A 72,089-nucleotide genomic window follows, 5' to 3' on the forward strand; every position below is an offset into this window, starting at 1 on the left:
AAAGTAACATGGTCCAGCTCTGTGTTTGTGTTTTATTGAACTGGTATTCCCTTACTCTGCTGATCATTTCCACAGCAACCATTGTTTTCCTGGAGACACTATTGTAAAATGCAATACAAACTTACTTGCTTGTATGTATTTCAAGAAAGTGAGCCCTAGGGAAGGCCTGTCCTTTGTTTTAGCTCAGTAATGCACAATATTCCTTCAGTGCTGGTTTACCTTGACAGAATAAAAGGTCTAAACACAGTGGCTCATTTCTTATTCTGTGGCTGGACATGTGCGTTGCAGTCAGGTATGAGATTTCAGCCTATACATACACCCCGGCACATACACCTCAGCATGTGATCACACACCATAGCTGCACAAGCTGCCCGCATGTGGCTGGTGTGAGGCTGAGCATGAGGTGGGGGCAGGAGCACCTAGACAGCTCCCAGCTGAGTTCTCCACCTGCACTGAAGGCTTCTTTTGGGAAAATAATGGCAAAGGATGGTCTTCAAATCCAGTGAATTATTGCAACAGTGTGGATGGATATGAACTGGGGCCTGAGACCTTGCTTTAGGTTGCAGCAGTGTTCTCCACAGCTTGCAGCCCTGCTGTTTGCTTAGGATTGCCGGTTGTGAAACCACCTTGTACTCACTCAGGGACACAGTTACTTGTAGAGAAACACAGGGGAGTACATAGAGAGAAGTGCTGCAAAAGTGACCTGACTTTTAACTCCAGCTCTGACATGACCTTGTAGAGAACCTTGAGGAGGTCATTTTGCCTCCGTTATATGTGATTCTGGAGCTGTGCTTTTCTTATCATGCCTCAAATTGATTTTACTCTCTGGCATTAGCTTGGGAAGTTCTTTTCAGTCATGCAAGCAAGTAATTGGTTACATCACTTAAAAAGCAAGCAGAAGTGCAATGTTCATGTGAAATAAAATTGCATCTATGCATGGTAAATGCTTAAGAGACAGATAGACCACTAGGCAGGAACTCCAGTTGCTTATATTCTCTTCCTAAATCTATCATTTGCTGTAGCGTGTCCTTGGCACTCACCTGTCAGGTATCCAAAATACCTGCAGTCCTTGCCTCAAAATCATGGCTGTGAAGGGCTGGAGCCTTGAGAAAGAAGCACTGGAGTAGCTTTACCACGACCACCACACCTGTCTCCTCAGTTCCTCCTGTCTAGCCCTAAACCAATTACCTGCATGGCATGGTGGTTCTTCTCACACTTTGTCTTTTTGCCCAAAGAGACATTGTCCCTTACTATGTGTTTATAGAGTGCCTGAAAGCAGTGTAAGCCTTTGTGCTTGATGCTAGCATTGTATACATCATCTTACAGACAAAGATCTAACACCTTTGTGCTTGCAAGGTTTTATCTGGATTTTTTGGCATATATAGTCATTTTAAATGCTGCTCATAGGGGTTGCCATTAAAAGGACAATGTTTATAAACAACTGCTTCATTATACTCTTTGAGATAACACAGCTGGTTTACAGCCATACAGCTTACCTTGGTGTGTTTGGGAAATACTGTTTTTTTAAGGGACTCTAGGTTCTTGGGTTATTCACATTTGCAGCACTGAATCAGTCTTGCAGGATGAGTGTCTACACTTAAGTTACTAATTAAATCTTCAGGCAACTAACTGATTTTCCTCAACCTTCAAAAATCCCGGTTTCCTGAAAGCTCCTGCTAATTTCAAGAGTGTAGATTTCCAGAAATGCCACAGAAAATAGAATGTAAAACTATTTCTAAATATTAGGTTGACTTTAGGTATCATATCTTGAAAAAAATTGCTTCAGCTTTGCTCTACCAAACCATTCAGTGACTTTCTTAATTATATTGCACTGTTTGTGTTCATGCGCTAAGTTTTTGACAATCTCCCTGCCCTTCCATTTTGCTAGGTATTGATTATTCATATTTTTAGGTGGAGGAAGGGAAGGAGGAAGAAGGTATTTAAAAAAATGGAAATATATTCAGCACTACTTTGAAAAAACTGTCACTCGCAAAAGATTGTAAACATCCTTGGTATTTGTATTTATTATGATTTAGCAGAGTACTAACAATAGCATAAGAGAAAACAGATTCATAAAAGATGGTATTTTCCTCCTTTGATGGAGAACAAACTGTAGCTCTTATAAAAAGGAGGATCATTTGTATTGGGCACTGTGGTTCTGACAGATTAGTAATAACGCTGCAGAATTTTTCCTTTGAAATCTGTGGTTCCAGAAGATTTATGGTGGGACAGAGAACTCCATTTGATTCTGCTCAAAATTTTGGGCATGAAAAGCTTAAGTCTAAAATTCTTTTGAAGAGAGTCCAAAGTAATTGAAAAGATAATTTTGAACAGGCTATGGCTTAAAAACCTGTTTGTTCCAGAGTCAGGAGTTTTGCAATGAATTTTGTGCTTTTCACAAGAGCTGTAATGTAGTTCTTCTGCGATGGCTTAAGGCCAAATACTCGCCACTACTTTCAGGAAGGTGATTTACAATGTGATTGTGCCTTTAAATAAGACATCTTGACTTCTTTCTGAGATCTTTCCTGTCAAAACCAGTCATTGCCAGTCTTCAAGTGACCCACAATATATTTCTTTAATCAGCTTGCTTTTGGATTAGTTTTTGCTACAACTACTTTCGTTATCTCCCTGTCAACCTTCACAGTATAGTAGTGTTAAAAAACAGCAACATTTTAAGAGAGGCCTTTAAATCTGGCTGGTTGGTTGTGTTATGTCTTTTTGCTTGTTTTATGACTGTTGAGGAACAATGATGCAGATAAATATATTTTTAAGCTATCCTTTAAAGCCAGTAGCTCCTGCCAAACCGTTTTCTTTAATGCCATTTATTGACAATGACTGAGTGTACTATTTGTGTATGCATATTTGGAAACACTGTTATATTCAGATGATGAAAAAATTCAGTTCACCTCTGTGCGATAAGGATTGTAGCACATGTAAAGGAGTAAGAGTTGGTATGTATCTCTGGAGCTGGTTCTTCAGGACAGGGAGTATCACAGGTGGGATCTTTTGAATGTTACTGTATGACTAGTCCTCATGCTCTTTAGGAGAGGAGTTCTGCTGCAGTTGGGCAGATTCAGTTTTCACCTCAGTTTTGACAGCCTTAAATACTTTTTTGTATCACTGAACTCACTTTTTTTAAAGTGATCTTCTACCCAGATTCAGTGCTGAGAAGTCTGCGTCCTCTAGGATGGAGTGGGCAACATCTAGCCTGGTCTTTAAAGAGTCTTTTTCAGGACCTGCATTTAGGGTTGGAAAGGTGGAGTGACACAGGATTTTGAACTACAGGAACCACATTCTTGAGAAAGCTCGGTGTTAAATAGAGAAGACATAGGTGGGACTGTCAGAAAACTTAATGAAAGTGGAAAGATTTGAATAATAAAAATTCTACTTCCCTTATTAGTGCTTTGTTAAGAAGTAGAAGCATAATTTTTACATCCAAAATTTTCTGCAGCAATTCTTTGAAAGGAGACAACAGGATGGAGTGCATGTTGCCTTCTCTGTAAACTGATTTCTGACAAGTGAGAAACTCCATGGTACTCCCTTCAAACACAACTAACACTTGCCTCTCAGTCCTTCTCTTGTGCTCACTTTAACCCATCCACTGTCCCTTCGGTCTGTGCAGCAGCAGTGGCCTTCAGGAGTAAAAAAGACTTGACAGACATGCTTCTCCGATTCACGCTGAAAGCCTGGTCTGCAAGTGCTTAGAAAAACAACTGCACTTGGTGTCAACAGTGAAGCAAATTATCGCCCCTTGCCCTCCTGCCTTGGAACCACAGGCACAGCTTTGCTTTGGTTTTCCTCCTGGATAGACACTTCTCTCCAAGTTTGTTTCGTCTACCTACTTCTGTTTCTATAGTGACTAATTCGTGCGTCCTCAAAGGCTTCATTCTTGGAGCCAGGTTGGTTTGTTTATCTCTGTTTCCATTTATTGCTGTACTTTGGTGTCATGGAGCAGATTTCCAGTTGTGTCCTGATTTTATGCAAATTTATTTTCAGGTGGCTGCCAGAAAGCCAGATGATATATTTTGATTGTTATGATTTTGATGGACATCAGCATTTGGATGTCAAGCAGATGGTTATCTCATCTTGCAAGGAAGAATAAACCACTTTTGTAAAGCATTTGGCATAACCTTTCCCATATTTTTTTCCCTGTTGCAATTTCTTTTTTCTGTACCCGGGCTGTAATATTTAGGCACTCTTCTTTGCTAAGTTGCTTGGTGTAGCTCGTCATACAGTGCTGTTTCTAAGAATGGCTTATTATTATCTCTGTGCTGAGTGTTGGGATGCATAAAGGAGTTTATTTTTAGACGGTAAGATGCAAATATGCTTACAGTCACTCCCAATTCCTCTTGAGTGTTAGAGAGACACCACTTCAAACAACCATAAAAGTTGAGAACTAAATATTTCTGCTTTGAGGCAAATGTGTGTCTGTGGAGCCAAACTCTGTCCTCAGATGCTTATGTGCTGTTCCCACTGGAGTCTGCGGCCTTCCTGTCTGGGAATGCAAAGCAGATTTTGGCGTGACACAGTGGCTTGAGAATTAAGACTTTATGAATTGGCACTTTTTTCTTACTGCTTTTGTTTAAGATAAGGATGGGAGAAAATTAAATAACTGCTGTGAGGCTTAACAGTCACTTTGCTTTTCATGGAGCAGAGATTGTCTGTTGGGGAGATTTTAAAACCTTTTACATTTTGAGGTAAGCGGCCTGAATTTTATATATATTGCAATATACATTGCTTTTTGAAAGACTTACCCTTCTCTTTCCTGCTGCAACCTTTGCTGTTCTTCACTGTCCACATGATATTAGCTTACCACCAATGCACATAACAGAACCCATGCCACTTATTGTTAGACTGGAGGCTAAACCAGCATGTAGTCAGGTCGACGGCCATAATATGAAGCATACTTAGTTTTGGGAGCTCAGCCTGTGTTTTGCTTCTCCTCCCATTCTTGGAGAAGCCTTTTATTAGAGAAAGGTCATCTTGGTGATTGGGCTACTAGACTTGCTATTCCAGGGTCTACCACAAAAATGGGCTGGGTACCTCTGTCATACCATTTCACCTCTCCTGCCCTTGTTTCCCCCACCTACAAGGGGCTGCTGGTGTGATATTTGGACTTTGGACACCCTACAAACAAGCTGGGCATCAGGACCTATTGCAACCTGCAGGACTGGTCAAATGGCCTCAGCTGAATGAGCTCATACTAAGTTAACACATTGCACTTTCCTGATGGAGATATGCCTTTTCCTTCCTCCATAAATTATAAGTGGTGGTTGTTTGGGCAGCGTTTCTCCCAAGTGAGAGCACTGCCAGCTCAGTATTATGACTCATTGAACAGCATGGTCCTATAATGGTAGGCTTTTAAAATATTTTATGGGGTATTTGTATGGGATGGAGTAAGACTAAATAGAATTGCATAGAGCATTTTCCACAAAATTTGCTATAAACCTCTAACAGGGCAAAGCTCATTGCAGACTAATTAAAGGGATCCTGCTGAAATGAAATTTGTCTTTATTGCTCTCACTTGAATAGCTTGGAATATAGCAGTATAAGCAGACCATAAGATTTTTAATCTTAAGATATAGTAGAAGTATTTAATAATACTTCCCATTGTTTAACTAAAAAGACAACAGTGTACAAGTTCAAATCACAAAGGTCATCTTCTAAAGCTGATCCAATATTTGGAAACAAACTTTCCAGGCAGCTCCCCACACTTTACATCACCTCTATGTGCTGGGCATTTTCTCTACAGGTGTCAGCACCCTGCAGCTCTGCTGACCACCCAGTGCTGTGCAGACTGGGATTTGCTGTGTCTGTCAGTCCAATGGTTGCTGTCTTTATGTTAGGGTTTGAACACCTATGTGAAGTCTGAAGCTGTAGCAATATCCTTGTGCTAAGAGATAAGTAAGAGATGGCACCCAGCTTTAAATAGACTAGGTGCAGCACTCTTCCAACTTCTCCCTGTCTTCAAAGTTTCCTAAGTGCCCATGCTCTGTCAGGGGAGAAGACAACAGATGCCATAATCTTGATCCACAGGCCAGAGAACATATCTTCATATCTTCTGGTTTTTTATTTTTCATCTTGCCTCCTGAAATTTAGAAGAATGAAACAATATATGTGGTAGAGGAGAGAGAATTTTTTTTAACGTGTGTGGTAATTGCAATGTCTGCCCTGGTGTGTACTTCATTAGATGCTGATAGCTCATTCATTAAGAGCTTTATTATAAACACAGACATCTGACGCTTTAGTTGAAAGAAATGGAAAAGTTTGAGAATTGTTTTGTGCTGAATTCTGATGTAAAAATTACAAACAATTCCTCTTCCTGATATACAGTGCTGATTTTTTTTTCATGCTGGAATGCTCTACCTGTGAAATTTCAACCAAGAGTGCATTTTAATAGCCAGGTTCTTAACCTTTCCAAATAAAAGTCTATAATGGAAATAATGATAGAGTGAAATTCCACCCTTAATTTGAGCTGTGTTAGAAAGCCTGGATATAACATTATTCTATTACTTATTACTTTTTCCTTTTTCGAAAATGAGTATGTACTTCTGTCACTTGGCTTTACACATATTCATACACTGTTTAGCACCCTTTACTCGGATGAGATATCACCTAGGTAACCTAGCTCATTTATCTTCAGCAGTGCAACTTGTGTATGGCATTATTCACCAGTGGGACCTGTTAGACTGGAATGGATGGGTTTTTAGCAGTAATGTGTATGTTTTTTCAGCTCTAATAGATGCTGAAAACTGTATATTTAGACACAAGTATATTTCCACATGACAAAGCCCAGCTCAGTTCAGAAAATACCATCTGTAGTGCTTCACGGACCCCATTCTCCACTGCATTGTCCCCCTTGTATGCTAGCGTGACCATGGACGACTTTGGTGTAGGAGTAATGGGGAAGTGGTGTGATAGAATGGACCATCAAATTCTGAATCCCCAAGTGCTTTCCAATCTGCTATGAATGAATGCTCATTACTGGGAGACAGCAGTGCATGTGAGCTCTAACTCAGGTGACTCAGTTGCACAGGAACTTTGAGGCAAAATTCGGGAGACCTTGTTAAAGAGGTTAACGTGAAGGAATTGCTCAATTAAAGCTGACCACAAGCTCCCCACCTCAGCCCTTTTGAGCAGAGTCCTTAGGATGTAGCATATAATGAGGGCTTCTCGGATACACATGCCTTCTCCAAAACTGTTGTTACCGGTATGCTCATGCAAGCAACTTGGAGTTCAATTGTAAAGTCCTGCATGTCACAAGCTGTTTGTTAGTACTGTTCCAGCTAAGCTGATGCAAAGTCCCTGTGAGCCTCTTTTATACTGTCTCAAAATTCCTCGCTGGAAGACTGAGCGGGGTCATGGTTTTGGACTCATCTTCAGCTCCACATCCTGGCTTCCAGCTCCAGCATTTTCCTGCTGTGCTCTCATGATGTCAGGGAGACTCAGGGCTGTATAAAGCCACAGCATGGCTTTCTTAGTGCATCTATCTCACCCCGAATGCACAGGACCAAATAGACAGTTGTGATGGCACAGCTCTGAGCCAGTGAAAAGTCCCTAATTGGTGTGTGCTTTGCAGTGTGAATGGTGAAGCCTTGTCCAATGGTCAAGTGGTAAACAAGGAAAAAACAAGGCCCCAGGTGCCTTTCTTCAGGCAAAAGCAGCACATAGATTTGGGACTTGTTTAGAGGAGTGGAAAGAGTTTAATTCTATCCACTTTGGACTTCTCTGACAGGTTCTTGCTTTGACTGTGAAACAATTTATATGTTCTTTTGTCCACCAGTAAGTGGCAATGGAAGGGGGAAAGCTTCTTTCAAGTCCTCCTCATTGAAGTTGAGATGGCAAATTGCTGCTTTTGGGTTTTTTAATGACTCTCCAAATTTTTAGACTAACAGATCTCTCAGACTGCTGAGGAATGTTTGCTACTCTTTGGCTTTAAAGTTAAGGACTATCAGTGGCTTATGCCCCACAACTTAGGAGCGCTTGATTTAGATAGGATATTCCCTGCCATTCCCTAATAGAAAGAGGATGTTAGAAACAAGCTGTGTCCCTACATAAGGAAAATATCCTTGTGATGTAAATCTCTCATCAACGCAGGTCTGTCAATGTACCTTTCAGGAAAAATAGATGCTTTCTTCCTCCACCCCTCTAGGCAATGGTGAATCATTAAAAGAGCCTTTTGTTTGTTTACAGTGGGGTTGACCGCATGGGAGCACGGATGTCATGCATGATAGATTTATTGACAGATAATCCTTTGTTTGGGGGTCTACCATGAAAAATGGTTTCACTTCATAAGTATCACCTTCAGAAATTATTTAGTGCCTTTTCTTTTTAAATTATGAATCTTTTGCAACCGGGACAATTCTTGACAGAAGCTGTCTGTAGGAACAGGAAACCTTCTCATGTATCAGTAGCATTAACTCAGCAAGTAACCTCCCCTAGGTACATCTACATGGCCCAACGCTGTACAGCAGAGATACCCATGCTGGCTCAGAATGAGCTGCAGTAATGTAAAATTTGGAGCTGGTTTCTCTTCCCTTTTAAGTATGTGTATACCCTATGTAGCTCAGATAAATACAGTATGGAACTGGTCATAAACCAGATGCCTCCAGTACTTGGGCTGCAGGGCTCAGATCTGGCTTGCATGTTACAGCTTAGCAGCGAGTTAAATCAGGTAGGAAAAAAACTATATATATACATATATATATATATATCTGTGTGCCTTAGTCTTCTGGAGACTTAGAAAATGTGAGCTTAATAAAGAAAAAAGTGAATGCTAATATTCAAGTGGGAAGAACTGGTCCAATTGGTCTGTTATGGTCCCTGTGTAGTTAGTAGTACATGTACAATCCAGAGTAGCTTAGCTTGTCATGATTGCAAGACTCTGAAGAAGAGCTTTACATTGATGCTTCATGAGTTGCTAAAACCTGCTGCTAATTGCCTCAGTCTGGAGGCCTCACAGGTGAAATCAAAACAAAGATCCTGCAGGTGTGTTAATCGGAGCAGCCCTGTTGTGCTTCACGGATTTCATGAATCAACGGATTCAAGCCGTTCTCGGTACCAAGATGTGAGGTGACAATGCTGTTGCTATCTATGCTCTGTGGGTGCTGCACCCTCTCAAGGAGCCCCGGCAGGCCCTAAGGTTTCAAAGTAGCTGGTGCCATGCAGTCAAGCAGGGCAAAAGCGTTCTCCTCCAACAGCTCATGCTCTAGGATCCTGGCAGCATGCAGCAGGTGAACAAGCAGGTGATGCAACGTGAGGAAAAGTGCAGACCAGCAGGTAACATAGCATAGACAGTTGCAAACACAATGGAGTACTTAAATCTGCATCAGTTAGCACCATAACTGGTACCTGATGGCAGTGCTTTGTAGGTACTGTTGCAGTGAATGTAGGTGACTTAAGAAGATAAGGAAGTTACCTCTCCCAAAATGCTATTTTCTTTGGGGGTTGTTTTATGTCCTATAAAATTTAGTTGATCCATTACGAACAGCTCAAAAAAGTTTAATAGACACTACGCAGCAAATGCAGTGCTTAGGAACACTGTATGGATATTGGATATATGTTCATGATAATAGTGGCAAATAAAGGTAAGCCTTGAATACCTGCCATTAGATATTACAGTATTTTTGTTACAGTACATTATCTCAATAATTTTGTGTTAGAGAGCATTTTGTTTATCTGTCAGGCATGAATTGTCATTACAAGAGAGAGGCGAGTTAGTCTGCTGGAATTAGCTAGAAATTAGGTAATATTAATTATTGTGAAAACTGATGTTTAACTGCTCCCTTTTGTTTCTTACAGTACAGAGTGCTTTTATGTCCAAATGATTATAGATTGATTCAGTTGTGCATGAATAGTGCTAAGTGCTGTTAAAATAAAACAACGTTATTTGGCATTTACACACCATTGTGCATATTGAAAGCATTTAAAAATATAAAAGTTTAGATTATGATCTGCTGCAGCTAATATCAGCCCCACATCAGCTACGAGTCACTGGTCAGCAAAGAAGGCAGCGCAGCACAAACATTTCCCTCCCTGTGTTAAAATTCTTGTTTGCCACATAAGCAGGAAAATTATCATCAAATGACGTTTATAGGTCTCTAGAGTTGTATGTGCTTGGAATATCACAAGGCTGACTTTTGTATCAGAGTCAAGCCTGTTCACACCAAATGTGAATGCAGTTCTTATTTAAAGTAAAATCAAAGCAGAAATGGGTCAAACTCTTCCAGTTGAAACTTGATTGGAAATGTGTGCCTGAATGTCTTCTGCCCTTTGAAAATCAAACCTAGGTATTTTATTTTAGGAATTATAATCAGTTAAACTTGCAGGGTTGGAGGCATGTAGTTTTGGATATGCCATTTTCTATAGGACTATTTTATAGGCTCGTATAATCCTACACAGTTCTACAGCAACGTGACTTTATGGTGATAAGCTACTTCACTCAAGTGCTCTATAGGTTAATATTATCTTAATTTCCCTTCCTGTAACAGGAGTATAAATCTGATGCTTGCTAATTTTTTTTTTTTTCTAATGGCAATTTTAGACCTCCCAAGAATATGACTTCAGGCTAGCGGGCACAGCACTGAAATGTGGGTCTGCCTTAGCTGTTAGACTGCCGTGAGGGACTCATTTTGCTGTTCTTCAGCTTCTGTACCTGGCTGTGTTTCAAAAAGAGAGCAATGATTTTGGCCTTCTCCATAAAGTGCTTTGGGAATGTTCTATTGGTTAACATTTTTATTTTTGCTTGTTGTCTCAAAATCTAATTTCTCTCACAAAAGTCATGCAACCTTAGTGGCCATGCAACGTTTGGGGCTAGAAAAGAAACTATTGGAGCAGTCACTTTCTTCTTGAAAGCTGAGGTTTTATAAGAAGAAAACAATGAATTAAAAAGCTACCACAAAACTCTGAACTCATCTCCTTGAGGTTCTGGCTAGCTTTACATCTGTTAACGTTAGGTAATTTCCACTTGCAAAAACATCCCTGTCCCATGCAACTGCTTCAGGTTTGCTCTTGTGCTGACATATTTAGGGCAGGACACTTTTTAATGTGTGGACAGGCTCATACTAGCAGAATATTACAAAGAAAATGGTGAAGACTACCAATGCCAAATTCATGAATTGCATTATCAATGCTTTATGGAAAGACCCATGAATCGCATTACAAGATAAAAAATGAATTTTTCCCCTCTGCTGTTAAAATAAAAAGCAATATATGGTCTGAAGTCTAGCTTTGATATTTCTCTCTACTGTTCTCCCTCTCAAAGCTTTCTTATACCCAATAAAATTCACAGGTTTGCCATATCTTATTCAGTGAGAAGGCAACTTAAAAACTAATATGCTGCGTTGGCACCAAGTGAAAGAAATTGATTTAGAAGATGACAGCAAAGGGGCCATGCTGAAATGTGTATAGCCAGGCAGTGTCACACATCCTTGGAAAGCATTCAAATCGATTTCTCATGGAAATGTATTCCTGAGGAGCTGTATCAGAAAAAAAAGCTTCCTTCAGGAAGCGCTGATCAGTCCTGTGGGCTCCCACAAGTGCACTACCACAGTGCCACACCAGAAGGATTTACTGGATTAAATGCACTTTGACATTGCTCTGGTATGTTAGTGCAGTCTGCCCGAGATGGCAGATTAGGCTGGAGCCCAGGAGACCCAGTGCTGATCTCAGTTTAACTCCTGGTTTGTCGCTTGGTCAGGGGCAGGACACATCCTTTTCAATGCACTCCAGTTTCTTCGCCTGCAGAACAGGACAACTGAATCCTTTTGCTCAGGGGTGCGAAAAAGAAGTGCCTGAGGAAGAAAGGATAAAACAGCCAGCTGTTTGCTGCTGCTACAATCGTTAAGCTTTAGTTCGAAACATGTCTGGTTTAGATCTTGTTATTTAAGACCCAGATAGACTACATACACTTCTCTGCTCCTATGCTGTATCATTGGCTGTTCTGAGCTCCAGGCTTATACAGGAAGGACCAAATTTCTGAGGGAACTTGGGGGATTTTTGGATTGCAGTATGAAGCAGACCACTAGCATTTACTTTTCAACATTAGTGTTACCAGCCACAAGAAGTTCCTCTTAACAATTTAGGGATTGCTGGGTTTGGACTTGTACAATGGCCAGTTGTCCAGAGAGCCAGGAGATTCTCATGGGAAGCAGAAAGTTCTGGTAAACTGACAACTTTGTGAAAAAGCCTGTTGTTCTAAAGAATACAGTTGAGGTTTCAGGCAGATGGGCAATACCTAGAGAAATGTAGATTATATCCATGAAGAAGGGAAGTGAGATTAGACTGTTCAGAAACTTACCTTTTAAGAAATAGTGGCTGCAGTTTTCATATTTCCAGGGAATGAGATTTCATGCACACTGCAATACAAAGAAGGAATAATAATGTAAAATGGAAATAGAGCAGATGAGCAGGAAGGTTTTCTGGTTGCTGCTTTTCCCTTCCTCCCCTGAATCAGAGAGTCCATCTGCAGATGAAAACGTTAGAAGCACTTGCTGCTGTTTTCACTGGCAGCCAGAGTTTAGTAAGTTGCTAACTTAGAGGTTATAAGTCTTTTGCAGTTTCTTAAGAAAGATCATAATCATTCTTCATATGGATGAAATCCTGTATATCAGTTCACTGCTGCTGAACTCACTGCTGTTTTGGAGTTCATTATTTGGGGAATCAATTTTCTGTTCAACTTAGTGGTTTTGTCTGTGTCGGGGTTTGGGGTTTTTGTTTTGTTTTTACTACAGCAAAATACAGTTGAAATCATTTCTTGTGTCTTCAAAATAAACTCCTTAACTCTGGTGCCTGTGTACCATCCATTTGGATACATAGTTCCCTTCCTTCTTCCCCCTTGCTCTTTGGGAGACAACCCGTTGCTGCTCCACTGATCAAATTGTAACCCTTTCTCTTTCCCATAAAAGTCTCCTACATTTATTGTATAACCAAGAGCTGGGCTGGTGTATTACAAGTTGGGTTTTGCTTGCCAACCTTCATCTAGCCCAGCTGGTGGGGAATGGCAGCAGGCTGTGAAGGGTCATCTGTGTAGGTTATGGAAGGGACACAGTTTTCTTTATGCCTGCGCTTGAGGATCTTGGTTTCTAAACAGCCCAGACTTCCTGGAAGCTGTTAAGAGCTACTTGCACCCTTTCAGTCTAATCCCCTCATGCTCAGCAACCAGTTGTATACAGTGACTAGTTTTTCTCAGAAAGTGGCAGCTCATGGACATCTCATGTGAATCATGATAATAAAGCTTCACAGGGAATTGTATAGAGACTGCTGCTATGGTAGGAGTCAGGAGGGTAAGAACATAAGCGTAACCAAAGTGGTCTGACCAAAGATGTGTGCATTCACTCCTGTCCTGCTACAGTAAACCCAGCCAACTCTGCAGATGCTTTAACCTGTTTGGGACAGACCCATCTTCGAGTTACTGGATTCCCTAGGAATCCACTCTGAGGTGAATCCCACTCCTAAGCAATTACTGTGCTTCTGAAGGACAGTTGGTATTGAACCAAAATGGAGTCACTCCAGGACTAGCATCAAGCATTCATTTCTTACAAAAATTTTATATGTCCTGTATAAGGACATTTTGTAGGTGTCTCACATGTGAGTGCATTTGGAGCAGTTGAAGGCACGGCATTAGTTTATTCAGATACTAAAACAGAAATGGAGCTCTTAATAGGGCCTCCTGAAAAAGGTTGAGCTGTTGTGGAAAAAAAAAATATGAGCACTATGAAAAAAAATTTAGATTTTGTCATACATTTTCCTTGTTTCTTTGAGGGAATGAATTGAAAACTGTTGTTTTAGAATTAAATAAAAATGCAACATTTTCATTTAGATGCTTTTTGAAGGGAGCTGAAATGTTTTGGTTTTTTCTCCTGAGACTGTCATTCCTTGTGTGTAATTTTTATTTCTTATCTCAATCCACTTTTATAATGATAAAAAAGGAGAGGGCAGTGAAAGAAAAAAAATTGCAAAAACTGAAATCCTAAACTATTCTCTGATTTGTATCAGCATAGAATTTCTTTTCATTTGAAACATTTTGCTAAAATTGCACAAATCCTTGAGCCACAAGAAAGCATTTTTTTAATGAAAATATTACCGCTGAAAAACTTACTTTGGTTCTCAGAAGATTTTACCTGCAAATCACTCTAGCCAACTCTACCTATTGGTGAAGCAAATCAGGCAGAAGTGTGTCAGCTGGACATGTTTGAAATAAGGTAACATTGCTTACACTGTAATATATTTTATAACACAACACTCTGATCCCTTGTAAGCAAACGGAATAGTGTGTGAAGAGTATGGATAATTATTGCTAGTTTTGACTCTGGTGATCTGGGTGTAACACTGGGTGTAATGTCAGTGTGTCAGTTTTGCCCTGAGGAGTGACTAGGGATTATTGGGTTTGGTAGCATTTTGTTTCCCAAGTGTTATAGGGGAAAGGTCTGCATATTTTCAGATATCTGGTAGTCAAATGTTGAGGATTTAATATCTCTATATTAAATTAAGGTGTGCTATTGGCAGGCCAGGACCTGTGTCTGGAGAAGAATTTAGTTCTGTATTTGTACAGTACCTGCATCACTGGGTTCTGGCTAGGCTCTCCTGTGCAACACATGCTGTCATTTCTTCAGGACCTGAAAGGCAGTAACAGCTCTAAGCCCTGATAGAGACAGTCCACTGTCAGTCCACTAGGTTATTAATTAGTTTTAATGAACCTTGGAACATGCAGTATACGTGAAAATGCTGTTTTCAAAAGCAGTATTTTGCCAAGTAAACAATAGAAGCAGGTACTTCAGAAAGCCAGCTCTATTTAGTAAAATAGGTTTTCCTGTACATTTTCCTCTGTGCCTTTACTTTTAAAAAAAGAAAATAAAGCCTCCAAACCAGAATTTTTTTTTTTGTTAATTTCTACTCAGCAATTCTGCTTGCACCTTGCAGTATCATTACTTAAAATGAGAATTGTATTTTGGAAATATAATTCACCATTTGCCAGTCTGGCTTGATGCACTCACTAGACAGCGGGGTTTTCCCTGGCTGGGCTTTGCAGAGGCTAAGGGGTTAAGTGCTTGAGCATAAGAAGACTGAACCGAAAGTTATCAAAATAATTGAGGTGTCAAATACAGTCATTCACTGACACATCTTGTCCTAGCAGGTGGCTGAGGTAGAAAAGGCAGTCCTGGCAAAACATGGGGTAGGATCCACCAGCTGGCTTCCACCACTTCCCTCTAAATCATCTTGGGTCGTTCCAGCATACCCCCCACTACCTGAGAAGATCGGGCTGATTAGGCCTGTTCACTTATTTCTCTTGACTAATGGGCATGACAGTGGCCATTTTAGACTCTGCACTGCTCAAGAAGCTCAGGTTTTATGAGTATCGGACTGAAAGCTGAATGGTGGCTCCTGCCTTCCAGTGCAGAATACCAACGTGTCCTCAGCATCCCCTTGTAATCATGCTGCAGCAGACCTGAGCTATGGGCTATTGATACCATTTGGGGTGCTCAGATCAGCTTACCATTTGCTCTGGTGCTGTATGATATATGACACTAGAGATGAATTAATTGTATATTTTATTTAACAAAGACTAAAATAAACTAGTTAGCAATGTACTGCCTGGCCTGAACACCCGGTAAGTACTAGTAGTTTTCATTATCCCTCAAGAAATCATTGACTATTTTATGCGATGCAGTAACGTATTATTCATAGACAATTTCATTGGTAGCGTTATTGCAGATTCTCAGTGTAACAAGAATGTACATAAAGCCATGAAATCCTTAGGAAGAGAAAGATGGGTGATCTTCCATAAAAATGAGAATATACGTGCATATGCATACACACAGAGGACTACAGGTCTTCATGGAATCAGGCAAATGCCTTTTAATTGTGGCAGTGAGCCTTATTCTTAAAGCATGTCTGCTACTACTCCTTATAATCCACTAATCCCTCTGTTTATTAATGATAAACTTTAAATATTGGGCTGAAATGTTGTTCTCTGCCTGAAGCTGAATATTTTCAGTCTCGTTGTTAGCAATTCGCCTGTATTTATTACATGGATGGGTATCCACATTTCCAGCCAATTTATTCACCAGGCTTGGTACGTAAAAGTACAGACCCGGAGAAAACCCATTTGCATAGCACAAAGTCCCATCTTCTGTAGTGACAGGACATGGTGCACAAAATTATATACTCCACACTGTCATTTAAGGCGAAGGACTCAATTTCATAGTGTGTCTTTGGCAACGTAAAGTAATACTGGTAACAAGACAGTTGTTCAGCCTCTCTCTGGTGCAAAAAGGTGTAACTCTTCTGGCATCAGGGAGGTTCACTTATCGTCATTTCAGGCTGTGTCATCAGCCATAACTCTGCCTTTTCTGCTCCTTGAGTCTCAGGTTTCCCAGCCCGAATGCTACATCTGAGGCAACTGCTTGTGTCACCACAGCAGGTTTTTCTCAGCAGAGTGCTTCTTTCTAACCCACTGTTCCCCAGGCATTGCAAAATCGAGGAAAGAGCCTTTACTCCAGTGGTGGCAGATGGTAGCACTGCCTCTTTATGATTCCACCCTGAAGCACTACCCAGCTCCCTTGGGCCTTGCTACAGGGAGGGAACTGAGCTCTGCCTCACCCACTGCTGCTGCACAGGCTCTGCCTCAAAGCTTTCGGCACATGGCCTCACCTGCCTTTGGGGACCTTGGTGCTGTGGCTGCACAACCAGGATGCTCTAGAGCTACCACCATGCCCAGTATCAGAACAATTCTGTACAAAGGCAGTGGAGCTTGGATTTCACAACAGCAGCAGCGGTAAAAAAACTGGCTTTATATCCTCCCCAGTGTGTCCAGACTGGATGCTTGTGGCATGGACTCATGAACAGAGACCTCGTGATACTTGCAGTGAGTGCAGTGTAAAAGCATATTGTGTTACTCCTTTTCTTTTTGCAGTATGTCTTATGGTTGTCCTTGAAACTATGCAGGCAGTGTTATTTAAGTGAGATATATTGCAGTTAGAGCTTGGTACGCTGGGTTGGGCACTTTAGAAGGCTTTTACCACTTCATAATTTAAATGTATGTTTGTCCCTCTTTAATTGAAAAGTTGTAAGGAGTGAAAGGTTTGTGGATTTGCACTGTTTGAAGGCTGCTTTGACTTTTGGTTACCGAGGAAACTGCTTTAATGTAAAATCAGATTCCAGTGACCTCAAACTCTCTGTTCTGTTGGGGTTTGTGCATCTTTCAGGATGCAAACTGTTTCAATGGGAAACTGTTTCAAAGCGTTTTATTCCTGTCTGGGGTTTGGGATATCTAAAGAGTGCTGATGAGGCTTGAAAGTTCAGCCAGCACTGAAACTTCTAGACCAATTCCATGTTTCTTACAGATCCAGGGCTGGACCTGATACCGACGTTGCTGACTCATGACTTTTGAATACATGCACTGACATGTTACCCTGTATCCTGACTCTTACCCTCAATTTCTTGTCTACTCCTTTGCCTGGTCATACAGGTGTAGTATGCACCAGTGATGTCATGGTTTATTGAGTGGTTAGGTGTGGTATACTGGAGACTCTTCATATTAAAGCAGCTGTAAAGCTGGGAATACTGCCTGCTTTGTACACTTAATGATAAAATCTCATATGAAGAAGGCAAAGAAAGTGATGGCTCTACAGCTCTGCAGTTCTCATCCATCTCATGCTCAAGGTGTTGAGGAAAAGAACAAAGCAATCTCTTAGAAACCGATGTTGAGACTAGGATGCCTCTTAACTCTCCTTTCAGACAGCTGTGTTGTTTCTGAAGACCCATGGCATTGGTGCATAGGGTCTTCCATCCTTAATTTAGAGCTGAGACATGAGAGTGTAGATTGTGAATTTGCTGAAGCCCTTAGAAATATTGGCTTGATTCTGGTTTTTCACAGGCAAGTCATGGGACATCTGGGAATGCAGTCTCTGTCTTGGCTGCTAATCTCATGGTTTCTGAGGCTGGGACTGAATAGCCACCTAAATCACCTGAACTCCACTGGCAGCAGGGCCTCTCTTCTCACAAGCTGTGAGAACTGCAGAGCAAATGGATGCTGTGGTGTAACCTCTGGGGCAGGAGGACACAATTAAACCCAGTTCTGTAGTAGAGGCCTTTCTTTTTCCTAGCAAGTATCAGAAGGTTGCATGGTAGACACATCTTGCTCCCATTGCAGTATTTAGCAGACTGCATGGGATGGTGTAGGAAGGTGCTTTGTACTCCATGGTAGTCAAGGCATTGGGCTGAGGAAATAGAGTGGACGGGAAAAGTCTTCTATGTCAGCAGCTCAGACATCTGCTAGCCAGAAGCAGCTTCAGATCATGCAAGCTGCAAAAGTGCCCTTCACCAACGGTTCTCTCCCAAGTCAGGAAAAGACAAAGCTTATCTACAGTGGTGGTTATGGGAAAAATAGCTAAAAAAAAAAAAATATATATATATATATATTTTTTTTTTTTCTCCTGGAGGCACATCCTTATATACCTTTTATATGGAGCATAAATACGTTAATACAGAGGAAGAACTCGCTTCAATAGCAGGTTCTGCTGCACAGCAAAAGGCCATGGCTGCATAGGCGTGAGCCTCCAGCCCAGAAGGGGAATTGCACGTCAGCTTTGGAGGGTAATAAGGGCATGACCTTCTCACCTAATGAAGGAAAGATTTCCCAGGGGATACTGTTCCCTGCTGTCTGTTTTATGTTTTTCCAGTCATAGGCCACAGTTCTGGCCCTCCTTTGCAATCAGCAGCACTTGTATTGTCGCCCCAGCACCAACTGTGGGAGGAGGCAGGTCTGGCTGGACATGGAGCTCTGGGTGAATGATCAGGAAGGATTTTGCAGGCAAAGAGGTCAAGAAAAAAATCAGTTACTGCAAAGGAAACATAGGACATGAAGATTAGCAAAGAGAATTCTTGAAGGTAGCTGGGAGGAGGCACATGGTTGATGAACCCTATGTGGCTGAATGCTTTAAATCTCCCGGAGTTTCTGCCATCTAGAGTAATGCAGGTAGGCTTCAGGACAGCTGGGCAATTTTTTCCATCCTGGTAAAATATAATTATTATTGCATTAAATGAGTTTTGAAGGTTCAAGGACTGAACTGGACCATAGGATGAGGTGAGCTGGAGAAACCTTGGTGAAACTGATGTATTCATTTTCACGTCATCACAATCCAAATACTTCCTGAAAGTGAATTGATTTCTGTGCTGCTGTTTTGGAAGGAGTGGGGGAGGAAAAGCTTGAACAATGTCAAAACATCCCATTTTGACTCTCGGAAGTTTGTTGTTTTGTTTTTTTTTTTAATGGCATCATCTTTAAATTACAATGCAATGTATAAATGCAATCTAAATTATTTCATAGCACAATGTTAGATCAGTACAAAGCAATTCTTTTTCTCCAAGAATGTCATGTTTAATTTTGTTTCTTAATTCAGAATTGGAAATCTCAAAGCTCTTGATGAAACCAAATGTTCATCATTGTTTGGACAGTTCTCTTCAGGTGCTCTACTTTCAGCTGTGGTAGGGTTGCTCCATAACACAGACTGCAGTGTCTTCCTCCTACCCTGAATCTTTTCTGGTTGGGGTGAAATCCCTTCAGAAAAGAACTGCTTTTCCCTATCTAAACTGTGAAGCAAAAAGGAGTAGTAATTGTCATCAGGTCTTCCAGGGTCTACTATAGTACTAATTCAGGCCATTTATCTTGCAGCATGCATTAACAACAACTGTATATATATAATAAGTTTGACATGTTTGAGTTCTAGCAGCCTTAAACTCCAGGGATTCAAGTCAACTTCATTAAAATGGTGAAAGAAAATGTTAGCAAGTCATTTTAATTTGATTTGGCATATATACACCTTTTGACTTGAACCACTTACTGTTGTCCCAGTAATTTAGTCTGGGTCTTCTGGCACACTGTGTGAATGTAAGGAGGAAGTGGTGCAGTTTCCTCGGACTCACACTGATGCTTTAGCTGTGTCTTTGCAGTACTTGTTCCCTGTATATGTATGTGTGTGTATATATATACATGGGAAAAAGCTTGTATTTTCCCCATATGCAAAGTATTGTGAAGCGTAAGCCCAGGTTTTGGTGCCTGTCTTAGGTATTTTACATCTTGGTTGCTAAGGCAGGTAGTGTATATTATGCAGGTAGTGTATAGGGCATGTATATTCGTCTGTTTAGTCTAACAGTTTTTGAAGCTGCTGGCCAATTTCAATTTTATTTGGAAGAGAAGCAGGGGTGTCAAAAGGACCGCACTCCTACAAGTTTTTAAGTGTTAGTGGCTCATAGAGGAGCCACAGTCAAGAAAAGCTAACCCTTTATTAGACACCAGGAAAGCATGCAGAAGAGAGACTTGTGAACCTGATTTACTAGTTCCTATGGCTCATTCAAATTATTTGTTTAAACCTTAAATATACCTAATTCATACAGAGTGCAGTATGTCTACACACATTTGTCTGTTTGTTATACACATGCATATTGTTCACTCAAATCCTTCCAGAAATTAATTGTGCTCTCCCTTGTTAAAAGCATAACCTCAGCTCCATCTGGTGGCTCTGTGGATTAATAAGACAAAACTGCTGAAATATATCTTGTCTGCGATTTTGCTTTTTGTCTAGTGAAAAAAATAAGTATAGCACCAGACATGCAGATGTGTCAGCTCCCTCAAGATAGACATGACGTATATAAGAGAAGACCCTTATCTTTTGATTCCTGTTTTGGGGGGGGTTCTTATTTTCTGGACTTCATGCCTTTAGAGATCAGGGTTTTTTTCCCTCAATCATAAGAGCTAAAAAACTACTTAAAAAAAAAAAAAAGAAATTTCCCTCCACTTTTTTCGCCCCTTTATCTCTTAAGAGCAGGAGGTAAAGCTTTATGAGGAAGGTCAAATATTGCATCTGAGTTGCACTGCCTTCCTGATTTATAACTCTCAAAGTGTGACCCCTGGAACAAAGCTTCAAGCCAGCACTAGAACCAGAAATACTCATTGACTGTTCCATACAGCTAATTCTTTACTAATTATCTATTTCGCTAAAAGTCAAGTACTAAGAGCGGGTATATTCTTGCTTCATTGCTTTTTCTCTGCTTATATTAGGAAGGCATTGGGCTTAGATTTTCTGTTATGCAAGCTGTTTTGTAGTCAGAAATTATTTTTATTCTAAGCAGGATAACAAAAAGAATTCTGAAATGAATTTTTCATCAAAAATTAGTGTTAGATCTGGCAGACTTTTTGTTTTGAATTTGATCACATGTTTTTAAAAAGAAAAAAATTAGGGCAATACTCAAAATAAAATATGAAACCATTCTGTTCAGACACTGCAGGCCTGGCTTCATGTTTTCAACAAAACAAGTGATGCAAATAGATGACAGAGCTTTTTGGTGAAAAATAAAATGTCTTGCAGCAGTGGGTTGTGGCAGTGAGCTGTGCTGCGTCTGTCAGCTTTGCACGAACATGAGGGCCTGGAAGTAGGGTAGTGAGAATTAGTATGGCCATGTGTAAGGTCAGCTGAAAATTAGATTCTCTGCTGTTTTCCCATTGTGAAATGATACAACAGCACTGCTGAAACTTTGGCTAGTTCATATAATTTAAATGCATTCTGAATTGAATGTATTTGTTTTAAAAACATTAAACAACTTGATTTCCCTCTGCCTGCCCCTGCCTTCTGAACTTGACTTAAACTCTATGACAGTTTGGATAGCCTCAAAACATGTCTTTGAAGAATTTTAATAATGTAGCTGATATATATAATTCTTCACACCCATTCGGCAATTAGTAGAATTGGTGGCTCTTTGCTCAGCTTGCAGATCTTGTTTTATGTATTGCATGTGGCCATGACCTTGGAAAACCATTACAAATAGGGTGCTGATAGGAGTAGGAAATTGTGAGCTAGTCTGATAAGGGGAAAGCCAAATCCAGTTTCTTCAGCGGATACCTGCTGGGAGAAGCAGCAAAGCCCAAGGTTATGGTAGAAGTGGTAATCCAAGACTGGAATTCACTTATTCCTTGTACCTACTTAGTCCTTTGGGCCACACTGCCTATGCTTTATAGCAACATGCCCAATGCTGTTAGTGCTACAAGCGGTGAGAAAACCTGAACCTATAACAGAGGAAGAATGGGGAAGACTACGTCAAGGCATTGCAAAATGCAGCAAATACATCCAGGTAGAACAAACTTCTGAGTCAAGAGCCCGTGCGAAACAACGATGTCTTGCAGGCAATTTTAGCTCTTAATACGTTCAATTTTGCTGTAGAGGTCTCTTCACAGAAGTTTATGGTCTCCAAGCATTCCTGGCTTATGTTGCACTTGCCCATTGTTAGGCATTTGGGAGTTGAGCAGTTGCATATTCTCTCCTTTTTATAGTTTGCACGTTCCTATTTCTAGTATGGTGAAGAGTTTTATATAGCCACAAAGAGTTTTATATGTCTTAGTGACATTTAGTCTACATACTCTCCTCTACTTCTCAGTTTCCTAATGAACAAGCTGTAGGCTGCATATTTGCATACATTAATGCTTTGTCACTTTGAACTCAAGGCAGAAGACTATTCCAGGCAGAAATACCATCTTGTTCCTCTCAGAAGGCTTAATACAGGAGAACATAAAAAACCAGCATTTGGAATCTTTTAACCAATTTTTGCACAGGGTGTTTTCCTGCCTCAGCTGTTTATAATAATGCTTAAGATCTCAAATGAGAGCAGCCTCTCGGTGTGTGAAGAACTGAGTTTATTAATGATTAAAGAGAGCCTTTCTCCCTAACCTGTGTACACTCATGATAGGCAGAGGCCAGGAAATGACAATCCCTCTCTCCAGGAACTGGTGCAAAAATCACCAGACATGCCCAAGGTTCCACAGTGTGGTTCTGTCAGTAGGGATATTTAATCTCTGCTGCCAAAAATAAGACACACACACAAACAAAATGTAATAAATTACTTTAGACTGAGGCTAACTAAAACAAACATGTAGTCTACTGCTAAGCAATTTACTTCAGAAAAGAAGGAAGTGGCCCCAAAAAATTTACAAGGCCTTTCCTCTGGCCTGGCAGTTGTAAATGATGTGCTCCAGAGAAGGGAGATGTGCAAAAGGGTTAAGCAAAGCCCATGTGACAAAACTGTTGCCCCATTTCTGCCACTTGCACCCTTAAATTGTATACTGAATGCATGTTTGAATGATGGCATCTGCAAGACAATGTTTTCCCAAGAACAAACAAACAAAATCATGTTAGGGAGCAGAGCTGTTCAGTGTTTTCTATTCCACTCATGAAATGCAGGTGAACTTTCTATGGCATTTATTAAAAAAACCCCAAAAACACAAGAGAGCAATCATACTTGTGTGTGTCTGTGTTCGCATTCAGGTGCAGTGGGGGATTATGGTGTAACGAGGTCAGGTATTGATCTGGGGAGCAGACAATTTTCTTAGGAAAGGCTGGAAGGATCCACAAAGAAGCATCACAGCCCCTGGGGATCCCCTGGCTCTCCCCCAGCCCTTTTGAAATTAGCAACCCCACTTCTGCTTCATTGCATAGGGGTACAATCCATACATGTGCCTGTGTGCACCTCTTAAATGTGCCATTAAGGAGCCAGGATCTCTATGAACGGAGGCAGGATTTGCTGAGGGAGCATCCCATGCTACCTCAAAAAAGGGACTGATTTACAAGCTCACCATCACATGTCCCCACAGAGGCCCTGAAATGTCAAATCATCAAGGATACAGGACATGTAAAATATTTGTTTTAGAAGGAAAGTAGTCTTGCCCTGCTGAGCTGTAAGGAGCATAGAAAGGAGGATGACTTGACAGGTAGAGAAACACATAGCATACACCTCTCACATCCCCTTACAATTAATCAGATGTTTTTCAGTGGATGGGAAGCCTCTTTGTTCTTGGGGGGCGGGGGGGGGGGGGGGATGTTGTGCAAGCAAGAAATGGGCACAAAAAGCCAGAACTGCATGTCCATAACATCACCAAGTTTTTTGTGGAGATTGCAGTATTTTGTAGCACTCCTTTACAGCAACTCACAGAGAATTATTAGCTACAGACCATAGAAGTTATATGGCAGCAGCAGAAGTATTCACTTTCTTGTGTAGTAGTTCACTAAAACCTGACCTTTTTATCTTATTTTAACCAAAAAGGGCAAAATCAATCATAAAATGAATATATATTCCCAAATCGATGTGTGTTTTTTAATTGGAAATTTCTACTGCTGTAACAACTTTCAACACACTTGATGCGATTTTGACATGTTGCAATTTGGTCTGTGGAGTTTTAATGACTGTATGTGAGGTAACATCGATTTTAGACTTACTTTGTTCCTTTGCCGTTTTTCTTAGTCACTTGCTATGGCATTTGAATCTACAGACATAAGATGAAGTGTTGTTCAATCTTGCCGCAGTTGTGGCACTGTCATTCCATCTGAGCTTCTCTCCTTTGATGTTGAGGGAGCCTGCAGAGAGCAGGCTCCTGGCTTAAGCATCTGAAGATAACTGTTTAACGCAGGCTGTGTGAATACCCCTTTGCTGCCCCTTGTCATCTCTTGTAAGGCTTACTTAAAGTCAAGTACTTAATTACAGCATTTTTAGAGGAATCTTTAGCATGGACTTGGTGGATTTCAGATTAGGAGTGTCTCTGAATACCTTAACAGAAATATATTGTAGTTTTATGTGGTTATAGAGGAAGAAGAGAACAGTTGTAGTGGTAGTTTGGATATGTCTGTCCCACTGGTTGTCTGCTCTGTGAAGCTGCTTGAACTGCACCAGATCTGAGCAAGAAGGATGGCAGTGGGTGTAACAAAAACATTGGGAGCTTTCATTAGGGCTGGCAAAGCTTTCCATCCAAGCTGTGCATCTTCAGCAGGTCCCCTTAGAAGCCAAAGTCCAAGGACCTGATTAAAATTAGTGGTTATGTTACATCGACAGTATCTCTCTGCTTTGTAGGGAGCCTCACACAGGCACTTCACAGCCCACAGTAAAGTAATTTTTCAGGATCACAGAAATACTACTTTGGGGACTGGGAGAAGGTAGAACATTTTCCACAATAGTGAAAAATTCATGGTGCTTTGCCTAGCATTTATTTAATTGAAATATCAGACACACCAAGTTTATGATTTGACATTGGCTCCTGAAAATTTTGGGATGACTCTAAAGAAAGCTTTGGCCCAATGTGATAGACCAGTCAAATTCATCTAAACCGAGCTTTTGAATAACTTGTATTTGTACTGTGCTGGTTGAAAAGCTGAATTTTTACCATCTTCCCCTAGAACAGGTTGTTATTCTTGGCATCACTATTCATGTTATTGTCAATGATTGATCACTTTTTCTGCATGTGGTAGCCCCACTCCTCCTAGTCTATCACGCACACTGCTCTGCTCAGAGATGCTTGGGAGGGGAGGACGTGGTGCCCAGTTGCCACAGCAGAGGAGCTTCTGATTAAGATCACAAGGCAAAGTGCTGCTTAATTTAAGGAAAGATACCCTGCCCAGAGGTGATATATTCAGTCACAGCTTAATTGAAATCAAATAGCCTGCAAAAAGGAAAGAGAGACAGCAGACAAAAGGTTAAGCAGAGCACCTTGTATCAAGTGTTCAGCTGAGGATTAACTATTGATTGTGAAGCATAAGCCAAAAATCAAGTTTTATTGTGTACCCTACAGTGATTTCTGTGTTCAAAATGAAATCTGAAAAGCTGGCACTTGTTTATCTCTGTACGTTACTGCAGCATGTGTGACAAGAAAATAAAGAAGTAATGAAATATCATTAGTGTTTTCTTTTTGTTGATTACTGAGTTTCTTTAGCTGAAGGAAATACTGGAGAAAATTTATGGCTCCAACCTTTAGTTTAAAATTAATGTAACTGTTAAGCTTTGGGATTATGAACAGCTGCTTGTTGAACAGTAACAAGAAGACAGCCTTTACAAAAAACACCTAATAAGTCTGCCTGCATCAGGGAACTTTTGCACAATAAGAAGAGTTGATCAGTAAGAGTAATAATCTGCTTTAAAGGGGGAATGTAGATGACAGTAAATAAGAACAAGTGTTGAAACTGGCAGCACAAGGCACATAATGAAGCTGTTTCAAGGAGATTTACAGTAAATACAGCTTTTTTTAATAACAGGATGTTTGCAAGTTCCTCTCACTTTTTACTCCTGACTCCAGCACAGTAATTCCACTGGCTTAGTTGGCACAGTAGTATAGTCAGGCCTGATGAGAGCTAGATTTGTTCTGTGACTGAATCATACCCACTTTATCCTCCTAGTCCACTTTTGCTCAAAAATGTTTCCTGTTTAATTCTGTCCTCTTCTTTCAGGAGAGTTAAACAGTGGGGGACAGTGGCTTTACAAATAAGACATCGGTTTATATCAGCTTTTGGGGTTGCCACCTCTTCTGTTCATAACTTTTTAAGCTGCCATTACAGTGCCATTGTCTCTTCAGTGGAGTGGTGCCTCGCTTTCCCCATCCAATGTGTCTTGCCCTTGCACGAGTTCTGTCTGCAGAGACTCAGGAGAAATCCTTTTTAAAAAAAAAAACATTTTTAAAAGGTTGTTTCTGATTTATTGTATGATATTTCTGTTCCTGAGGCATCTTTCATCTGATGATTAGCATCAAAGCATTTTGTAAGTCTTGATTATTTAGCTTTCTCGGTAGTCTCAGGGTATTTTGAGAAAATTTTTTTGCATATCTCATGGTTGAAACTTACTACTTAACAGCACAGAGCAAGTTGGCATAACAGCTTGGGCCAGAATTAAAAAGATGAGTGATGGTTGGCTAAAACTGTGGGAGGAAGCTGATGTGCAAAAAGGACTGTAAGAGTTGAGTGCTTCACAGGCAATTGAGACCTTCCTCTCTTTCATTTCTGTCTTATTTTATCTGTAAAGCTTTGGAGGAAATAAAGAATTGGGCACTGAGCAGAGATTGCAGAAAACCTTGTTGAGCTAGAAAATGGAGGAGTGGTTGGAGAACGTCAGTGTTGAGTCTGGGGCCGTGGCTAGCTTGTGAGAAACCAAGAGGCTTCCGATGCTAGCTTTCTCATGGCCAGCAGATGAATTGGATGAGCAGCACCACAGCTAGGACCCGTGGTCCTTGAAAGTCCTCTGTGTACTGGTAGCTGAGAACTGGGAAATCCAATAGCTCACAGGAGGGCTGCTGAGGGATCTGGTAAGATAAGCCAGCCAGGCAGGGAAAAGGCAAGTGATCATCTTGCATCAAAAGGGACATGGTCCATGAAGTCTTTCAGTTCTGGCCTTTAGCTGTTTCTAATGGAAACAGTTCTGCCGAAAAATAGCCAGCCAATGTTAGCTATAAGCCCTCAGAGATGTTTGCAAATGCTTTTTATTTCGCACTAAGGATAGCCAGAAGAATATCATTGCAGTCATTCACAGTAGGAAAATTGAATGAACACCCAGTCTTTGCAAGATTGAATGAGCAGATACGACCATGGGATTAACAAATACCCATCCAGTTAATCACCTTGTGTGCCTGGTTTTCAGACATCAGACATAGCACCCACACCAGGGATGATTGGTTAAAGAGCTCTGCGCTTAAAGGGACCAGATTTCTGAATGGCTTAGCACTCTTTGGGAAGTATCTATTCCCCTAGCATCATGAAAAGATATGCACACGGTGAGCTGGCAGGGCATGCTCTGACCCACTACAACATAGGCATGTGTATCAGCCTTCAGTAACTAGCTGTAAGTCCTTAAAGATGGTGCTGAAATGGAAAAAGATATGCAGGCTGGGAAAATAATGGCCAAATTTGTTTAACATACTTTACAACAATGTTTATGTCACATAATTTTAAGTGAATCTTATTCATTAAAGGCTGAGCCTCTGCATTCAGTGCTGTAGAAGTCTGAAGGAATCACGAAGAATTTGTCTAATGGGCATCATGCATGAAGGCTGCTGAAGCATTGGGAAAGGATAGATCCTCTGCACCAGTAATTCTTTTATTGCCATAGTTACAGTTGTCTGATTCTCCTTCTCCTGCAAGCTGACAAATCACATTAAGAATATTTTCAAAAACCTGAAAGTCTCACCTAGGATGCAAGTAGCTGAACAGCTGCTTTAAAAGCTGGCTCTGCCTATAATCATGCCTAATCCTGCATCACCTGTGAGTGAAGCCTTCATTGTTTGTAAAACCAAAACATCTACCCGCTCCTTAATCCCAGGTACTGCCACCCCAGGGACTCCTTGAGCAAATACTATGTGGAGGCTTTGGGCATGCTGAGCGCTACAGAGGGCTATGGGGTAAAGCAGCAGTTTCTTATGTGCCTTCCTTCCTAGGGAAGGGAATAAGTATAATGCTTGGGAACCTGTTCAGATGAGGAGCCCGGGTTACATATGTACGGTTGGGCAGAGACACTGGGATCAGGGTGAGTTGCTGTTGACTTGTCTTGGCAAGGCTGAAATGCCTCTTCTCTCCATAAGATGAGAGCACTGATTCCAACTGCCTCTGAAATATGGGCAAATGGAGCCATCTTTCATTCCCTGTCAGGAGGCTGTGCCCTACCTGAACCGTGCAGGTGTGTAATAGCACAGGCTTTGAGTAAGAGCCAGAGCAAGGGCATTTATCACTTTTGACTGAAGAGCCTCGACTCTTGTTCTGTAAATGAAAGAAAAAAGGGTCAAAGGAATATGGTTGCTAACCCACTATGGCACTTTTAACGTCAAGTCCTATTTCAACCCTCTTCATTTGTATCCTTTTATTTCCTCTGCATCTTCCTGTTAGCAAGCAATAGTAGCTTCTTTTTCCACTTTTTCCATTTCTAGCCCCTCTTGTCTCAAACCATGTGGTAAACATGGGGCCCTGACCTAGCCAGGTGCCTGAAAGGTGTTAAGAGGAATTTTCCCCTTCCAAAGCACCTTGTCTCAATTTCCTGGCCTGTAAGGATCTGTGTGGTGGTTTCAGCATACTCTGTAATCCACGGGCTGTCTTTCTCCATGGGAAGTGTGAGGATGTCATTGTGTGCTGTGCTCACGAACTAGACTGCCAGCCATTCTTGCATGTATTTTCTTCTTATTTTGTAATCTGACTTGATAAATTAAGAGTGGTTTCCATACAAACAAGTAGGCTAGCAGACTCTGGAGGAGGCGCTTCCTGATGCCTTGCTTAGTACAATTAATGGGATGGGCGAAGGGTCCTTCTGTCAAGCACATTGCCTTTGTGTTCATCTGTCATCTCCTTTTGCAGTCTCATTTAAGGTAAGTCTGACGTGTTCAAAGTTTCAGAAGAAACATCCGTTTGTATCTTTTAACTGAGCTCAGGAAAGCAGAAGCAGCAGCAAAGTTGAAAATCTGGAAAGGGGAAAAAATGTCAGTTTGGGTCTGAGGCAAGCCTTGTTGCAAAGGGGCAGAGGTTTCGTGAGAGGCAGGGCATGTTTTTTTTCTGACAGTTTTCTGTAACTCATATGGAGGGTGGCAGTGAGCCTCTCCCTCCCTCTCAGGGACAAAGCTTCCCCTCTGGACCATGTCTTCCACAGGGCTCTGAGGCCACAGCAGCTCAGAGAGGGGGGACATTTCAGCATCTCATGGGAAATGAAGTCCACTCAGGAGCCCCCGACTTGGAGGGAGAGAGGGTCTGGCACAGAAAAACCCATGAGGAGCCAGACTGGTATTTCCAATTAAGTGTGGCACTTGCAATTGTCAGTGTTCAACTTTCCATAAAAAAGAAACAGTTTCCAGTGAAAAAAGCATTTCTAAAGGTTGGGGTTTTTTTTTCAAGCCTTTGCCTACATCTTTTGCACAATTAGACCTTATTATCTAACAGTGTGGAAGCGATGAACTCTGTATCTGCCCAACATGCTCCACACTAACTGTATTAGCCTCTCCTGCTTGACCTTATGGATTAAGGTTTTGAACTGTCACCTGTAGCAGGTTTCATAATGGCCATTAATAATATCTAAAAGTACATGTGTATTGAGAAGGGAGGGAAGCAAGCATTCTCTTTCAGTTGTTTAAACAGCTGCTTTGTATCTGTATTATCTGGGCAAAGTGACTATTTTCCCCTTAAACCACGGGGTTTTTTTGCTTGTTGAGTGAATTGACTAAAATTGCATTGAGCATGACTTAAAAGGCATTAGACCAATGAAATACATTGACTTATACTGTATTATTCCATTCACAAGCTGTTTGAACAATGGGTCAATAGTTACTAATAGTTTGCAATGAGAGATCAGGCTGTGGTCTTCGATATGGTTTTTAAGTTGAACCCTATTGATTTAACTGTGCATGCAGAGTACATGTCTGCAATCGCATCTTCAATTTTAAATTATAACCAAGCTGTAGGAAATAAAAACTCCATACCGAGTAAATTATAGGATACTTTATTTTACTTAATGTTGCCCAGCAAGCTAAAATAAACATGTGTCCTTAGATGTATCAGTAATTCATGTAACATGTTAATTACTCAGTGTGCAGTCATTACATTTCCAGTAGCACTCATTACTCCAACAGCTCTCAAGTGTTTCTGCAGCAACACTTGGCTTGTAGCTATAATGATACCATTTTGCAAGTTTCTGAAGGCATTTTTTTGCTCTGACTTGCATTGATTGCATTTCATTTACCTTTTTGCCACTGCTATTGTTTATTACCAAGAGCTTATCAATTAGCTCAGTCAAGATCCCAACAAAAACTACTGTTTCACTCACTAAAAATCAATAAGGAAACTCAATAACTCCTTCCAAAACCCAATAAAGAAGCAGCAAATTAAAGTGTTCACAGCAGATATGTGCACAGTGCTTTGGTTGAATAGTTTATCTGATGAAAAAATGCTGGGTTTTGTTAACTGTAACTACCCACTGAATACAGCCTGAATCTGCAAATAATTTGTTCCTGACTTGCCCTTTTGCTTTTGCTTAAAAATGCTAAGATAAAGGTGGCATTTTCAAAGAGAAAATATTTTGATTGTTTAGAAATCATATCTTGAGATAAAGTTCATGGAAATGTGAAAGAGTACCATTTTTGAAGGTTAAAACTATGCTAAAACCAAACTGCAGTGTTGTGTGCAGGGATGGGAAGGAAGAATTTTAACGCAAAGAGGCAATGCTGTGCTGCTCAGCTCAGACCAAAGCAACCACTCCTTGCTTCCACTTCCCGTGTGACTTTGTAGTTGTCATTTTGACCTCGGTGGACATCCATTTCTCATGTTTAAAATGGGAGTCCATCTGGAGCATGTTTTTTGGGACCTGCACTGAGGCTTATTTGTTCTGTTTATGCTGAGGCTAATGTAGCAGCCTTCATAGCGGAAAGCAATAGGAAATTACTATGTATTGTAGTTTGGGATGAAAAATTCAAGAGGAATATATTTGATGATGAGCTAACTAATTCTAATGCAGAAGCAGTAGGAGTTTACAGCAAAGTTACAGCAGGATCAGTTTTCAAATGCCATTTAGGTATGGCCAATAATTCTTACTATTTATACTTCTGTATCAGCTAGAGGCGACCAGCCGAGCCACAGTCTGGTATATGTGTGATGCTGTATTGTTTGTGCACACAGTGCAAGACATTCCCATCCCAGAAGATGTGCTAAGATAAGTAGATAAGACAAAAATACTGACAGAATGAAAATATTTTTTATTTTTGTTTGTCCAACCCATGGAGAGAGGGGAGAAGTTAAGAGATACTTTCTGATTACCCATGGAGTTGCAAGCACAGCCCTGAGGCAGACACTAGTACCTTGGTTCCTGGTAGGATACTTTAATCTTGTGATTATCCTTCATGTGCACAGGAATTGGAATGCAGCAATTGGGGAACATTGTGTTTCTCACATTTTTAAATGGTCCAGAGCAAGCAGCCGTTTTTGCATAACAAAACTGCTTAAGGCTTGTCAACAATTAACAGTGTGTGTAGAAGGGAAAACATATATTTTTAAAATCTGCTCCACTCTGATCAGATTAGGAAATACTGTCAAGGCAATTAGAGGAAAATAAAGAAGGATGAAATTGCTCTCAGAGTAATGGAAAAATAATTATCAGTGTGCTAGCCAATTGCATGTTGTCTCTGCTGGATGCCAGAGGAGAAACATCCATTTTCAAAATGCTTTTTGGTCCTTATCCTACATAATGCTCAGCTTGCTCAGTTCCCATGCAATGTTGATGGAAACTAGAGGCACCCAGCACCTCAGCAGCTGCCCTGAGCATCTTCCAGGATCAGCCCACCCATCATTGACAAGAGCAGCTCATGCACTGGCAATGAGAACAACATAAAAGAGTTGAAAACACAACAAATTAAAATGTGTTGAAAAACATGGTCACTAAAGATGATGGCATTTAATCATGATTTGTTAACATGGTTGCTGCCATGTTTCTAATTATTATTTGCTGTTTTGGAAAAGTGTCTCCTTGGATGTGCTTACACATTTGTGTCTCTTTATTATGAGAGATCTTCACAAAACAGCTCAGCAGCTGGGAGACTGCTGGTACACTGGAAAGTATGTGCATCTCCTGGGGGAAAGTCCTTTTGACTTTGGTGAGGAGTCAACGGAGGTTATCGCGGAGAGACTTTGAAACCTTGTCTACCTGCTCACAATAAGCTACTCCTAGAAAGGGACATAGAAAATAAAGCAGAGTATGGGGGTGGCTGTCTTCACAGGCCCCTACAAAAAGACTAAATGTATTTAGTCACTGCTGATAGGAAAAGAGTAGAGCTCAGGGGTTCGTTGTGCTAGCTGTTGTACAAGCAAAATTAAGAGATGGTCCCTTCCCATGCTGGCACAGTTATCAACTTAGGCACTGGTGCTGCACAGGCAAGGTAAAAACTGAGCAGTGAAATGACTTGCCCAGGTCTCCGGTGTCAGAGGCAGGAATGTATGCGGAGGTGAAATCTGGGCTTTACTGAAGTTAGTGGACCTTAGAGCTTGACCTGCATCTCATCCTGGTATCCAATAGTCTCACACTGCCTTACACCAACACGGATACTCAGTTAATGGCCCTGACTTTAATTTTAATGACAATTTTAGAAATGTTGACGTTTGCTTTCGTGGCCTTTGGTTTACAAACTCTTGCAGCAGCACAGGGAGAGGCTGGAAGAAGTACTGGGAAAGGGAGCTAGCACAGCTACTGCTTCTCATGGCAGGAAAAAAGTGTAGTGAAATTCATGAAGCTGTTGTTTTTCTTCTGTTTTGCTGCTATTTAGCAAAGGTAAATGCATTTTGAAGATCAGGGGCACAGCAGTCATATGCTCTGGCCTGTGACATGAACACGTGTCGAACCATTCCAAAGCCTTCCCCTTCTTGGCCCAGAAAGATGATGGCAGCAGGAGTGCTTCCTCCTGCTGTAACTGTTCTTAGGCCCTTATAAGTAACAGCCAAGGGGAGGACTTTCTTAATCAACCTCATTGGTGATCTGACTGGGAAGGTCTTTAGTAAGGTTTATTATTTTCTTTGGTTTTGGCTGGAGCTGGTGAGATGGGTAATTAATTATAGTTTATCCATTTGTCAAGATGATTAAAGCAGCTCAGCTGTGTAGCTTGACCTTCAGGTAACCGGAATACTCCTTTCACTTAATACTACCTACCATTCCATGAGATTTGTGCAGCCTTTTGCACTTCATATTTTCCTCCTCATTTTTCTGAAAGCTTGTATTCTTTTAGTAGGATTTTTGTTTTGACTGGAAAATATACAGAATCATTCCTGTCAGGGTTGGAAGAATTTCTGGGGCCCACAAGAAAATTCACATTGAATACTGTGGGCAGTTCTTGTAGGTTTATCTGTTTCTCTACCGATCTACAACCCTTTTATTGAAACTCATATGTAAAACTGTCCTGCCTCTTAGTAATTCATGCTCTCTCTCTTTACCAAAGCTAAAGATATTTCTTTTGCAATCCTCCTCCCAGAGGTTTCATTGAAAACTGCACTTTTGCTTATAGACGATCCTGAGAGAACCAATTTAAAAGCCTACCAGCCTGGTGGAGAGGGTAGTGAGGTTTTTCTGATTGCGAGTCCAGACTGATGCTGGAAAGGGCATTCCTGCAGTCCTGCATGTTATCCCCTTGCTTGTGCTGAAACAGTAAAACAAACTAGGTATGATTTACAGATTTTCTTTGTCTTTACCATTCCTTGACTTGAAAAGTCTCTCAGTTTCTTTCTCTTTCCAAATTATCTCTTTTGACTTATCTAACTAGACAACTCCAGCAGATGCTTCTGTTTCCGTCTTGGGAAGGACTTTTGATCTAGGATCCTAAACTGCAGCAAAACAAAACTGGCAGCATGATGGAAGACCGTAAGCCTGAATCTTGGCCACCTTCCCTCTGGTGTGCTCTTGAGAAGCTCCTGCTTTTTATTCCCTAGCAACTTTTCTTACAGTACCATTGTGTGTTAGTTCACTGCATTTCAAAGGAAAATGCTCTAATTTAAAATACAATAGAACCTGGTGTTGATACTGTAATTGCATATTCATATTCATAGATTACTTCAGAACAGTTCACTATTTGCCGAAGTAGAGCTGTGAGCAAAGATTCCGTAAGTCATGCGATTGCCTTAAAATCCTGAGACTCCAGGATGTGTGTGTGTATTTCTCTTGGATATTTCTTTAGGGTTTCCATTTTCCAGCTTTCCTCTGTGAGCGGAAAGGCAAGTCACTTATGAATAAAAGAAAGGCTGAGAATTTCCTTCATGTTAGAGGGCTTAAGGAACCACAACTTGAGCATGAAATGTCACTGCATTTGTGATGAAATCATAGGAGCTGGCAGGACTGCCAACTTACTGTCCTTTGCCTACTCCTTAAAAACCAAACCCTTTAAAATTGAACTAGTGTTCCTGGAAAATTAAATATTACTGTCCTTTAATACATTCCTCCTGTGGACTCGTTTAATTATTTTGGATTAAATGTATGATTAGCAGCAGAGCATAGATGTTTAATAATGATAAATAGCTGAGTATTTAATGTATATCATAGTCCCGTTGATGTGAATCCACCTCTTTTTTCTTTGTTGTTGTGGCTGGGTTTTTTTAACTGTTGTTACACACCTGCAATAAAACTGTAGTAAATACTTTGAGGAAACTTACATTATTCCTTCCAAAAAGATTTTTCTCCACATTCCAAACTTTTATAATATAAAACCAAACATATGCATTGTCCACACATTTCAAGAGGCAGCTGGATTAAAACCTTTTGGATGAGATCATAATGAATGACTGTGTTTTCTCACTGAATCAGTGCAGGGAGTAAATTTTTAATGACTCATTAACAAAGTTAATAGTTTTGAAAATCATTACAGTGCGATTCCATTATTTTGTTTCTTTTTGTAGTGTGACTAATGCTCTATGCATCATAGTAATGTTTTTCTTTTGGCGCTTCCAGCAGAAGTTGTTTTGACTCAGAGCTTCCTCTAGGAAATGTGTTATGAAAATGGCAATTTAGAAATACTCTGAGATGTTCAGGAGTCCTTAATGGATTTAGGAGCACTATAGACCTAGTCGAGGGCCAGACACCACAGCCCATATGGGTCCCTTGAGAAGCAGATATATACCTAATCCAATTTTCAGAAGTATTTTAGTAGCCTAACATCTTGATTTCTGTATGAATTAGAGGCCAAATCTCCATAGGCACTCTATATAACCCTATAAGCTGCCTAACTTAGTTTTTCTTCCTTCACTGTTTGAAATGTTTTAGATGGTCCTAGGTCTGCATTCATATGGCTGCTGACCAGCAGCTATTTGCCTGGCATAACAAGAGCTTTATACAATACTATGTATTCCCTTCTGTCTACAGGCAGCACTTTCTATTAACTACTTTTATGTACAGACATATCTTTTATAGGAGCCTTTTTGCTACAGCTGTCGCCATGAAAATCATTCTGTTGCATTCAATTCAGATTGACTACTTCTAGTGGATAAAAAAATACCTAAAATTATTTGCTGCAATTTATCTCTTAGTCAAATGTCTGTATAGTCCATTGCCTGCTGAGTGAAAAGTATTTATAATAAATGTTAGCTAACAAGCTTCTTCCTTGCTAACTAGAGCATTAAATTCATTGACAAATGTTGTCATGAGTTGATTTGTGGGCAAATAAATGGAGTTCAGAGGTAAGGAGAAGAAATATGAGGCCACAGAAAGGGTCCTGGAGAAATTTGAAAGCTAGGCACTTGTAAGCCCTGGAGAAGACTTTTATCTTGACAAAAACACACAGGACAAAGTTTCATAAAGTGATTAATAGAGGAGGTATTATGGTCCCCCAATCCATACTGAAAGGTATACAGGTGTTCAGAGACACCAAAAGAGGTGAGTTTAAAACCAAAACAATGATTCCCATTGATTTGAGAGCAATTTATGGTACTAAATAAATACAGCTGGTCTTATTTTTTCATGAAGATTGTCTCCCATATGGGCTCATGGCCAGACTACTCAAGAAGTCTGTGGATATCAGGAGCAGGTATTTACTATTTTGCAGACCATGCCAGTATTTAAGCCTGCACTCAGGACACCTTGTAGCTTGGGCCTAAATGTAAAATAAACATAAGCAACTGGCTTCCCCTCTTGCCTATCTACCCCCTGCCAAGCATTGTATAATTTTGTCTCTTTAGATTACAAGATTTTGGGGGTCAAGGAGCCTCCTAGCCTGCAGCACATACCTCTGCTGAGGCCTTAGGGTGCTGCTATGGTGGCATTATATTTCTGAAAGATGCTAAATTGTAATTTCTTGGCAAAACACCTTGTCTCTGTTTTACACATTTCCTGCTGTTCCTAACAATCTCATCTTCATATGCATCTGTGTCATGATGGGGACTGTCATCCAGGAGATCTTTGTGGATGAGATTTCCTTTGTCTGCAGGAGAAAGACCCTGCAACCAGTCTCAGTCTTGCTGTTTTGCAGGGACTAAAGCCTGCTGTCATAACAGTGAATTGGCTTACTAGCAGAAATGAATTCGAAGTGCTTTCATGGACAGGACTACAGGGAATCAAGGTTTTATGAAATGTGTAAATAGGAATTTGTAAGAAACACTACATCCACTTGCTTTTACCTACCGATAATAAAATTGTGTTTCTTTAGCTGCAGGCATATTATCTTGCTTGTCAGTTATATGTGATACTCTATTAAACACTATATTTAGGGTTGCCATTCATTCAGTACTTTTGTTCTCCTTTCGATAGAGGTATGGGGGCAGAGTACCTTCTCAGTGTGTGAATATGTGTAAAGCTCTTTTGCGCTAATGGAAGATACACGTAGCTGCATTCATGCAAAAGGGAGCCAGCACCTGATGCTCTTTTATCTCTCTCCTCCTTGCAAGAACAAGAGACCCCATTTATTTAACAAGATGACTCCACTTAGAATATTTGCTTATGAGCTCAGGGGAGGGAGTCTTGCAGTTTATTGCTGAGCAGGGCTCAGGGAGCCTGGTCCCAAGCCTGAGCTTGCAGCCCAAGCTGCAGTCTTGGCTGGTCTCTGGGTATAGCTTGTGCTTGCCCTGTCCTGTTGCTGTGCTGCCTCTCAGCCCCATGAGCCTCAGTGCAGTGGGTAGCTGCATAGGCAGCGTTGCATCACAGCCTTGCCTTTGGCGGCACCTTCTGCTGTCCTTCTGCTGTTCTTCGTGCTCTTGGTTAGGCTTCAGGGGGGTGGAGGATGTACAAAAACATGGAGTAATTGTTTAGAAGGCAGCTTTCAATGCATCAGGCTTGCAGCAGAGACATTAGGTCTCTGGACCTAATGGTCCAGAGTGGACTGCGTAAAGGGTATGCAGTTTTCTCCAGACCTTCCTGAACAGGGTCTGAGCAGAGCCCACCATGGTTCCCACCTACCCAAGAAGAACTTGCAGATCCCACAATTTGTCATAACTGGGAAGGTACCTATGTGTCGCTTATCTAGTCTCACTCCTGCTCCTGATGCTCCCCAGGTTTGGTTCCTTTTGACAGGGCACCAATTTCTTCATCAGTCTGTTGGTGGCAATACCTAAAAGTCAGAGCTGGCCCTGCCTGTGCCAGGAGCTGGGTGGTGCTTAGCATGACTAAATGGGTCTTCAGGTATTTTGGTTTCAAAGGAACAAATTTATTTTTTACACTGGAAGTGTCCCCTGATGTTAAGGACTATAAAGAGATCCATGGAAAAGGGGTAACCATCTTGAGGGGTTAGACATTGCTGGAGAATGTGGACAGAGAAGAAAGGGAACCCATATTTTTGGGCACCAGCCTGCAACCATCAGGCCTGGCTGCTTCTGCAGGTGTGCTGTAGTTTCTTAACAGGTTATTGCGGTATTATTGTAGGTGCTGATACAGGTTATGCTCAAGCTATGCAAACTATCATAAAATTTGGACTCATGTGCGTGCATGTTTAGGTCAATACAGAGTGAGAGCCAGGAGCATTTGGAAGGGAGGCTACTTAGTATGTGCTGCCTGTTACTGGACATTTAATTCAAGGGGAAATTCAGTGTGCTTTCTCCTAGTAAGAAATCAGTGAACTGCTGTATACTAAAAATTCTGTGTAGACCTCTTAGAAATGGCAGTGTTTGAAAATAAAATGGACTGATAGTATTGGCACATTCAGCATTGCAGTATTTTTAAGAGTACTTATTGCTAATATATAGATTCTAATTGGTAATTCCCACTTTTAATTATCTTACATTTAGTTACAGCAAATGGTCCCCTTGTTCCTTAAATGTAAATAAATTTCTGTAAGCATGTGTTTAATGGCCTCTCTCATATTTTCCTTTTCACCAACACTGGAGTTTATTCTACTCAAGCTAAGCGCCTCCATATTTTGTGGCTGTTTACTTATCTTTCTTCTGAAAGTATCACGGTCAAGATAAATGGATTGGCACCAACTTGGTACTTGGGTGATTAATGTGCAAGCTATTTCTAAACCATTAGTTTGTTGTATGTGGCATTTTATCTTTGTTTAGGAAAAAAAATGCATGAAGTGCAGATGCTAACTATAGATTAAGCAAACTTGATTTATTCTGAAATGTAATAAACCTTGGAGAGGGGATTGCCTCCAAAGGTAATGCCCTCCCTCATAAGTACTCAATGAGTGAAATATCTTTCTTTTAAGCCCACTTATTAGTTTGAGGTGTTTGTCTGTCCAAATAACAATGCACTCCAGAAACACTGATTTGTGTTTTGTTAAAAAACAAAACAAACTGAACACCACCACCACTACTTAAAACGCGTCTTTCTGAAATGTGCATTGTTACTCCTACATATCCCCAGCAGCTGAGGGCACTGAATAATTTGATATTCAAATTCCAGTATAAGATTTTGTATATGTCACTTCTGAGTGAAGATGCTTCGTCCCCAGCAGTTTTTGTTAACACTTTTCATCTAACAAAAGCTGAAGGATGTCCTTTAATACTTTTTTCACTGATTTAAGTTACGTATGTGATTTAGTGTCTGTATACAGCCTGGGTAAAGGCTTGGGTTTGGGTCCCATGGGGCCTTCAGTTATATCAGCTGCAATTTCTACTGAAAGCAGCAAAATTTTCAGCCAGTTCATGAGGAACAAACTTCAGTCCTGAGTGTGTAACTGTTGTGGTTTAACCCCAGCTGGCAACTAAGCACCACGCAGCTGCTTGCTCACTTCCCCCCACCCAGTGGGATGGGGTAAAGAATTGAAAAAAAGTAAAACTTGTGGGTTGAGATAAAGGCAGTTTAATAGGACAGAAAGGAAGAAAATAATAATTATAATAGTAACAATAATAAAATGATGACAATAATAATAATAAAAGGATTGGAATATACAAAACAAATGATGCACAATGCAATTGCTCACCACTAACCAACTGATGCCCAGTTAGTTCCTGAGAAGCAATTCCCCCCACTCCATCCAGTTTATATACTGGACATGACGTCACATGGTATGGAATACTCCTTTGGCCAGTTTGGGTCAGCTGCCCTGGCCATGTCCCCTCCCAACTTCTTGTGCCCCTCCAGCCTTCTTGCTGGCTGGGCATGAGAAGCTGAAAAATCCTTGACTTTAGACTAAACATTACTTAGCAACAACTGAAAACATCAGTGTGTTATCAACATTCTTCTTATACTGAATCCAAAACGTAACACTATACCAGCTACTGGAAAGAAAATTAACTCTGTCCCAGCTGAAACCAGGACAGTTACTGATCAGTGGATGTCACGATGGCCAGCTAAGAGCATCACACATTGGAAAAATTTGGGAGGGAGTGTTTCTGGGTGATACAAACTATAATACACATACACAGTCACTATTTGGAGTGTCATCTAAATTTGCAGAGTAATAAAGCAGGGAGATGGTACAGTGAATTACCATGGGCAGAGAAAGATGGTCAATAGTGTGATATTAATGAGGTTCATGGTATAGATTTCCATTTGAGGCCACAGTGTTACTGATAGAGAAGAAGTAACAACTGTGATGTCTCTAATGAAGGTTAGATCTCATGTCTGTTTAAACCCTAGTTTTGTACCCCAAATCAGTTCTTGGTAGTTACGAAGTTATCCAACAGCCCAAAGAGAAAGAGGTGTCTCTAGTCCTTGATTAGATGGGAAATTGAACTTACAGAGCTAGTTACTTTGAGTGATGTTTATGGCAAACCAATGCCATGGTTTGGAATAGCACAATATAGTCTGGCTTCTACCCTTAAATATTATTTTTCCTTCCATATTGTGTCTACAAAATATTTTAAAACTTCACTCTCTGAGGATTAATATGGCCTGATTTTTGAAAGTGTTCATCTCCTAGCAGCAGGCAGGGAGATGGGAGAAGTATGCCACATAACTGAAGATGTTTCATTAGCACTGTCGAGCACAGCTCCCCAAGGACAGGCCTGTTTAAATGCCCTGATTTTCAGGAATCCTGATGGAGATCAGCTTGTGTCGTGGTTTCAGCCCAGCCGGTAACAAAGGACCACGCAGCCGCTCGCTCACTCCTCCCGCCCCCCCTCCGGTGGGATAGGGAGGAGACGGAGGAGGGAAAAGAAAAAAAACCTGGAACCTCGAGGGTTGAGATAAGGGCAGTTTACTAGGACAACACACAAAAAAAGAGAAGTTACAACAACAACAACGGTACTAACGAAAGAATATACAAAAAGAGTGATGCACAGTGCAACTGCTCACCACCCGGAACCCGACGCTCCGCCACTTCCCCCACCGAAAGTCGGGAGAGCTCCCCCCCCCGGCCCGCTCCCCATTTATATACTGAGCATGATGTCACATGGTATGGAATAGCTCCTTGGCTAGTTCAGGTCAGCTGCACCGGCTATGCCCCCCCCCACCTCCCAGGTTCCTGTAAAAATTAACTCTATCCCAGCTGAACCCAGGACATTATCCACCCCTTATTCTATACCATCTACATCATGCCCAGATCTTACATTTTCCAATCAACCACTACCACTTTCCTTGTCTTATATATATATATATATATATATATATGTATATGGAGACACCCCCCCCACACACACACACACACAAATAGTATTCCCTTAGTCGATGGGCTATCCCTCCAATGTGTCCATCAGTTTTATTTAGTCCATGACTTTGGGGCTCCATCTGTTTTAACAGTTCTTCAGGATAAGAGAGATGGTGTGAGGTGTTAGGTTGTTGTATGCTGCCTCTGGAACTTGTGGCTGGTGCATTTGGTGCAACCCACACCCTTGGTCTGCGGGTCGAAGAGGTTGATCTTGAGGAAATTGCTGGGCGCCAGTTCAAGTTCTATCACTGTTGTACTTGGCTCAGTTTCAAAGTCCATCCTTCAGTCATTTGGGTAATTCTTACAGTAATACCCTTGAAATAGCATATAGACACTATAGATACAATGACATACATTGGCAGGTTATTTAGCAGTTAAATATCATACAGCCTAATTCACTGGCTATTCTCTCCCAGAATCAAATCTCCCTGAGGTACACATCGAACTTCCCCATCCTTCTGCATCACCCACCAGGTGTACCCAGGTCCCTGAGCAAAAACAACCCCTTGGATGGGTTTGTCTCTGCTTGAGGGGGGACTAACCCAGACTGTCTTTCCTAACATACTCCTCATGCGCACTACAGGGACTTTATCCCCTTCTACAGTATGTGGAGTCTTGGTTGGGTGGGGCCAGCCCGATTGGTGGATCCTCTAGTATTAACTAACCAGGTGGCTTTTGTTAAATGTGTATCCCAATGTTTGAAAGTTCCACCCCCCATTGCTCTCAATGTAGTTTTCAGCAGTCCATTGTATCACTCAATTTTTCCGGAGGCTGGTGCGTGATAAGGGATGTGATATACCCACTCAATGCCCTGTTCTTTGGCCCAGGTGTCTATGACGTTGTTTCGGAAGTGAGTCCCACTGTCCGACTCGGGTCGGTTCTTTCTGGGGTGCCGTGTCGCCATAAAACTTTCTCTTCAAGGCCCAGGATAGTGTTCTGGGCAGTGGCGTGGGACACAGGATATGTTTCCAGCCATCCAGTGGTTGCTTCCACCATTGTGAGCACATGGCACTTGCCTTGGCAGGTTCATGGGAGTGTGATATAGTCAATCTGCCAGGCCTCCCACTGTTTATATTTCAGCCATCGCCCTCCATACGACAGGGGTTTTAGCCACTTGGCTTGCTTAATTGCAGCACATGTTTCACATTCATGGATAACCTGTGCGATAGTGTCCATAGTCAAGTCCACCCCTCGATCACGAGCCCATCTATATGTTGCATCTCTTCCCTGATGGCCCGAGGTATCAAGGGCCCACTGAGCCATAAATAGCTCACCCCTACGTTGCCAGTTCAGGTCCACCTGAGACACTTCAATCTTGGCGGCCTGATCTGCCTGCTGGTTGTTTTGATGTTCTTCAGTGGCCTGACTTTTGGGTACGTGAGCATCTACGTGACGTACTTTTACCACTAGCTTCTCTATCCGAACAGCAATATCTTGCCACAGTGCGGCCGCCCAGATGGGTTTACCTCTGTGCTGCCAGTTGCTCTGCTTCCATTGCTGTAGCCACCCCCACAGGGCATTTGCCACCATCCATGAGTCAGTATAGAGATAGAGCACTGGCCACTTCTCTCTTTCAGCAATGTCTAACGCTAGCTGGATGGCTTTCACCTCTGCAAACTGACTCGATTCACCTTCTCCTTCAGCAGTTTCTGCGACTAGTCGTGTAGGACTCCATACAGCAGCCTTCCACCTCTGATGTTTTCCCACAATGCGACAGGACCCATCAGTGAACAGGGCATATTGCCTCTCATTTTCTGGCAGTTTATTATACAGCGGGGCCTCTTCAGCCTGTGTCACCTCCTCCTCTGGCGACATTCCAAAATCTTTGCCTTCTGGCCAGTCCATGATCACTTCCACAATTCCTGGGCGACTGGGGTTTCCTATGCGAGCCCGTTGTGTGATCAGTGCGGCCCACTTACTCCACGTGGCATCAGTTGCATGATGCATAGAGGGGACTTTCCCTTTGAACATCCAGCCCAGCACTGGCAGTCGGGGTGCTAAGAGGAGCTGTGTTTCAGTACCAACCACTTCTGAGGCAGCTCGAACTCCTTCATATGCTGCCAATATCTCTTTTTCAGTTGGAGTATAGCGAGCCTCGGATCCTCGATATCCCCGACTCCAAAACCCCAGGGGATGGCCTCGGGTCTCCCCAGGTGCTTTCTGCCAGAGGCTCCAGGTAGGGCCATTCTCCCCAGCTGCAGTGTAGAGCACATTTTTAACATCTTGTCCTGCCCGGACTGGCCCAAGAGCTACTGCATGAACAATCTGCCGTTTAATTTGTTCAAAGGCTTGTCGTTGCTCAGGCCCCCATTTAAAATCGTTCTTCTTCCGGGTAGCTTGGTAGAGAGGACTTACAATTTGACTGTAATTTGGAATATGCATTCTCCAAAAGCCCACAACACCTAAGAAAGCCTGTGTTTCCTTTTTATTGGTCGGTGGGGACATAGCTGCTATTTTGTTGATCACATCCATAGGGACCTAACGACGCCCGTCTTGCCATTTTACTCCTAAGAACTGGATCTCCTGTGCAGGTCCCTTGACCTTACTTTCTTTTATGGCAAAACCAGCCTTCAGAAGGATTTGGATTATTTTCTTCCCTTTCTCAAAAACTTCTGCTGCCATGTTGCCCCATACGATGATGTCATCAATGTATTGCAGGTGCTCTGGAGCTTCACCTTTTTCCAGTGCAGCCTGGATCAGTCCATGGCAAATAGTGGGGCTGTGTTTCCACCCCTGGGGCAGTCGATTCCAGGTGTACTGGACGCTCCTCCAAGTGAAAGCAAACTGTGGCCTGCACTCCGCTGCCAAAGGAATGGAGAAAAATGTATTAGCAATGTCAGTTGTGGCATACCACTTAGCTGCCTTTGATTCCAGTTCATATTGAAGCTCTAACATATCTGGCACAGCAGCGCTCAGCGGTGGCGTGACTTCATTCAGCCCACGATAATCTACTGTTAGTCTCCATTCCCCATTAGATTTCCACAAGGGCCATATGGGACTATTAAAGGGTGAGTGAGTCTTGCTGATCACTCCTTGGCTCTCCAATTGGCAAATCAGCTTACGGATGGGGATCAGGGAGTCTTGGTTGGTGCGATATTGCCGCCGGTGCACCGTCGTGGTAGCAATTGGCACCTGTTGTTCTTCAACCTTCAGCAACCCCACAACCAAAGGGTCTTGAGAGAGACCAGGCAGGGTAGACAGCTGTTCAGTCTCCTCCGTCTCCAATGCAGCTATACCAAAGGCCCAACGGTACCCTTTTGGGCCCTTGAAATACCCCATCCTGAGATAATCTATACCAAGGATGCACGGGGCCTCTGGGCCAGTTGCAATGGGGTGTTTATGCCACTCATTCCCAGTTAGACTCATTTCAGCTTCCAATATGGTTAGCTCTTGGGATCCCCCTGTCACACCAGAAATACAGATGGGTTCTGCCCCTTTATAACTTGATGGCATTAGGGTGCATTTGCACCAGTGTCTACTAGAGCCTTATATTCCTGTGGGTCTGATGTGCCAGGCTATCGAATCCACACTGTCCAGTAGACTTGGTTGTCTCTCTCCTCCACCTGGCTGGAGGCAGGGCCCCTCTAATCCTGGTTAGAATATCCGTTACTCACTTTTCGCACACGTGAATCAGAAGTCCCTTCAAGAGGATCAGAAATGGGATGAGCCCATCTACTGAGTCTGGGCGACTGCTCACGGGAAACTGGAGCAGCAGTTTTCCAAGAAGAATCCTCTTTTCTGGTTGCTTTTTCTCGCAACTCCTGTACCCGTGCATCCAGGACTGAGGTAGGTTCTCCATCCCACTTCCTCATGTCCTCTCCATGGTCACACAGGTAAAACCACAGGTTAGCCTGTCGTGTGTACTTTCTCTCTCCTCTCTCTTGGGCAGAGGAGTGCTTACTCCCAATAGCTGCGATGCGGGCCTGTACAGGTGGGGAGGAGGACATATCCACTTTGAATTGCTGGAACTCTCGGGACGATTCCTCTACAGCTGAGACACAGGCCCATAGGGAGGAAGAGAGACTTCCTTCATATTGCCGGAGTTGGACAGCCAATTCATCCACCGTTTGTCCATAGCCTTCTTTCCAGGACATTACTGCCAATGAGTTGGCATAGGTTGGTGGTGCACTTCGTAGAAACTTCCGCCACATCGGTTGTGTGCATTGGACTTCATCTGGTTCTGTGGGTGACTGTGCATTTTCTGGATCATTATAAATCACCTCCAGCACGGCTAATTCCCTCAGGTACTGGATACCTCTCTCCATGGTGGTCCACTTGCCTTTGTGACATGTAACTTCATCCTTGAAGGGGTATCTTTCCTTTACACCTAACAAAAGTCGCCTCCAGAGGCTGGGGACTTGTGTTTTTCTCCCAATCGCCTTGTCGATGCCCCCTTCCCTAGACAGAGATCCCAACTGCTTGGCTTCCTTACCCTCTAATTCCACACTACTAGCCCCATTATCCCAGCATTGGAGCAGCCAGGTAACAATGTGCTCATCTGGGTGGCGGCTAAAATCTTTTCGCATGTCACGCAACTCAGGGATAGAGATCGGGTAATTATTTCAGGTTCTGCCTCTTCCTCCTGTTCTCGCAATGACCCTGGTTCATCTTCATCTCTCACTAAGCGAACTGATTTCTTTGTGTGTTTCTTTTTCTGTACAGGGGCGACTGATACTGGCACAGGTTGGTTCTCTGGTTTAGCTGCAGTATCTGTCACTGGGGCTGGGGTAGCCATGCTGCCTGTTGCCGGGGTAGGGGTAGCCATGGAGCCTGTTGTCGCGGTTGGGGTAGCCATGGTGCCTCTTGTCCTTTTTCCCCCTTTTCCCCCTGAGGGTGCTGCCTAATATCAAGCAGTGTTTGGTAGATACTGGCCAGGGCCCAGCACAGTGCAGTGAGTTGTACATCTTTGGAATAGCCACAGCATTTTTCTTTCAAATATTCTACTACTTCATGAGGGTTCTGTAGTTGTTCGGGAGTGAACTTCTAAGCCACTGGAGGTGAGAAGTTCTCTAGATACCTGCCCATATCCTCCCACATGCCGTGCCACCCATGAATATCCAGCTTTGGGGCAGATCTCTGGGTGGTACTCTTAAAGAGCCTTTTTGTAGCCCTAAACAAGACCTGAAACATATTCAGGAGGCATAGCACTAACAGCACACTGGCTTGCGCATCCCAAGGATATTCAAAATTTTCAAAGGCTGTTGTAATTAGTTGGAAGGAGAGAAGGGAGGCGAACGGATGGGGGGAAGTATCCCACCCTGACTTCCCCATGGATTGAGTGTAATTACCAATAAAATCCGATAGAAGGTGCCTGAAGTATGGAAATGATATCACTGCCTCATACAGACACCAGCTTAACCTCATGACCAGTGACGTAATCATTTCACAAGTCGACATTGCCCAGTACAGCAAAACGATAATCCCAATCACTCTCCCAGAGGTGATAAACGTAACTACAGGCAATACATAGAGCATATAAGAACTTACAAAACACCACCATGTAAACAAATGAACCAACATTGTGACTAACATCTATTTATCTAATATAAGAAATGCGTATGACGAATTTGTTTCAACACGCTCTGGCCAGATCTGTCGTTATCTCAACCCTTCCTGCCCCACGTTGGGCGCCAAAAAGGACTGTCGTGGTTTCAGCCCAGCCGGTAACAAAGGACCACGCAGCCGCTCGCTCACTCCTCCCGCCCCCCTCCGGTGGGATAGGGAGGAGACGGAGGAGGGAAAAGAAAAAAAACCTGGAACCTCGAGGGTTGAGATAAGGGCAGTTTACTGGGACAACACAAAAAAAAGGTTACAACAACAACAACGGTACTAATGAAAGAATATACAAAAAAGAAGTGATGCACAGTGCAACTGCTCACCACCCGGAACCCGACGCTCCGCCACTTCCCCCACCGAAAGTCGAGAGAGCTCCCCCCCGGCCCACTCCCCATTTATATACTGAGCATGATGTCACATGGTATGGAATAGCTCCTTGGCTAGTTCAGGTCAGCTGCACCGGCTATGCCCCCCCACCTCCCAGGTTCCTGTAAAAATTAACTCTATCCCAACTGAACCCAGGACAGCTTGTGTGTCCCAAACATGTTTGCAGTCAGGCTGCATATGTTGTCAGTGAGGTATCCTGGTGCAAATTTGAAATGCTGATAGTCACACGTATCAGGTTTCTGCAGAGTTTACACACACTGACCTCCTGTGGACTTTGGTTGTTAAAGGAATGTGCTGACTGCAGAAATATTTCATGTCCCCTACGGTCTGTCTGTCATGTGACATCTCATGTCCTAGTGACCAATGAGATAATTCTTTGATTGAATAGGAAATAGTTTTGCAAAATGAGAGTTAGTGAGAAAGAAAACTTAACACAGGAAGATAGAAAACAGCATGATAGAATTAATAGATTAATCTGTTCATCAATTACTCTTTGAAGTATATGTCAAGTTCTTTTCTTTTGATTTTTATCAGATGGATCAGCATTACTTCCAGGAATAAAGTCATCACCTCTTTGTTCCTTTTGCATTCTTTCTTTTCCTGCCTAGGACACATAATCGATATCTATAAATTTCTTCATTTTTATTGTTCCAATGGAGAATCTTTTTTTAAAATACTTTTAGCTAAGGTTTACTAGACAAAACATTTTTTTTGCAATGACCACTTGTAGGCATGTTCTTCATTCCTGCTCAGCACTTGCAATGAAAACATCATCTGATAAGAAAGGAAAGAGGAATCAGTGACTAAGGCATACCTTTATCTTATATATAGGAGCCTCTTTACTCCTGGGTGGGAAATGCTGCAGGTTTGTTAACCACACAGATATAGTATCCTGAAAATACCACAGTAGTTCAGATTTTGGCTCTGTCAAGGACTCCTGTGCAAGTGTAGGGGGGGAGCCTTTTCCCCTTCTTGTGTCTGGGTAGAAAGTGGTCCCATTGTCCCAGATTTTAACTTCCTTTTCCTGACGAACTATAAATCTTACATAGCTGGGACCACCTTTCTGCCTCTTTTGATGTGACATTAGATAATGTTTGGAGATTTGCAAGTGGTTTCTGATGGATGGAGAAACTGTTGATAGGCTTGATCCTGTATTGCAGGAGCAGCAAGACTGACTCTCCTTTCCCTCTGATCCTTCCAGTGTGCCAGTGAAGTAGGAACAGTCACTGGGTTTAAATGTATGAGGAAAATAATGGAGGTGAACAGAGAATGTGCATGATGGTGTGGGCCTATTACTTATTCCTAGATTCAAGATTTCAAAACCGAATAAGATTGTTCTTTTCTGATGTTCAATATTACTCATAGATTAGAGCTCATAAATCCTGCATGGAGCCTGTAGTATTGGCAGAGATGCTGTCTCTCCTAAAAGGAGACACTGGATCCTCATTTAAATGCTTCAAATGGCAAAGAATCCCATGTCATCCCTTAATTAGATTGTGATTGTTAATTATATTCTCTGCTAAATAAGAGCATGCAGTTCTCTCCAGCATGCATTCAGCTCACCTTTCAGCCATGTAATCCCACTGTAATGTTGTTGGCTGCATGGAGAAAACCCCAGCAATCAGCTATTTTCTCTATTGGTGTGTGGTTGGGGACAGCAGGGTAATTCGTTTCACTGAGCCTAAGATGCGGTTTGCTGTTTCTATCATTCAGTAGCAGTTGCTGTCTACATCAGCATGTGAATGTGGGATCTGGGGTAGGGGGACAATACGTTGTGTGGGCATAGCCCTTAGTTTACATTGCTTCAAGGAGTAAACTTGAGCAGCTGTTGGCAGAGGTGGGATCTTTCGGTGCTGTGAAGCCGGGGCTGTGACTGAAGGATGGGAGATCCTTTGTGGTGAGAAGGGGAGAGCAGTGGGCTGGAAATCATTCATTGGCATTAAACCCTGTGATAAAATATATCTTGTAATGCTACAGCAGATTGTACGTCCTAGGAAAGCATTTTAATAAGTGTCCATCTAAATTAGTCTTTTCAATCTGACCTTACTAGAGAAATGTCATATGGATGCAGTTAGAGTTGAAAAGATGGCTGGTCTAGAAGATTGATGCTTCTTGTTCCAGGCATTTAGTGGCATCAATGTTACTGGGTTTTGCAGGTTCTAGATTAGCCATTTAGGTGAAGAATTGCTCTGTGAAAAACTTCCCGGAGAAAAAAAGAAAAAGGGCAGGAGGATCTGCAGCAAGGATTGGTGATTGTGAGGAGCCTTGGTTGTAGGCAGAGCTGTCAGTTTGACTGTATTCAGTAAACAACACAAGCTTGCTCCTTTTTGGACCATTCTTTCTCCATCTTTAGTACAGACTGCAGGGGTAATATACCCAGGCATAGGCTTGTGATCATCTGGTACCTACTGGCACAATTTTTTTTTTATTTTTTTTTTATTTTTTTTTAAGCTGATTGTGAAGCCACATCCTCCTGTGCAGGAAAAGGAAAGGAGCTGTCAGACTCACACAACCAGTTCTGTCTTGCTATGAAAAAGCACATGCTTTACATACCAGTGACAGTGAGGACTAAAAGGCCTGGTGAGTCCATGACCACATAGCTGGCAGAACTGCAATGGCAGGTCACCCACAGCATTTAAAGCACACCTCTGGATAGTCAGATGCCTTCTTATAAACACTATCAAGTAGATATGGAAATATTTTTTTGAATGAATATCTGGATTGGCAGAGGACACGTTACTGAATAGTCATAAGTATTGAAGTGTCCGTGTGAAAGACTTAGAAATGTTTGCAGATCTTGAAAGTACAGCACATTTTACATGAATTGCTTCTTCAGTGTCCACTTGCTCCTTACTGTTTTTCTTTAAAATTGGAAGATCTACTCCTCGAAGTGCTGCAGCAGATACTCATGAAGAGACAGACTGCATTCTAAGGGGCATACACCACGGAAAAAGAAACAAAGATGCTATGATCAGTATTACAAGGCAAAGCAGCAACAAAGCTTTCTCTTCAGTATATCAAAAAGCAGCTCCCAACAGCACCTTGTAAAGTGTCTTCATTGTTATTTCCTATTTAAAGTGTGATAATCACAGAGTTTGCCAGTAGCAGTGCCCAGTAGTTCAGATAATCAACCACACAGATAGGCAGCAGCAAATATCTGATGGGAAGTGCTAAGGATCAATGATTATAATAATGACAACTTTTCTTAAAACTTTTCAGAAACAAGAAAATGAGCAGAGGGATATCAGGCTTACTAACCAAGAAAGACAATATTTGTATTGATTAATATTTGTAATAAAGTTCCAGTAGTTATAATGGTAGATAACACTGGATGAGAACAAGCACTTTCAACATCCCAAACACCTTTTTCTACCTTTCTATATGGCTATATTTACTGAAATGACTGTATATCTCCAAAATATTTGAGTCACTTATCCCTCCAATGGTTGTGTAGGACAGGAAACTGTGTTACTTGCTGTTTGGCATATGGGAGAGAAGCTTCAGTAATAAATCCATGCAAGAACATCAGCAGGAGAAAAGCTTCCTGGCTACCATTTATGTGTTTGGGGCATGATGTTCTGTGTGTAGGAGTGGAAAGAGGAGTCTTATAGGAGATGTTTAATTATCATGTGCCACATAACGCCCTTCCTTCAAAGCGTCTTGGCTTTGATTTCTAGTATCATATTTTTTGTGGCAGCCTACAATGGCTGAAGCAGGCTGGGGTATTCTGAGTCTATTTGCTTTCATAGTATGTGATTTCAGTGTCTTCAGCCGAGCCATGTTCTCCATGGTAGCTGAAGTGTTATTGTTTAACAGCATGTTTACCCAAATTGCATATTCCACACCTACTGCAGGTCTTTTTTTTACATTGTCTTAAAGAGAAAGTGATTTTTTTTCTCATGTTTTTTTCTCACTCGAGATGATGGCATACTCATTACAGACAAAAGATGATTACAGTAGATGTCTTCTTTTAGGCATGCTTCCTTTCTGAGATTATTTTGAAAGCTGTGATTGTACTGATAGTTACTCCTATAAGCAAATCTATTGACTTCAAGGCTTGAATTCTTCCTGCTAAGAGTCATGTTCATTACCTTTGGATTGGTATAGTTTTAACATTATCAGAGGTGGTTAAGAAATTCAGTTCTCAAAATAATTTCCATTTTCACTGATTTGTTTTTCTATTAAACTTTAGGGTTTTCTTTGACAAACTGACAACCAAACCATATTTGCCTCCCTGTATGTATTCCTGCCTTTGGTAGGAGTCATACAATTATAGAATGGTTTGGGTTGGAAGGGACCTTCAAAGTCCAACCCCCCTGCCATGGACAGGGACATCTTTCACTGGATCAGGTTGCTCAAAGCCCTGTCCAACTTGACTTTGAACACTTCCAGTGATGGGGCATCCACAATTTGTCTGGGCAACCTGTTCCAGTGTCTCTCCATCCTCATTGTAAAAAATGTCTTCTTCATATCCAATCTAAATCTACCCTTTTTCAGACCTGGAAGTTTTGAATTTTTGTATTTGCCTTGCAAACTTGAACACATTCAATTAAAATAAGAACAAAACCATATTAGTATTTCCAGTTACTTGTGTGTCATTTCTTTCAAATCCTTTTGGATTAATTTTCTTTGAGCAGCTATAATTTCCATGAGGTGCTGCTGAATAGTGGTTGTCTGGACTTGTTGCACCTAACTAGGTAGCTGCTGCAGAAATGTGGTAGATGTGAGCTGGAGCACAGATGATTGTTTGGCTCAGTGAACAAAACCCAAGTGTTATGCTTTGGTGTCTTGTCTGGCCAGCTCGTTGCCCTGTTGTTATTCCTCTCTTTAATTAGCACAAGGGCAGATACCTATGCAATTATTTCTCCTATACAATGTGTCACGAGCCCAATATAAACTCATTTCAGACATTTACACGATTAATGTAATGAGAAGTAGTATGCATATATTGCTATGTCCCCGAGGGGTGACCGCTTGGCTAGCAACCAACCACTTTACACGTGTCCACTCCAGGGAAAAATATGTAAGACCAGCTCCTGAAGAAGACACTGATAAACACACTGTAGCTGAACCACATTTGGGCGGTGTATTTACACACATACACAAGCACTTTCCTAAGTGAGTTAGAGCCTTAATGGATAAATCTGATCTCTAACTGAGAGAAGCTATGTGGGTGGTTACTTGTAGCAAAATGGAGAAGATGGCACCTTTGATGTAGGATCCTGTTGGGGAGAGGAAATGAAGTTGAAGAGCATGCATTTATTGTATGGGGGAATAAAAAAGAGAAAATAAGAAATGAGAGAGAGTGAATATGTGCATGTCTGCATGTGTACACTGACCTCTAACTCTAGAACTACTGCACTCCTTGTGGTCAGGATTTGGGTATTCAGGGGATCTAGGAAACATCATCCATGTCCCAACTGTGAGTCAGCCTGTGTTCATTGCACCCCAGCAGAACACTTGACCTACCAACTTTTAGGGTGAGTTGTTTTTTCCTTCATCCCTCTAATTACAGCTGTTCCACTTTGAATGCATCATTAAATATTCCTTGGATAAGAGGAGCCTATTGCTCTCTGGCACATCAGGTCATTCCTAATTCATGCCATAAGAACAGTTGGGGAGAGCTTGCCTGAGAAGGGAATGCAAGCACACGTGAATTCTCTACCCACTTTATTGTGTGACTGTTTTGTTTGCTGTCTTCTGTTGCACCAATATTTGAAGTTTTCATTGGGCTCAGTTTCTGCTCAGAATTTTCCTCAGTGTAAAAGAAGCAGAAGTTACTGCAAAGTTGTATCATTTCTGGTTGACATCATCTTCTTGGAGGGGCAGTAGCTTAGATGTGAATTACTTGGAAAAAGCAAGATTGTGACAGTTGGTTCTCAAGGGTTGACTATCAGACTGGAGTGAATGAGTGCACATATGCATTTGCTGTGTGAAACACTGTAGGCCTAAAGTATGTGCTTGTAAGTTTGTGCAAGATATACAGCAGGTTTGCCTGGATAAGGAATTTCTGAGATTTTGTACTGGGAGCTCTTATGTGCACAGATAGCTGGCTGTGGAGGTGTACTGTGATCTCCTGGCTCACTCTTTGCAACAAATTCCACACACTGTATTATCTTGCATCAGAGCTGTGATACCCCTGAGGCTATAAATGCAAACATAAATGAAAAGGGGGGATGGAGTAGCTCTGCATTGTCATTTGCTGGTCTGTTTGCTACAATGGCTGGTGTCAGGTCAGCATGAGGGTAATCCTTTCCTCTTTCTACTATGTATGTCCAAAGGCAGCCCTCATCAGTGGCCACATGATAGCCTTTCTCTTGTGTCAGATATGTTCATTGTTGTCAGTCCCACTACATGGGCTCTGAAGGTGGCATTTCCTGGCAGTATCTTCTGGGATCTGTGGGCCTGTCAGATGCCTTGAAGGAATGCATTCAAATAGAAAAAATAAAGACCAAATTATCAAATGCAGCCAATGGCTTTTTCTTCTTTATTTTTATTTCATAATACAACACTTAAGTGCAAATACAGTACAGACTGTGCTAGCTAGGTTTGGGTCTGGAGTATGGGCAGGCTCATTTGTATGTCTGTGTGTATGTGCCTCTTAAGGAGTCAGGTCAGCTGCATCTCAGGTAGACTTGGTATGGTTCCAGCTGATGTTCCAATAATCTTCAAAACAGACTTATATGCAGTTCTAGACCAAGAAAAATGGGGGACTTGGAACAATTTTCATTTCAAATTTGATCTGACTTTTTGGGGTGTGTGCGTATATGACATCATTTGTATTATTTTATGTGTGGGCTGGTGAAAGAAGCAATACATCCCTCACTGTCCTTCACAGAGCACCATTTCAGGATGCAACACAAGACGTGATGGCTGCTGGGAGGGAAGATGGGTCTCTGCAGTAGATGGGAATCAAGCTGTCATTTTGATTTCCCCATCTTGTGGCATCAGCCCAAAGAGAGAAGGGAGCTGCTGCAGGGAATGACTACAGAGCCATGTGGCTGCTGAATTAAGAAGGGCTGGAGCAGGGATCAGTTGGGAGTGACTCTGCATTACACCTCCACACGCTTTTTGGGGGGACTGAGTAATTCTTTGTGTGTGACTCTCAGGCCGCTATATAAACTTGTTCACAGTTTTCAACTGTGATGTAGTGTAGTTGCACTGGATCCTGAGGAAACTATTTTAGGACCATATTATAAGAATGGATAATATGGATTTGGAAATCCATATAAATTGGCTGCAGTTCTAGTACTGTACTAGAATGTAGGTGCTCTGGTGCAGAAGTACAAGACAATTCTGCAGAGCATAAAGATAAGAATATGGAACAGTTTTAGAAATACAAATTTTTGGTCAAGAAGAAGATGAAATATACATTTAATAGTGCTTTCTTTCTTAATTTGCAAAGGCTGATGAGATCATTTCAGTGTGAATGGCTTTCAAACAGGCAACAAAATGAAAACCAAAGTCAGGTTTACAAGAGATTTATGATTTCAGAAGTAATTATAAGCAGTGCTACTAAGACAGACCACCTAAAACAATGCAACTGAATTATCTCAACAGATAGGTGTAACAAATCCTGTCAAGAGTAATTAAGGTCACCAAACATCTTATATTGAAAAATTTCAGACAGGGTAAAAAATAGGAAGGTTCTTTAGTCATTAATCCAATCTTAAACCTGAAAGATCTTATAAAAATAAACCCAACAGGAGGAGGACAGAAAGAATAGGAATGAGTTACCTGTAAGGCACAAAAGTTGCAACATGGAATTTGAAATCTTTGGTTTGGTGTCACTTTCATGACTGTCAGAATGAACCTTTTCTATTCTTAACATAGCAGCAAACTCTTTACAAGAACTGAAAATTCAGATATTATTAGTGTCTTTAAAAAGACACCACTTTTGTGCGTGAAAATTCAGTGTAAAAAAAAGTCTGAAATTAGTGATCAGTATTGGTAATCATGTTTGTCTGCTGTCTTGACTGCCCTTTGCTCTCCTGGAGTCAGTCCATGATAGCACCATGAGCTGTAGCATCGCCTCTCTTCTATCTCTTCTCCATAAAACATGCCTGGAGATGTGGAAGCTTCTTTCTGCTGCTCATATCAGGGCTGCATGTTGCCTAAGAGCTTGTGTCTTGGAAGGGGCAGCTGCCAGGATTGCTTAGTCAAGTCCCCAGCATCATGAGATTCAGAGTCATCTTGGGCAAGCATGTGGCTGTAAGTCCCCTCTGCTGCTTTTTTTTCTCTTCCGTAACTTGAAAGTCATGCTGTTTGCCACCTGCTGCATGTAAGATGTATACTCAAGTAGTGCGCTGTGTAGGTGCCAAATATCTTCACTCAGTTTCTCAGCTATAAATATTAATAGGCCAGAATACTTAACTCAGTGACCTAATATGGGCATTAACTCAACAGGTTCACTACTGATAGCATTAAAATGTGCACTCCTTTAAAAGCTTGACCTTTTAATCATACACCGTTTTGCAGGTTAAATAATAAGCTTTTGATGGGTAGAAGAGACTTGGGATGATCTAGGTTTTAAAATTCCAAGTGGCATCTTCAGTGGCAGCTTTTCTTTTCATTCAGCTTAACAGATCCTCACCTGCCCTAGCTGACAAAGAAATCCTTTTGCCAAATGAGAGGACACTCTCACTTTGTATGCCAAAGTGGCCAGAAGCTCTGCAGGAAAAAGCAGCCTGAGAATATCAGTGAGATACTTGGATTTATCAGTGGAGTGTCACTGAATAGCTGTAAAAAGCCTCATCTGAGTTGACAAGTTGGAAAAGGAAGTAGAAGGTTGTAAAAGAGCATTATGGTAGGCTGTGTTGTGCTTAATGACGTTATATTTTGAATTTCGGAAGGTCACAATCTGATACAGACGTTGTGATATTTACTAGGATTGCTGCTACGAAATCCCTGTCAATACATCTGAGTTTCATCTAATCCCATCAAACATGCTGTAGCTCTCAAAATTCAACTAAACAGAGGCATTTCCCAGGCACGGTCTGAAGATTTCTTGCAAATATATATACTTCAAGCTAAAAGGGACACAGTTTTCTAAAGACCTCACCATCTACTAGCTTCCACTGCTCAGATAAGAGTTGCAAAAAAAGGGGGGCTCTTAACTATCATAGCCAGTTTGCTTACCCATGACCAGGGTAGCGGAGCCTTTTTTTGCAGCAGACTCCATACTCTATATGTAGAAATAAGAGCAAAGAAAAATGTGGCAAAATGAGGTTTTTCTACTGGAATAGTGCAGTTTCAGCAAAGAAGAAATTTCATGGGCACATTTACATTTTGATGCTATTTTCAACGGGAAGGGGTGGAAGCAAATAGCTTGCTCACGTCCTTTAAGTAATGCTGAATTGCTTGTCTCAATGAGTTAAAACATTTAATTTTCATGCTATTTCATTTAATTCCATTGAGACTTTTGTACTGTTACATTCATTTTATGCTAAAATGCTCTTTATTTTCTTTAATACTGCTTCAATATTGATTTAAAACATCCTCTTCTCTTTTTAAACAAAAAGATTCAACATTATCAAAACACAGCCTTTTGGTATTTCCCAATTTTTAAGTTTCACAAGAAATCTCAACTCTTGTGCTATTTTACAATACAAATTAATTTCAAAATGTCAGAAGATCCCACTGAATGGAAGTATTTTCTTCCCAGTTCTAGTGGATAAATTGCTTTTGGACTGTTACAAGTACTGACAGGATGTATTATTACTTCTGCTGGGTGGTATTTCTTCATTATGTCTTCAGTCCGAGTTCTGTCTAGAATGTGTTTAAGCAGCCATCATATTGGTCTTGTATCACAGGCTCTTTCTTTACATTTAAAGAAAAAAGGTATGGATCATTCAGTGTTTCGGTGATCATGACCTTAAACTATATACAGAGGAAGTGGTCAACGAGTTTCCAAAAAGGTGCAATTCCTATTTTTGTGCAATTCCTATTCAGGTTATCCTAGCATAGCACTCATTGCTGTTTGGTTTTTGTTGGGGGGGGGGGTTGGGTTTTGTTGTTTGTTTTTTTTCTTCTGTGTTGTGGTTTAACCCCAGCCAGCAACTAAACACCATGCAGCCGCTCACTCACTTTCCTCCCACCCGGTGGGATGGGGGAGAGAATTGGGAAAAGATGTACAACTTGTGGGTTGAGATAAGAATGGTTTAATAGAACAGAAAAGAAGAAACTAATAATGATAATAATAACAATAATAAAATAACATTAATAATTATAAAAGGATTGGAATATACAAGTGATGCACAATGCAATTGCTCACCACCCGCTGACCAATGCCCAGTTAGGCCCTGAGCAGCGATCCCCCCACCCCCACTCCCCCCAGTTTACATACTAGATGTGACGTCACATGGTACGGAATACCCCATTGGCCAGTTTGGGTCAGGTGCCCTGGCTCTGTCCCCTCCCAACTTCTTGTCCCCCTCCAGCCTTCTTGCTGGCTGGGCATGAGAAGCTGAAAAATCCTTGACTTTAGACTAAACGCTACTTAGCAACAACTGAAAACATCAGTGTTATCAACATTCTTCTCATACCTAACTCAAAAACATAGCTCTATACCAGCTACTGGAAAGAGAATTAACTCTATCCCAGCTGAAACCAGGGCACTTTGGGTGGCATATTATTATTTCTAATCACAAACCAAACTGCTATTCCCATTAATCAGCTAGCTGGGCTTTCTGTTTGTTTCTTATTGCTAAGGTTAGTCCCTTTCCTTGGAAGGGTTTCTTTTTGTCATTCATCTAAATGGTTCCTTAGGATACCTAGGATAGATATGACGAATAGGCTACTTCAAAGCAAGTTTAGGCAGCATAGCCAACAGCTATGGAGTTCAGTCTGAGCGAACATCCAGGGCATCTGGATGTGTGCACTTTTTGGATGTGTGCACCCTTTGAGTGTGTTCTGCAGCCTACAGTCAGCTCGAAGCCTTCACAGACACACTATTATCAGCAGCACAAGTAGCTTCTGCACAGTGAGCTTCATAAGATTTACCCACAAAGGAATAGGTCATTTTAATATCAGGATGAACTGTTGTGATGGTGATTGTGATTTTATTATTTCTGGTCTGTAATTTATCCTACACTGTATTGTTTGGAGTGACATGTGGCCTTCATTTGCAGGTGATGTTTGCCCTGTCCCTGAGGACATGGGACTTAATTTCCAGTTTGCTTCTGCTGCAAATCTCTTGCCTTTGTGAATCATGCCTTTGTCTTGGACACACTTGATATAATGTCTTTAGTTTTTCACTATGAGGCAGGTAATCTACATCCTGACCAGTTCTAGTAACTCTTTTGCATTCTTTCAGATCAAAGATAATCAGAAAAACACTGAGACAGAGTGGAGATGCAGTGCTTTACATGCATGATGCAGCTGTGCAGAAGCAGCTGTAGTAGGCAGATGTGCACTAAGTCTGAGTTGGTAGTCTGTAAGGACTGGCATGACCAAGGCTAGAGCCACAAAAATAAAATTCATTGTGACTGCTCACACATGACTTTTTGAGGGTGAAGACTATATATTAACAGCTTCAGAACAGCTTGATGTTAGTATCACATTTTGAAGTTTAGTCTTCATGCAGTATTTCTGACTGAAGATTTCTGGATTGATTTGGGTTTGAGGTAAACAAAAACATAGCCTTCCCCCTGCTGCAGTGGTTGGTGAGAAGCAAACCTACATGAGGTGTGCTATAAGTGTACCTTCTACCCTTACTTTTACAATCTTTGTAATCCGTAAACGCATTTTGAAATTGGGTGAGGTACATTTTGGCAGTACTGCAATTATCAAGAAAGGATAGATCTGCCCTCCTGTATGATTCCCAGAATGGGAAGAAATGTTTGTTTTCTCTAAAACTTAGAGCAGTACAACCAACCAGGCTTTTAGTGAAATGTCTAGCTAAATGTCCAAGCTTCTTTAGATAGCCCTTCCCCTGTATTCCTTTTGTGAATTCGTCCCTAAGCCTGCATTGCTGAATGGTAGGACATAGAAGAGGGAAGAAGAGTGGCTGCGAATGTAACTGTCACCCCTGCATAACAGAGGATTTGCAACCCCTCTCTCTGCTATCAAAACCCAAGTACCAGGGAGGTTACGCTCCATGGTTATTGGGAAATTGTTTTCCCATTTATTTAATGCCCTAAGAGCTTTTAGGACTGTATCAGTCCTCTGCGTTAAAGAGGAAGACTAAAGAAAGATAACAGTGTTTACCTTGACTTGTCTCCCCTGCTAACAAAACAAGCAAAGAAGAGGGCATAGCTTGTGTAAAGTCCAGGGAACGCCATGTCTTTTACTCCTGAGGTTCTGTGTAGCAGCAAACCAAATGTAAAAAAACCCCTGGAATGGTAAAATAAGCCTTTCTGATGGTAGTTTTAAGGCATCATTTGCTGTCACAATGACACTCCATTAGCAGGTCTGAAAAAGGTGAAGGATTCCTTGCCCATGCTGGTCCAGATCTTCCATGGCACATTTTCCATTGCTGATGGTCATGTCAGAGCTGGGGGCAGCCAGGACAAAGGAAAAAAATTGTGCTACCCTGAAATTATAATTTCCACGGCTACAAAACTGAGAAATAAAATCAAAGACATGACTGTCATTTGGTGACACTGAAAATGTTTTGCTAAGTGTTCCAGTAAAGATGATACAGTAATGGTGTCACATTGTGCATTTATATGTCACAATGCTTTTTACAGTAGCTATAGACTTGCAGATGCACTCCTTGATAATCCTGCAATTTTATCATCAGGGAGTGATAAGCTCTCAGATATGAAAGCTGATGTCAGCGTCTTCTGCCACTTTGATCTGCGTGAGCTGATGCCTTGAAAATTAATGAGAATGCTACATGTGAAATCAAAATCAATCTACTGTGGATTTTTTCCTCTCTCCGCCTTTCCAGGAGAGCTGGCAGGGGGAGGGGGTGGGTGGGAGACATGCGTTATCAAATCTGAAGCGTGGCAGAGTATAAAGGCTGTAATCTCATCTCAGGATTCTTATGGCTTTAATAAACTCTTCATGCTTCATTCTTGCAGTTTACTGCATCATAGGGACCCCTCTGCAAAATTGCAGCCATAAATTTTCCCTTCTGCTGGACAGATTTTACTCCCTTGCTTTGGTATATATGTCATCCTGCTTTCAACAGAGTTGAGACATGACAAAACTGATCAAACATTTGTATTACTTTTTCAAAATATATAGAGAAATACAGTTTCTTAGATGGAGGGAAAGAAGGCAAAAGCATTGTTGAGTACAGTTCATGGGTACTTCTTTGTGCTTACAAACACACAAAGAAAAGTAAAATTCAACTCCTGTCACCTCTTGGGATGAAAATTCCTTGTCACTTGATCTAAGATGGGCAAAATATCTTTATTACCACTGGCATTTGGCAAAAGGTATTAGTCAATCATCCAAAAAAGCATTATTGTCCTGCCATCTGCTCCCACATCTGCTTAAGTCCTGATGGCCCCCAAGAAACTGTCTGCCATTAGCAGTGATCCCTAAAAATAAAGTCCTTTTTACTATGGGTAAATGAGCTAAGTAGACCACATTCTCCCTTAAGATGGTCGTCTGGCTGCGATTGCACATTAATTATGTTTGGGGCTGGCAGCTGTAAATTGCAGTAATTGTTTGCTGGCTTCTGCTGGAGGAATTTGTGGGGTGGAGCCTATTACAATCCCATCATGTTTTCATCTCTATTCTTTGTCTCCAAGGCCCAGGCATGGCCTCAGCTCACCCTGCTGCTAGCAAAGCTTTCTCCTGTACTGTCTGTACTGCTCGCTGGGGCCAGCTTATGTGGCACAAGACTGGCGGTAGCAATTGCTGTTGAGATGAGCACAGTGATGGAGCTACCTGCCAGGTGTGACACCTTTGTGTCCCTGCTGCTGTCACCCAGGCTAAGGCAATGATCTCACCACTGCCTGTAGGGCCTGTTCCCAGGAGGAGGCAAGCACCGAGGGCTGCAGTTTCCTTAGTCAGGAGTGCCAGAGCAGGGCTGGTTTCTATGTTCTGCAAGGACGGGATATCTGTGCAGGGGAGACAACAGTCTTCCAGCAGGGAAGGCTTCCCCAGAGCTGCCAAGGGAAGGAAAAAATTGCAGAATGCGGTTAGATTCAATACAGCTGGCAAATGTATCTACGCCCATGACAGCAGTTTAGTACACACAAGTGAGCGAGCATCAAATGAAGAGTCGGAACTGGAAGCAGGCATCTCTGGGCACTCTATGCATGCCTTTAGGTTGTGGTCTATACCACATGGAAACTGTACTTGCAGCTAGAAGTAAAGTTTTATGTGTTTGGTCTTCATTGCAAACTGTTTTGAGCAAAGTGTCATACCAGCATTGAAATGGGGTAACAGTGATGTTAGCAAAACGTTTGCTTTATAACGTTTTGACCAATAGGAAACAAACTAATCAGAACCTAGCCTTTTGGGGTTTGAGATGATCAGAGAAGTTTTTAAAAGGACAAGGACATTAAGAGTTTCATCTCCATCTTCCTAAAATTCTCAAGTAAGCTGTAGAAAAGGTAGGATGTTTCCATTAAAAAAAGCTGCTTAGTACTAAAACTTAAGAGTTAGAAGCATTCTCCTTGCTTTTCTTTTGTTTCAGGGACTTGCGTTCAAATTAATCATGACATAATATATTGAAGGCTTTTTTACTGATAATGAAAAATAAATTCAAATAACGCTGGTGCTTTAGTATAAATGTCACGAAGTTTGAAAATGCAAGTCTAGAGCATCAAAACTCAAAGGTCTTTAAATTAATAACCAATTTTAAATTTGCAGCTATCACGCTGGTTTCAGCAGGGAGCAAGTCTAAAAGGATGCAGTACATGAATTGAAAAAGGCAGTTAAGATTTATGTGTCTGCATTACCATTGCCAAAAGAATCTTTTCCTTTTTTTTTAAATGGATCATATTAAGTCTGTAGATTCCCAAGGAAGGGAAGAAAAGATACTAAGCCTTAAATATGAAGACAAGGATGAGACATAAACATTTCATAGTTAAGGAGGATTGTAAGATGGATGGGAAGGAAGATGGATAGACAATTACTGGGACTTTCTTTTGGCTTTATTTCCTGTTGTCCTACAAATCTGAGAACTTGTTCTGATCATCCACGTCGATGGTGGGACCCAGTGCTGTGTGGCAGTGGAGGTGCTCCTGTAGATTCCTGACCGGGTCCAGTTGTATTTGTGCATGGACAAGACTTGCTGTCTTCTCTACTGTAAATGAAGACCAGTGATTAAGCCCTTCTGTTTTAGCTAGGTTTAACCCACATTGGAATAGGGAGCTCAGCAGTTAGCTTTATATATTCATATGTATTCACAGTGTTCCTGGAACCTCTGTCCTTCCATAAAGAGAAGTGAATATTTCAACTGAGTTCATATTTTTTTAATGACTTCCCCAGTTCATTATTTTCTTGCCATTAGCCTGTGGAAGAGTTTGAATCATACAATTTTCTATGATTACCTTGCTCAGTTTTTTACATACATTACCACAAGGAGCACTTCTGCAGTGTGTTGCATCTCTGGTCTATAGGACTCGCTGCTTCTTGTAATCCAGACTACTGAACATGGAACATAAAGCCCTCCCATAGCATGTGCACTAGCTGTATTAAAGGCCCCGAGACATATATGCTGAAAAGACTTTGAGGACCTTTATAGTGTCTCACTGATGTTTTGCCTAACAGGTTGCAGCAAAAAAGGTGATTGAAATACGGAACATCAGTTTTTCATTCCCAGTGGGTAGAAAAAAAAAAATAAATTAGGTTTTCCAAAATAGTTATGGGATTTAGGAAGACTGGTTTCTTAGGAATTCATTAGGAATTCATAGAGCTGGCCAGGAAATTGATATCCAAAAGGTATTTCAGCAGAAAATATGATTCCTGCTAGATTGTTATAGGCATTTTATTTCCAGTGGAAAAGCTGAAAAGTCCATTTCAGGTCACTTTCAATATTTGAAATTATAGGGATCTAAAAATTCATTCCAAGCTAAATCAATAAGAGATTAAGGTGTACGTTCTTCCGGTAACCTGTATTTCCAGCCCTTTCCATCTCATCTGGACAAGGTTTCCTGAAGTACTAGTATTTCCAAAGAGACACTATGCTAAAATATATGTAACCAAATTGTACAGCACAGCCTGCTGCCACCATAGTCATAGTGCTTTAGGGAAGATGTAGTTCATAGTAGGAGCTTGGGCCACATGCAGGGCAAAGAACTACAACTTCATGAGCCACCTTGGGGATCTCAAAGGAAGAAGCAGCCACTGCGCCGTTTTTCTGCTGGACAAGGGCTATGCTCATTAACCTTCACATCACATTGCAAGGTCTATTTGCTCAAGACTTTCCTTGAAGGAGAGAGGATATATGCTGAGCTGATTTGACAATAAAAGCATCAATGTCAGTTCTGTGTTTCTTTACGAATTCATAATGTTTTAAATTGAAATACATTTGTTCAGAGACTGCCATGGGTATACATGCATCAGAGAGGAAAATAAAGTATCACACTATTTCTGATTCACCAGCAGCTGTACAGAGCACCAGAGGCTGCTGTTCTATGTCAAATATGCTACTTAATCAGGTGGAACAGGGGAAACAAAAGTTTTCACAGCCACATCCTCCTCCCGTTGTCCTGCTGTGTTGGTTGCTGCATTTCCAAGGCACTGGGTTGTTAGCCAAAACTTGCCTGATCATTGGGAATTTTCAAAGACATCCAGGACAGCTTGTTCCCCAGCTCCCACACCAAACCCTACCCATTTCAGGATCCAGATGTAAGTCTACTCAGTCAGATAAGATGTTGTTTCTTCTAGGTTTATTCAGTCCCTGTAGTTGTACATACTGGAAGGTGGAGCAGAAGCAGAGCAGGGTGCCAGAATGAGTCAGTGCCGGGACCAAGGGAGAAATGGATGGGCATCTGCTAAGCAAGAGGATGTCCAGGGGAACATATTGGCCCAGTTACTCCCCAGTACTCTGATCAGACCTGTTTTAGTGAGATTTGTGATCCGTGCTGTGTCCTAGAGCCGCAGAGGATTCAGTCAGAGTAAAGCAATTTGTGTTCACAGGAAACATCACACTGGAGTTGCAACCTGTCTGTGCTCTTGAGCTGGATACCTTGAGAGCCAAAGGCAGGGTACAGGCATGGTAGCAGTGTCTGGACTGTCTTCTTTCATTGTCATGTGTTATCCCTGTCACTTGGCATTTGCTAGTTTTCTGCCCATTATGCCTGCTCAGCTACTTAATCTGTTCACATAACAAAGCTACAAGAAACAGGTTAAGCTACATATTAATGTTTCAGTGCAACACTGCAATTTGATAACAATAAACAGAAGCTTTTATGAGGCTCTAAATGTCTCTTCCATTTATAAATATTGTACTATAACTGCAGGCTCTGGGGTTATCAGGCAGTCAAACCTTTCATCAAAGCCAAATAGTTCCTAAAGTACCGCTCTTAAAAATCTTTTGCAGGCATTAATGTTTCATTAGTTCTCTCAAATGAGTCTCCTTGGGAATCTGTATAGCAAGTAAAATCTAGCTCTAACCCATGGAAAACTTAACTGCATTTTTAATTCATTTCTTCAGAATTTACTCCACATGGCTTGTGGTGGTACATAGCTGATATTCCAAATGTACTCAGTTTTAAAGGGTAGCAGTAAAATTAATAACATATGTACAAATGCACTTTTTACAAATGCGCAGTCACCCTCCAGCCAGCTTTCTTTCTGTGTACCCATCCAGCTCTCCATCTATCCCTTGCTTTCCCATGGAGAGGGGCTGTGTCTACCCCGAGTATGTGCGTACTCAACAGAGCATATTGCAAAGCTTGCTGAAGCTCTGAGTAGATTCCCAAACTGGGGAATCTACATTGTGTGGGGTCAGCATGTGCGCAGGCAGGTCTGTATGTGCATCTCTCCAAACCTGGTGCTTCCTGTCTGTGCTTAGCCAAGTCAAACTTCCAGAAACTACATTGAAGTTGCACCCATGGTGCAACAATCAAAGCAGCACTGTCCAATTTGATTCATTCACAGGTCAGCAGGGACCACTGTGACTGCCATAAATATATCTATTACCTATCCAATACACTACTCAAAACACATTGTGCCAGCAACAAACACAGCCTGCGTATTCACCATTCCTTTTTTTTTTTTTTTTTTATCTCTAGCCTTGTAAAATATATATCCTCAGTTCCTGCTCAGTGTTTAAACATAAGTAATTGGCAACCTGTTGTTACTGCACATTGGCATGTGGCTTTATAATTGGTGTGAAAGAAACTGATTTTGGCATCTGTAGTGGCTTTGTTTTTTCCAGTTCCTATGTGGTTTTCCAAGCAGTGCTTAATTTTGTGTAGCTTATCCAGTAGACATTTAATATAAAGTACAGCTAGAGTGCAAGTGGGTAAGATTGAACCTGCATCTTTCATTTCACAAGTGACTGACAGTTTATCCTCTCTGGGCAGGCTTTTTGGGGACAGCGAAGACCTGAACTGATCAGTAGATGTGCTTTGTGAGCGTTTGTGGTCTTATAAGGCCTCTTAGAAGTAGAAACAAAAGGAAATGCCTGCATGCTGCCTTTGCTGGGATGTTGGGAGTTGGGATGGCAGGAGCTGGAGGGAGGAGAGAGGTAGGGGAAAGCGGGAGCACATCAGGGAGGTGCGTCTCTGGGTGCCTGAGGGGCTGCAGGTGTGGAAGTGGGCATGAGCACGTGAAGTCCCATGGATTACACTTCTGTTCACACTGTTCAACTGAACAGCGTTGTAGTTCAAAGTACAGTGAGCTGAGCAGTTCCTTGCTTGGTCATGTCCAGCTCAGTGTGACCTTGGCTTTCCTACTTCAGAGAACTTTGGATTTGGGGCTGAAATTAACTGTTAGCATTGGGAAGAAGTGTGAGTCTGTCCTTGACAGTGAGCTTGAATGTGGTTATACCTGATGTCAGCATGTCTGTAGATTTCTGCAAAATGCTGACATTCATCTCATTCATCTCGCATCTCTGTTATTGAACCAATTGCGAGTATATTTACTGATAGTTACCCAAAAGCATTAGTAAACAAGGAGTCAGCAACAAAATGGTTGCATATCTAATGGATCCCCCAGGAACCTGTTTGGACTATTTTATCTGTTCCTGTGGTCTGGAAGAAACTGTCTAGACTTTGCTGGGAAAAAAAAAAAAATTGATAATGATAGAATTGGTAGAGTGGAAAATAGCAATGGAGACAATCAAATTGTATGGGGCAAGTTGAGATTGTGCGGTGCCATTGCTTGATTTGAACTACCTCTTTAGCATAGTCAACACAAGATTATGCATCCAGGAATGCACACTATAGTTCCCACTGACTAGGTGGTGTTGAGTATCTCAGAAAATGGTGTCTCAGGAAAGGAGTTGAGCATTGTAAGAGAAGTATTCAACAGAATGTGAGTTGACAACTTCTTCAAAAACCTACCTATGCCAAATCATCATAATAGGCCCACAGGGTTGCTTTCTTGATGCATGTGCTGAAAGCATTTGTCCTGCGATATCACATGGTCATTTGCAGTGAGTACAGAGGCCCAATTTGTGAATTCACTCTCCAAGTTTTCCCTCTTTCTTTCTCCCACACTTTATAAAATTGCTGTCTGTGGCAGTGACAAGGCAACATGTAAATACCTTGCAGAAGAGTTATTCATCATTAACGCAGACAGTTTGAAGGCATAGGCAAACAGCATTTGGCAGGAGAAACTTTTTAATGAGAATGGCATTAAGGAATTCAATTTAAAAACTGTGAAGGGATTCTTTGCACATGCCTCCGGCTTCTCAGCCTTCCAGTTCTTTTCCTGTCCACTAAAGATTAAAAAAAAAAGGCAATTTGGGATTCATTTTCCCAAATTCTGGGCTTCATTGATTTCACATGACATCTTTGCCACTTAGCTTCTCACAAACAGAAACCACAAAAAGACTTTAGACTTAGGGGGAAGTGCAGCAGGGATTTTTGATACTAGAAATCTCTAGAAAAAAGGCGTATTGAAAATAATTGGCTAGAAAATGAAATTGGCCAAAATGCGTCTATAAATAAAGTGGAAATGTTTAACAGGGAAGGAGCAACTAACCTCAAGTTGGGGTGAATAATCCATCTCTTCCTGTGACATGTCTCTAAAGCAACTGCTAGTGCTCAGTCAGGAATTACGGGGTCAATGCAGAGATTATTTGGTATTGATCTTCGTCCTGGCTTTATGCAAAGCATAAGTCTGTAAAATTACAATGGTCCTTGCAAATTTTTTAAAATGGCTTAAAATTTATTAATCACTTTGGAAATGCAGGTCATGGACTCTGAACTAGAATAATAAAGCTTTAAGCCACTACCAATTATCTGAGAAGTTTGTACAATGAGGTGGTTCAATTACCCTGTGTGCAGGTTTCCCCACCAAACTGCAGTGAGTCCACACTTGCCATCTGTCCTTCCCTAAGTAAATGGGGCTGCCAGCACTCCCCAAGTTAACAGCATATCCCACCATCAACAATTAATTCTCATTAGTGAGGTATATCTGTAAATTATTACAAGGATATTGAAATAAAAATATTAATATCAGAATCAAAATATGCCAGACATGAGAAATGGGAGACATTAGAAAAAGCTCCGGGCATGCATCACTGTTCAGGGGAGCGGCAGGGGGATGCTTTCTTATCTGCACAGAAATAATGGCTGTGCTGTCGTATCCCATTGCTCCTGATAAAGGAAGAGGTCATTGTTGTACATATTTTCTGACAGAATGAGGTTGTTGACGTTATCCCTGATTAGTTGAATAATGGCCATGACAGATTCTTCGTTGTCTTACCTTAGAAATGACAGTCTAGTTTCCTATCCTGGCTGACCTTTTTGTCTTAAAGGGAACTATACTTGCAAAATAGCAGCAGAAGCTAAGATCTGTGGGGGCTGGGTTTTTTCCTCTCTCCTTGTGAAAGGATAGTAGGAAGAAAATGAGAAGAAACTTTAGTGGGAACTGCAGCAATAATCACCCCTGTTTATCTTGCGGTGCATGTGAAGGATATGGTCTCTGTGGCAGCAGAGCTGGTGGAAGAAATTTTTCCACCTAAGCCATGGCAGATTGTTGCCCCTCAGATGAGACAGGAGAGCTCCTTGCAGGGTTATTCTAGAAAAAGGATCGTAGAAATAGTCTGAGTTAACAGCAATGCCTTCTGGATGAAGCAGTGGGGGTGGGAAGGAAGGGAAGGGCACTCGTACCATCAGCTCTGCCATCAGAAGTGGATCTGCCCCCTCCACCCTGCAGGGTCTCACAGGCTGGTGCTGGCTGGAGATGCTGCTCCTCCCACCTCTGCCAGAGATAATGTCCTTGTAGCAAGGATCACCACTTGTCATCATCCCACGGGAAGTGGGAGGGTGGTGGCAAAACCCCAGGGGGGACAGCAGGCTGTGACAACTCACAGGACTGTGGTGAGGAGGACCCCAGCTCATCTGCCAAAATGCTCAGCTGGTTAAACTGGGTCTCATACAGCTGGGGCAGATCCCTGCTGAAGAGACTCTGAACAGCAAAGGGCTACTCTTTAAAGGAAAGATTTAACTGGTTTGCCTGTGAGAGAAATTTCTTAAGTTTGTCTCAGGAAGTTATGGTTAAAAAATCGCAGAGCTGAAATTGGGGCCTTCTTATTTCAGATAAGTTTAGAAATATTTCCACACAACTTGATTCAAACTGGAGAAGGCACTTTTATACCAAAATGAGAGTTTAAGTTCAGGCTTTATTCATTTTCATAAATTTTAAGGCCAGGAGGACACATTAGATCATCTGCTTTGCCCTCCATAGCGTCTCAGCCCTGTGCCCCCGTACCGAGCACAATAACGTGACTAAAGCTCCTCTTAACATTTAACAGCCCCATTAATTTTCCATTGATGTACCACTCAGACTAAGGGATTTGCACCCTTGACCTTGGGCATCTAACACATAAACTATCAGAATATGTTTTTGCAACTCTCTTGTATGCATTCAGTCTTTCAGTGCTGGGAGCACAGACGGTTATAACCAGCTCAGTCAGCCAACATAAAAACCACTTAAACTTTTCTGGCATAGACAAGGCTAGAGACGCAGGAGAAATTCAATGTCCTTGTCTTGTTTAATAAGTCTGCAAGCTTGAAAGTGTTATTAAACATTCAAAAAACAGAACATGACACACTTAGAGAAAGTTTGTGGGAATTACCTTTTCTTTTTTAAAATTCCTGTTGAAGTCTCCTTGAAAAATGAGAACTGAGAACAGAATTCTCATTTTTGGTGCCTTCCAGTAATTTGGATTGAATGTGAGCTGGTTTCTCTTCCTCTCCATTCATTTATCCAGCAAATGGAAAACATATTTTGCTTGAAAAACCTTTAGGGAGTGCATGAGAATGAAGTTATTCTAACCAACCACTGCATTGGAGAAGTAATATAAATGAGGTTCAGTTTTTCTGTGGAACTTCTCTTGAATTTGACCTGAAATGCAATGAACTAGATCAGAGACACACACTTAGAGGAATAGTTAAATTGTAGGGAATAGGAAGGAATGTGAAAGTTAGAGCTAGAGCTGACCTGTGCCTGTTCTCTGGATCATCCTCCCTCCATGCCCACCAGACTTGGATAAATTTGGAGTTTGTAGTGGAGGTTGTTAATTACTCACTTAAGCAGCTCATGGGAGCTAATAAAGCACTAAGTCTTCATGAGGGCAAACTTCAGTAAGTTAAGTGGCTGCTTTCCTGGAAAACTCCTTCAGACACTTCTTACTCTATTTGCAGCAGGAAGGAGGGTGAGATGTAGGTACAGGATGGCTGTAAGGCATGAATAAGCTCTCAGGTGAAGCGGAGTGCTGTATTTCTGAGACTGGTGTGCCACATGCAGTGCATCTCCGGATTTGGCAGGAAAGCAAGGAGGCTCCAAGAGCCTCTGCAGTGTCTGTGCCGGGTGATGTCTATCCCAGCCACCTACGGGGCCCTTAGGGTTTTCTAGGTGCTGTGAACCTTCAAATGCCATCTCAGTGCAGGTGTCTTGGCAGTATACAGTGTTTCAGGTCACTTACAAAGCTAGTGGAAACCTGCTAATTTGAAAGAGGGCCAAAGACGGTGAAAATGCCTTCTCTAGGAGCAGGTTTGTAATCCACCTTTGAGGCAGAGTCAGGACTCATCTTTGGTGTGAGACACAGAGCACTGAGATTATGGGACGTGGGTGCAGGCACATGAGATGGAGCTGGCATCAGTCACCTGCAGGGGCACGCAGGCATTCCCCAGACTGCAGCAACACGTTTTCTGGGGTGGCACTGGCCAGTGTCTTCTCTCCTGCAGCAGGGCTCGGTTTGCTAGCCCAGCCACTGGCCAGACCAGGCTGATCTCCTCACAATACCCACCGGGTGGAGTCCTGGAGAAAGAGAGATCCTCCTGCTGTGCCATGGGAGTGGGGTGGGCTCTGAGACAGCAGGTCTCACACTGCAGGTTTTTTGAGGCACATTCTAAGCCACAACTTCTCCATTTCTTTAGATTAAATGACTTCTCATTTTGAAACCTGTTAGGAGGCTAACTCAAAGAGCTATAGTGTTTGGTTCATGATCTAGTATCATCCACTACTTAGAATGAAAATAATGACTAAACCCTTTGTAGAAAAGGAGAGGGGGCAGTCTGGGATGGAGCGAGAAATAAACTGACAATCTAAAGTTATAACCAGACACGGAAAGGCAGAATAATATTTTCCAAGGTTGTTTTCAGGGAAAGTTAATAGAGCTCTAATGAATATTAATTTATATCCATATAGATTGCTAACTTCTGTGCTTTTGCTGACATGGCAAGCAATCAGTATTTAAATGTCTAGTATTTCTTTTGATTTGCCACAATTAATGTTTCATGGCATGTATGTGAGTTTATAAATTAAAAAATTTAATTAGAAGTTGTCGTTCTTGGTTTTTTGTAAAGACTGAATGGCAAACAGAGCCATAAAGCCATGTCATATTCAGAATCAGGATGCTGATGTAAATATGGGTAGATGATGCTAACGACCCTGAGTTATTTCTTTTTAATCTCCTCATATTTTGAATGGAAACATGGCTTTAAATGAAAATGCTCATTATACAAATTAGATGGATGTTATTACTAAGCACATTAATCATTTTTTCTCCAAATGTTCACTTTACAAATGTAATTATTTTTAATCATACTGGTTCCACTAAATTAGAGATTTGGTTTCCTTTTTATACTCAAACTCAAGGCCTTTGTATTTAAAGGCACATTATTTTTTATAGATTATTCCCTGCCATTTTATTTCAAAAGCACCTAATAAAATTTCAGTAAATGTGATTAAATAGCACAGAAAAGTTGCCATGGTATTTTTCTTCCTTTCAGAATTATAAAATAGCTGGTTTCTCTATTGCAGGTTTGCAGCTTCACAAGGATGTGGGTGTGTAATTAATCTGATTCCTTAATGTGTGTATCAAAAATATATTTTCTTGCATTTCAGTGACTGATAGTAAGCTATTGAGTATTTAACCCTGGCAGAAGATCAGGACAGGGTCTTTACAACATACAAATACCACCTATAGCTTATCTTGAAGACTCACAAGGTACATAGTAGACCTCGTTGTCACCTCAAAAGCAAGCATGAATTCTATCCCATGCTTAAAAAAATCCCAAATCCTCAAACCCATGGGAGATTTTGCAGACTGCTTTTCCCCTGGCAGTTTGCAGCAGAAAAAGCAGCACGACATGTTGTGTTATGAACTGCCATCTGGCAAAATTTCTTTGTCTGAGCTTTTCACCTGCTTTATGAGGAACAACAATTAAACTCCACACTGAAGACTGTTCAGCCTCACAACCAGATCCAGTCATTTTCAGTACTGCCCCTCTGTTAGTATGTATAATTA

At 41.6% G+C, this 72,089-nt stretch overlaps 1 protein-coding gene across 1 annotated transcript; it reads right to left on the reverse strand.

The window, feature by feature from the left end:
* Positions 1–32,418: 32,418 nt before the first annotated feature.
* Positions 32,419–46,020, reverse strand: LOC128135127 (uncharacterized). Its single transcript, XM_052773712.1, has 3 exons — positions 45,984–46,020; positions 45,006–45,944; positions 32,419–32,480 (listed from the first exon to the last, which is right to left on the reverse strand). Exons 2-3 carry the CDS (start codon positions 45,832–45,834, stop codon positions 32,419–32,421), a joined length of 891 nt encoding a protein of 296 aa, XP_052629672.1. The 5' UTR covers positions 45,835–45,944; positions 45,984–46,020.
* Between the last annotated feature and the right edge of the window lie 26,069 nt (positions 46,021–72,089).

This window comes from Harpia harpyja, chromosome 2, assembly GCF_026419915.1.
Source record: "Harpia harpyja isolate bHarHar1 chromosome 2, bHarHar1 primary haplotype, whole genome shotgun sequence".
In the NCBI taxonomy this organism is placed as follows: domain Eukaryota; kingdom Metazoa; phylum Chordata; class Aves; order Accipitriformes; family Accipitridae; genus Harpia; species Harpia harpyja.

Coding starts and splice junctions, on each gene's coding strand:
- LOC128135127 (XM_052773712.1), bottom strand. CDS start 45,834: ATGCGAAAAGATTTTAGCCGCCACCCAGATGAGCACATTGTTACCTGG. Junction 32,481..45,005: donor AACTGCTGCTCCAGTTTCCC/GTGAGCAGTCGC, acceptor GTCCCTTTCTAG/GAGTAGCTTATTGTGAGCAG.